We start from the raw sequence: 72,089 nt of genomic DNA, 5'->3' as shown, positions 1-72,089 counted from the left end.
TAATGTTGTCTCTGAGTATCAATCTGCCTGTCTGGCTCTGAGCAGCACTGCAGCCGTCTGTTAAAACGTCTGTAATTAGAGCATATCATGATTAAATCTCCGAATTTGACTGCTCCAACTTTAAGTATCAACCCACCCCCCAAATTCCAGTGAACTGTCCACTACATGGCCATCCTAGAGACTTGGAATAAAACATCCTAGGTTCCTTACAGACACATATTCAGATGAAAGTTCCATGTTAGAAGAATTAGCTCCATAGGTGAGCTCTCCCCCACCTCCACCCAGGAGCTCCAGCCTCAAAGAAAAGAACCTACAATCTATGGAAGTACTGTGTAGCCCCTTGATGACCTCAGGGGAACCCAGTAACCAGCCTTCTCAACTAAGAGAACCCTGCCCCATACCAGTGATTAAAAAAAAAAAGGCATCTAAATTTCAAATGCACAAATGATGATTTCTCACATATCAAAATACAGGATGTAAAGGCCTTGAAAAGACTTAGACAGTGTCTAAGATGTACAGAACAAAATCAAATCGAAGACCCGGGCTTCATCTAATCGGACTGAGCATATATGAGGTCAAAAGTTTTTGTGCCGAGTGTCCAAGTTACTCATCTTCATCTGGGATTCGGTCAGGAGCAACCCCGGGCACCCAATCCACAGCCCCCACTAAAAAAGTGAATTTCATCCTATTACCTTCACTCTGGGGGAAATGGAATCCGTGGAAAGGACCCTTGCCCAAATGCCCAAGGATAATTTTACACCCAATGAAACCACAGGAGCCGTTTTATAAATGTCATCATCATAAGTCTTTTAATATTTTACATAAAAAACTGTATACACAGCTTATAGAACTTTCATGTAAACATCATAAGCTCACCACTTTGTCATTTGTCAGTTTATTTAAAAAATAAAGAACAAGACAATTTAGGAGAAGTACCACTGGGGAGGAGGGGAGAAAGAAGAGAATGGGGTAGGTTTATTCTCTGTACAGAGATGCAGAGAAAATTTCACACAGTTTAAAGACTGCCTTGTGGGAAAATTAAAAAAAAAAAAAGTTTTAAATAGGCCCCAATATTTGTTGCTGCCGTTTATCAAAACACTGTGTTTTAATCTGCACAAATAAAATTGTAAAATAGCGTTACCACTTTCTTCAAGAAAACAAAACAAAAATTAGTGGGTTTTTTTCCCCCCTCCTTGCTTTTTCAAAGTCATCATCACTAAAAAGAAAAAGAAAAAAAAATCCGAAGTAGATGAGGTTACAGTGTGTAAGTGTGGTCAGAATGCTACCGTCTTAGGCAAATGACAAGCGCATTAAATGTCAAACAATGAAAACAACTGTGCAAAGAATACTTTTGGAAAAACAAAACAAAACAAAACATTTTTAGCCTTTAAATAAATCAAAATCAGTTTCTCGGACTTAACAATTTTCACTTGTAGGACAGGCACAAAGTTCGCTTATGGCAAAAGCAACCCCTCCACACACCCTCCCTCCTCCTGCCCCAGTGGCTGGTGAGGGGTTCGCAGTAGACGTCTGGAAGCTGTGTCCTCTCAGCCCCAAGTCAGTTCCAAAAGTCGTCCCCAAGCTTCGGAAAGATGGTCAAGTCCAGTTCATGCTTGGATGGGCGCCTGACCCAGGCTGGGTCGGAGCTGTTCTAGCGCCCTGTCACTCCACCCACCACCGCCATTAAATAACACCATCCTACCTCCGAAAATAAAATTATATCTATATTTATATAACCACACCCCCCCAATCCTCCCCAGCCCTCCCCACCCGCAGGCCCCGGGATCTATGTTACAGACAAGGGATGGCAGGCGCTCGCTGGTGCTGGGTGAACATCTGATGGGGCGCGGCCAACCGGGGCGCCGAGCTCGGCTCCGGGGACCAGAGGCGGGGGTGGGGATAAACACTGGGTGAGGGGAGTCGAACATACACACAGCCACACATTCTGACGCCTAGCTCTTCAGAAAAGGATGCTCAGGGGCCCTTGGCACTCAACGGGGCGCCCGGGCCTGTGCAATGCAGCCGGACGCACACAGACACTGGGAAGGGGGCGCCCGGTCCCTCCTACGCCGACTGCCGGCGCGAGAGCCAGAACCGCCAGTGGACGGCTACTGGTTCGAACGGCAGGCGCCAGGCAGTCCGGTGGGGTCGTTCGGGGACGCGGGTCTCCCCTTCTCCGGACTCGTGGGGGACGGGGCCGCGAGGGGGAGCCGTGTCGGTAGGGCAGGCGGGGGCCGGGCGCGGCCCTCATAGCACCTTGCAGCAGTTGATGCAGCCGTTCTGTGAGCCGTAGCGCTTCTGCAGCGCCGCGCGCGTGGCCGTCTCGAAGACCTCGCGCACCCCCTCCTTGGTCTTGGCCGAGCACTCGAGGTAGTCGTAGGCTTGGATGCGCACGGCCATGGCGCGGCCGTCATCCGTGCGCACGGGTTCCTGCTTCATGCGGGCCAGCTCTGTGCGGACGTGCTCGTCGCTGCGCAGGTCTTTCTTGTTGGCCACCAGGATGATGGGCACGTTGGGGCAGAAGTGTTTCACCTCCGGCACCCACTTCTCGGGGATGTTCTCCAGCGAGTCCGGGCTGTCCACCGAGAAGCACATGAGGATCACGTCGGTGTCCGGGTAGGAGAGCGGCCGCAGGCGGTCGTAGTCCTCCTGGCCCGCCGTATCCCACAGCGCCAGCTCCACCTGCTTTCCGTCCACCTCGATGTCGGCCACATAGTTCTCGAAGACGGTGGGCACGTACACCTCGGGGAACTCGTCCTTACTGAACACGATCAGCAGGCACGTCTTGCCGCACGCGCCGTCGCCCACCACCACCAGCTTCTTGCGGATGGCCGCCATGAGCGGGCCGGGCCCGGGCAGCAGGAGGGGGTCCGCGAACGCCTCGCTGCCGTCCCGCTCGCCGCTCACCTCGGGCTGCGCGCTGGGGCAGGGGTCGCTAGCTGCACCCAGGCCCAGGGGTGGCGCTTTCTCTCGGTGCGCTCCGGCTGCCGCGGCGGGGGCGGTGGGGGCGCGGGGGCATAGGGCGCACCGTGCGTCTCACGCGCTGTTCCCGGGCGGTGACCACTCTTCTCGCCCCGGGCGTGAGGTCGGCGCTTTTGTGCAGAAACCGCTGCTCAAGCCTGCGACTCGGCCTCGCTCCCTTCGCGGTCTCTCTAGGCTCACCAACGATACAGGAGACGGCAAACCAGTACAACCAGACTGCGGTGGCAGATACAGGCTGCGGCCCTAGCGCCCGCTATTTAAAGAGTTTGGCCACTTTCTTAATATAGCCGCCCAATGGGAAGCGAGCCGACTGAGCTCATCGCTGCGGATCTTGGCTCTGATTGGCTGTCAGCTGCAGCCCCAAAGGCGGGGCCGGGCAAGCTTGATTGACGGCCTAGGCCGCGGGGCTGGGAGAGGCAGCGACTGGGGAGTCTGCGCCTCGGCTGGCGCTGCAGGGCTTTGGCGGGACCCTGGTGGGCCCAGGGTTCTCTCCTTCGCCACAGTTCATGCGCTCGGAGCCGCATGCCGGGAGCTGGCTGCTTGGAGCCTGCGGGGCCTCGGCAAGGGGCTCCGGGAGAGGCAGCACTTTATGGGGCATTGGTGGCTCCCTCCCACTCAGAATTGCCCTACTCCCTCGCAAACTCCCAGCGGGTTGTCAGACCTGTGGGGGAGGGGCGCTCCTTGAACGTGATTTTGTTTTTAAATACACACACACAGACACACGTTTCCAAGCAAGGTTTTTTTTTCCTTTCTTTTAGAAACGGCCCGCAGCTGGTTTCACTTCATACCACAAAGCCCTGTACTCGCCCTAGTGGAAGCCCTAGGTTTGGACCCGTTAGGAGAGAGGCAGACCGAGTGGTGAGAGTCTGAGCTGAGCCTCTTGGCTCCTCCAAGTCCTACCGCTTACCCTCTTCTGGCTCCCAGCCTAGGCCTTACTTGAAGATTGGGAAGTAGGAGGGCTGAAGGGCCGCAGAGCTTCAGGTCCACTTTGAGGAAGTTACCAGGCAAGGAAAGATTGCTTCGGGTCTGCTTTGCATGATTAATTCTGATCTTTGTTGTTCGGCCTGAGGACTATCTGAATTAGGTGCTAGAATAGAATCCATTTGCCCCAAGAGGCTTAGGGCCCTGGGAGGGAAGAGAGGCTTGCAGGCAGCCACACAGCAAATAGTGTTTGGTGAGGCCTAAGACTCCTAGTCTCCTGATACACCAAACTAAAAACCAAACCCACTGCCGTTTAGTGGCCACCCTGTAGGACAGAGTAGAGCTGCCCCATAGGGTTTCCAAGGCTGTAAATCTTTCAGGAAGCAGACTGCCACATCTTTCTCCCAGAGGAGCAGCTGGTGGGTTTGAACCAATGTGCCAACAGGGCCACACCAGGACTTAATGTGTCTATTCCTAGATCTTGGAAAAGATGACACCCATGTCTGATCTAGAATGATGACCTAAGTCAACTGATTTCAGTGGACAGAAAGGTGGGAAGGGGGTTGGGAGGGGGCAGGGAGGGCATCCCAGGAAGGAGGAACACTTTGAACAAGAGCAATCTGGTGGGAAAGAATAGGACAAATTCTAGAAATAATGAATAGCTTAGTGTGCCTGGACTTGATGGAGAGAGTAGGTTGAAACTCATGTTGGGGCTGCATCATGGTGGACTAGAAAAAAAAAGAGTATGAACTAAACGGGTTGGGCGTAGCCATCATACCAGGCAGTGGGATGCTTTGGTTTTTCAGCAAAGGAGAGACACCCTCATGTCATGATGAGGTTATTGACTCCTCGTATTTCTGTCTCCTTCTCTAGGCTATGAGCTGTTGGAAGGCCAGGAGCTTGTCTTATTTATGCCGGTATCTTAAAATCCTAGAACAATATCTGGCATTTTGCAAGAATCAGTAAACTAACCAAAATGCTGAAGAATTCAGTAGGAACTTTTGGGGGAGGGAGTCTCATGCCTTAACTCCAGGATAACTCCTGTTATCCAACTCTAGGTTGGATAACAATCAGCCAACCAAACCCATGCACCCAGCTGTGACTGAGTTCTGATGTTTTTACATATAATTTATATGTTGAGATCTAGGTCTGTCTCCACAGATGTAGAGAACCTTGTAATCAGATCAAATAAGACTTTAGTGCCTACAACCCCTAGAGCCCATCTTATCTGGAACATCTCATTCAAACAACCAGAAATGTTGCCCTCACACTGGGCTTAGCTCCCCAGCAATGCCTATTTTCCACTCAGATCTACAAAACTGATCCGTCTGCAAGTGAATAATTGTTCCACAGTGGGATGCCATGGCAAAAAGTGAGTTTTTGATCATTGGTTTAGGGCTCCAATCTGGAATCTTTCTTTTTTTAGTTAGCTAATTAGAAAAATCTTATCTATACAAATTTTTCTTCTTTTAATCAAAACCTTTTATAGTTGTATTGTTAACCTTGCTTCAAGAGTGAATTATCCAATAAGCTTACTAATCTATAGTGAACAATTTTACATGAGTTTCACCATGCCACAGCAAAGTAAAACCCATGTGAAATTGTTCACTTCAGATTAGTAAGTAAGCACAAGTAAACCTGTGCTTACCTTGCGTGTTGGATAATCCGCCCCTGCACTGCTTTCTTTGGCCTTAATATAGCTTGGGAATCTTGGCTGTGTCCTTAAGCTTTAAATAATAAGAAAATATAAAACAAAGCTTTGGACCATCTATTTAAAATGTTTAAATATTAAAAATCAGGGAGAGGGATTAAGTACACTCATTTTCTAATGATATGAGATGGTCCAAGCTTAAGTCTCAATATTACAATAACTTCTAAAAAATATTTGCTTGATAAATATACCAAAGGATACAAATTAGGCAGCCACTTATTTTTGTGGCAGTCTTGTTATTGTTGTTGTTCAGAGATACTTTGACAAGCTCTGTGGAGATTGGCTACTTCAAAAACTCACAGGATAAACCACTCACAGGATAAACGTTTCCAAACTAGGTGATATGCAGTGCAATCTCCTGCCTGCCTCTCCTCACCCTTCACAATACACTTTCGCTGAAAGGCAAGAAAAAAATTTCATTCTTCGATGAGAACAAATTATTTTAACAATTAATTTTATTAACATATAGATTCATTGTATGATAGATAACATACCCACACCAGTGAGAGGGAAGTTATCCTTCAGACAAAAGGGGGATGTTAATTTATCTTCAATCTTCTACTTAATTTATGTGGCTTTTTTTTTTTTTTTTTTTTTTTTGCCTAGTGTCTGGTCTGTTTCACTGGTAAATCTCTCCTCACTCCTCAAAGGCCAGATCAGAGATTGGAATTTTCATTATATTTTAGCGCCACCTTGTGGCAATTGCTACAGTTTTTTTCTTCTTTTTTTTTAAAAAAATATGATTATAAAAAACCTTTATCTAATTAAAATACATGCATTTTATGAATATTTTTACATTAAGATATTTCACTGAATGTCAGACTCTAAAGAATGTTTTGCAATTAGCTTCTTTAGAAAGTTTTCACATACATTTTTATACACACATATATATCTTTTTTCATGTATACTTAAAAAAAGTCCTTCCTAGTTAAATTGTAACTTCTATAAGAGATTAGAAAAAAGATAAAGGTTATAGAACCTCATTAATTCATATAAAAATTTGCTTCATTTTCCCCAGATTCTAATGTATAAGAAATGTAAAACAACTTTTAACCACAAAAGTCATCTGCTTTTTTTGCTCAATTAAGAAAGCTATTATAGGTAGTTGGAAACCTTGGTGGCTAGTGGTTAAGTGCTACAGCTGCTAACCAAAGGGTCAGCAGTTCGAATCCGCCAGGCGCTTCTTGGAAACTCTATGGGGGCAGTTCTACTCTGTCCTATAGGGTCGCTATGAGTCGGAATCGACTCGACGGCAGTGGGTTTTGGTTTTAGATTATAGGTAGTCCCCGAGTTACGATGGAGTTCTGTTCCGATGACTATGTCTTAAGCGGTTCTGACTTAAGTCTAATACTTCAATTTTTTTTTTTTTAGTTTTCATTATTATTGGCTTTTATCATCAGTATCTTTATAAATCTGGTCTTTGTCTTTGGGGGTTAGAAACATTACATATAAACTTACAGATACATTTTAATACATACATACAAAAAACATATGCAGATCATAAAAATTTACTCCAGCAATGAAGAAGAGTTGTACAACGTTCGGGCATTTTGTCAGTTTCGGTAATGACTCCACTTGTGGAAGGTTCTGGATCACCTGAATTATCCCTGGGAATGGGGATGGTGTTCCTAATCAGAAAATTAGCGAGAATTGTCTGTATACTCCTTTTCTTTTCTCGTCACCTATTTCGTGGTGACATCTCACTGCTTCCCAAATCTGCCTATAGACTTTAGCAAAGCGATCAGTGTTTGGGTCCATGTTTTCAAGCTACTGAAGCCCCTGATTTAGTTTAGAAAAAACTTCAGCCAATCCCTTCATGTAAAAAAAATTTGGACAACTTCTCTCCATCTGTTGCTTCCTCTTCTTCATGATCTGTGAGCTGTTCCACATCAACGATACCAAGTTCTAAGTTCAGCGTTCCTGCCATATGGACGGTTTTTCCACCAGTCTCTACCATCATGTTATCCTGTTCAAATGCTTGGAGCATGTTCACATGGCTCAGCAATTTTTTCCATATTCCCCGCCTGCATTTTCCCATAACTTCCTCCCAGGAAGATCCAATGTTCCGGATCCACTAAAGAATATTATAATTCTTCCAGAAATTGTGTAATGTTACCGTACCTCCATCTGTTGCAGCTATTGCCTGAGCAAACATAGTCCATAGGTACAAAAAAAAAAAAATCAGACAGTAGTAAAGGCAATTCCTGTATTGGGGCTCCCTGTATTGGATATCCTGTTATAATAAGAAGTAATAATAATTCATTTGCCAATAGGCATTTACTGGGAACCACCAATATAATAGACATTCCTGACAGCCATTTGATTTCTAAATTCTTTCTAATTTAAGGAGTGGCTTACAGTCTCCAGGAAAACTGTCAATCTTCCAACTCCATGCAATAAACTTTAAAAATAAGAAGGCTGTTCTAGAACTAACCATACTATTTCATGTAAAAAAAACCTAGGCAGTCCCATCAGCGTCTGTTTGGGGCCCATTCAACTCAAAGTTACATAGCTGTTGTCTTACTTTCAGTCACATTGGCTCCTACCTATGGCGAGCCCACGTATGTACGTTGCCCTGTCCTGTGCCATCTTCATGATCATTGGTATGCGTGAACTCATTGTTGCGGCCACTGTGTCTTTCGAATGCAATCTAGGGGGCATCTCTTCCAGCACTATATCAGACAATATTCTGTTGTAATCCGTAGAGTTTTCATTGGCTAAATTTTGGAAGTAGATTACCAGGCCTTTCTTCGTAGTCTGTCTTAGACTGAAAACGCCGCTGAAACCTGTCCACTATGGGTGATCCTGCTGGTATTTGAAATACCAGTGGCTTGGCTTCCAGCATCAAAGCAACACACAAGCCACCACAGTACAACGAACTGACAGATGGGTGGTGGTACATAGCTAAGGAGCTGTCACACTGCTTTCTGGGGACTCCAACTATGAGCAACAACAGCACATAAAACATTTTTCTCCAGTCCTGAGGCTGGGACTCAATGTGACCTAGGGCTAAGAGGGAGAAGGCTGGGCTCACAGAAGAACCACTGTTAAACTCAGGAATGTTGGCATTGAACTCCGACCGACTGTCTACTCCAGAGCCAGACCAAGGGGAGGAGGCAGTGGATGACGGGGTACCTCCAGAAGTCTCTAACACTGCACTGTCCAATACAGTAGCCACTAATCACGTGAGGCTATTGAGTAGCTGAAATGTGGCTAGTGTGACTGAGCAACTGAGTTTTTAATGTTGTCTAATTTTAATTGTTGTTGTTAGCTACCATCAAGTCAATTTCAACTCCTAACGACCTCATGTGACAGAGTAGAACTGCCCCATGGGCTTTTCTTGGCTGTAATCTTTCAGAAGCAGATCACCAGGTCTTTCTCCAGCAGAGTTGCGGGATGGGTTCAAACTGTCGACCTTTCAGTTAGCACTTTGGTGGAACGGTTAAGTATTCAGCTGCTAACTGAAAGGTCAGTGATTCTAACCTACCAAGTGCTCTGCAGGAGAAAAGACCTGGTGATCTGCTCCCATAAAGATTATGCGCTAGGAAACCCTATGAGGCAGTTCTACTCTATCCTATAGGGTCTCTGTGAGTCGAAATTGATTCAACTACACACAATAACAACGATCTTAATTAATTTAAATTAAAAATTGATATTTGATTCAGTTATTTGGAAATTCTGACATACACTTGAAATAACTTGGGTATGTGAATCAAAGATGTCACTTTGAGGACTAAGTCCCTCTGACCCAAGCCACGGTGTTTTCAATCGCCGCATACGCATGCAAAAGCTGAACAGTGGATAAAGAAGACAGAAGAAGAATAGATGCATTTGAATTATGGTGTTGGTGAAGAATATTGACTGTACCACGCACTGCCAGAAGAATGAACAAATCTGTCTTGGAAGCAGTACAGCCAGAATGCTCCTTAGAAGTGAGAATGGCAAGTACTTTGAACATGTTGTCAGGAGAGACTAGTCCCCGGAGAAGGACATCATGCTTGGTAAAGTAGAGGGACAGTGAAAAAGAGGAAGACCCTCAACCAGATGGATTGACACAGTGGCTGCAACAATGCGCTCAAGCATAACGATTGTGAGGATGGCGCAGGACCAGGCAGTGTTTTGTTCTGTTGTACAGAGGAGTCACTTTGAGTTGGAACTGACTCGATGGCACCTAACAACAGCAACATGTGAATCTACTTTTTCAACTGGAAATTTTATGCAATCTAAATACAAATCAAGTATTTTTGATGAAAATTTATCACCTGATTTGAGGTGTGCTGTAACTGTAAATGGACACTGGAATTTGAAAGCTTAGTGTGGAAAAACATGTAAAACAGTTCATTAAAAAAAATTTGTGTTAATTACAGGTTATAACAATAATATATTGGATATATTTTTAAATATATAGTATTTAACATTTTGGATATACCATTGGAATTAATTTTACTTTTCCCTTTTTATGTTTTTTAAATGCGACTAATAGAAAATATAAAATTACACATTGGTTCACATCATATTTATATTGGACAAGACTGTTCCAAAATGTCTAAAAATTCACATGGTTCCCTGGCTGTTCTCACCATCATTCCAGCCCCAAACCATTCCCTCAGGGGGTCACCTGTTTACGTGAGCCATCTGGAATTTGTTAATCTTCCAACACATAAGATATCCTTTTATTTGTCCTTAAACTCACTGCTGGGTTTAAGAGAGGCTCAGACACTCACATGAGCATTATGGCTTTGGGCAAGTTTGAGACTCCCTCCACCCCCCCTACCCCACACTTCCCATTTTCAGTCACTGCTTTCAGGGCCAGGCACCCCCAGTCCTTTTAATCTGCTCCCCTAAATCTGCAGCCCTCACCTCTCCAACTCCCATTCCCAACACTAGGTGGCGTTTTCTTGACTAGCAGAGGCTGTTTGGGCCATTTTGTTTAGTGACTTGCTTTCCTTTTCAAAAAAGAAAATAAAAATCTAGTCCTTGTCCAATTTTTGGTAGAAAAATGGTAGGTGTAGATCGTTTTCAGAAATTTTTCTTACAGCTTCAGTCATCTCAATTCAGTTGGGTAAACATGGATTGAGGTCTGTAATTCTGGGGAGGGAGTAGAGAAGGAGAGGTAAAGACAAAAGGCATGAAAGATGAGTAAGGCATAGGGCCAACATGTAAAGACACACACCCCACATGGAGACACACACACACTCCACACTGTGGTACATGATATGCAAACACACAAAAGGAAGAACAGAGAAGGCTCCACACAGGAGGTTCCACACAGGAGGTAACATTTAAGCAGGACCTTGAATAATTTTTTTTTTTTTTTTTTTTAAGTAGAATTTCTCCAGAAGCAAGTTTGCACCATCTGAAATATTCACAGTGTGGGTTTCTGTGGAGAAAGATTCCCACCAGAGCCATTTGATGGGAAGGGAGAAGTAGCTAAAGGTAGAAATGGGAAGATGCCCCTCCTTCCGAACATGAGGTTTGCCAGTGACAACAGGGTTGTGAGACTTGTCTCACCCTGAGTAAGGGGAGGGTAGAAAGGAAAGAGGTAGGTCATGGGAACTGGCCATTATATAGGTGCTGCCGTTACAAAATCTGAAATTATTGACTATGCAAAGGCATTTAACCAAGTGGATCATAACAAATTATGGATAACATTTTGAAGAATGAAAATTCCAGAACACCTAATTACTGCTTATGAGGAGTCTATACATAGATCAAGAGGCAGTTCTTCTAAGATAACAATGGAGTACTGCATGGTTTAAAGTCAGGAAAGGTGTGTGTCGGAGTTGTATCCTTTCACTGTACTTATTTAATCTATATGCTGAGCAAATAATCCAAGAAGCCAGACTGTATGAAGAAGAATGGGGCATCAGGATTGGAGGAAGACTCATTAACAACCTGTGTTATGCAGATGACACAACCTTGCTTGCTGAAAGTGAAGAGGACTTGAAGTACTTACTGATGAAGATCAAAGATCACGGCCTTTAGTATGGATTACACCTCAACATAAAGAAAACAAAAATCCTCACAACTGGACCAATAAGCAACATCATGAGAAATGGAGAAAAGATTGATGTTGTCAAGGATTTCATTTTACTTGGGTCCACAATCAACACCCATGGAAGTGGCATCAAGAAATCAAAAGCCGCAGTGCATTGGGCAAATCTGCTGCAAAAGGCCTCTTTAAAGTGCTGAAAAGCGAAGACGTCACCTTGAAGACTAAGGTGTGCCTGACCCAAGCCTTGGTGTTTACAATTGTCTCATACACATGCAAAAGTTGAACGATGAGTAAAGAAGACCAAAGAACAACTGATGCCTTTGAATTGTGGTGTTGGTAAAGAACATTGAATGTACTGTGGACTGCCAAAAGAATGAACAAATCTGTCTTGGAAGAAGTACAATCGGAGTGCTCCTTAAAAGCAAAGATGGCCAGACTACGTCTCACATACTTTGGACATGTAATCAGGAAGGATCAGTCCCCAGAGAAGGATATTACGCGGTAAAATACAGGGTCAGTGAAAAAGAGGAAGATCCTCAACAAAGTGGATTGACACAAGTGACTGCAAAAGTGGGCTCAATGAGATCGGGAACCAGACAAGGATGCCCTTTATCACCACTCTTATTCAACATTGCGCTGGAAGTCCTAGCCAGAGCAATTAAGCTAGATAAAGAAATAAAGGGCATCCAGATTGGCAAGGAAGAAGTAAAAGTATCTCTATTTGCAGATGACATGATCTTATACACAGAAAACCCTAAGGACTCCTCCAGAAAACTACTGAAACTAATAAAAGAGTTCAGCAGAATATCGGGACACAAGATAAACATATAAAAATCAGTTGGATTCCTCTACACCAACAAAAAGAACATCAAAGAGGAAATCACCAAATCAATGCCATTTACAGTAGCCCCCAAGAAGATAAAATACTTAGGAATAAATCTTACCAGAGATGTAAAAACTTATACAAAGAAAACTACAGTCCACTTCTGCAAGAAACCAAAAGAGACTTACATAAGTGGAAGAACATACCTTGCTCGTGGATAGGAAGACTTAACATTATAAAAATGTCTATTCTACCAAAAGTGATCTATACATTTAATGCAATTCCAATCCAAATCCCAAGGACATTTTTTAATGAGATGGAGAAACGAATCACCAATTTCATATGGAAGGGAAAGGGGCCCGGATAAATAAGGCATTACTGAAAAAGAAGAACAAAGTGGGAGGCCTTACTTTACCCAATTTTAGAACCTATTATACCACCACAGTAGTCAAAACAGCGTGATACTGGTACAACAACAGATACATGGACCAATGGAACAGAATTGAGAATCCAGACATAAATCCATTCACATATGAAGAGTTGATATTTGACAAAGGCCCCAAAACAGTTAAATGGGGAAAAGACAGTCTTTTTAAGAAATGGTGCTGGCGTAACGGAATATCCATCTGCAAAAAAATGAAACAAGACCCATACCTCACTCCATGCACAAACACTAACTCAAAATGGATCAAAGACCTAAATATAAAATCTAAAATGATAAAGATCATGGAAGAAAAAATAGGGACAACATTAGGAGCCCTAATACATGGCATAAACAGTATACAAAACATTATAACAAATGTAGAAGAAAAACAGATAACTGGGAGCTCCTAAAAATCAAACACGTATGCTCATCCGAAGACTTCACTGAAAGAGTAAAAATACTACTTACAGATGGGGAAAAAGTTTTTAGCTATGACATTTCCGATCAGTGCCTGATCTCTAAAATCTATGTGATACTGCAAAAACTCAACTGCAAAAAGACAAATAGCCCAATTAAAAAATGGGCAAAAGATATGAATAGACACTTTACTAAAGAAGACATTCAGGTAGCTAACAGATATATTAGGAAATGTTCACGATCATTAGCCATTAGAGAAATGCAGATCAAAACTACAATGATATTTCATCTCGCTCCAACAAGGCTGGCATTAATCCAAAAAACACAAAATAATAAATGTTGGAGAGGCTGTGGGGAGATTGGAACACTTCTACACTGCTGGTGGGAAAGTAAAATGGTACAACCACTTTGGAAATCAATTTGGTGCTTCCTTAAAAAGCTAGAAATAGAACTACCATAAAATTTTTTTTTTTTATATACGATCCAGCAATCCCACTCCTTGGAATATATCCTAGAGAAATAAGAGCCTTTACACCAACAGATGTATGAACACCCATGTTTATTGCAGCACTGTTTTCAATAGCAGGAAGATGGAAGCAACCAAGGTGCCCATCAACAGATGAATGGATAAATAAATTATGGTATATTCACACAATGGAATACTATGCATCGATAAAGAACAGTGAGGAATCTGTGAAATATTTCATAACATGGAGGAACCTGGAAGGCATTATGCTGAGTGAAATTAGTCAGTTGCAAAAGGACAAATATTGTATAAGACCACTATTATAAGAACTTGAGAAATAGTTTAAACTGAGAAGAACACATTCTTTCGTGGTGACGAGAGGGGGGAGGGAGGGAAGGTGGGAGAGGGGTACTCGCTAATTAGATAGTAGATAAGAACTACTTTAGGTGAAGGAAAAGACAGCACACAACACCAGGGAGGTCAGCACAATTGGACTAAACCAAAAGCAAAGAAGTTTCCTGAATAAACTGAATGCTTCGAAGGCCAGCGTAGCAGAGGCAGGGATCTGAGGACCGTGGTTTCAGGGGACATCTAAGTCAATTGGCATAATAAAATCTATTAAGAAAACATTCTGCATCCCACTTTGAAGAGTGGTGTCTGGGGTCTTAAACGCTAGCGAGCAGCCATCTAAGGTGCATTAGTTGGTCTCAACCCACCTGGATCAAAGGAGAATGAAGAACACCAAGGACACATGGCAATTATGAGCCCAAGAGACAGAGAGGGCCACATGAACCAGCGACTACATCATCCTGAGACCAGAAGAACTAGATGGTGCCCAGCTACAACTGATGACTGCCCTGGCAGGGAACACAACAGAGAACCCCTGCGGGAGCAGGAGAGCAGTGGGATGCAGACCCCAAATTCTCCTAAGACCAGACTTAATGGTCTGACTGAGACTAGAAGGACCCCAGTGGTCATGGTCCCCAGACCTTCTGTTGGCCCAGGACAGGAACCATTCCCGAAGCCAACTCTTCAGACATGGATTGGACTGGGATGGAGAGGGATGCTGGTGAGGAGTGAGCTTCTTGGATCAGGTGGACACTTGAAACTATGTTGGCATCTGCTGCCTGGAGGGGAGATGAGAGGGTGGAGGGGGTTAGAAACTGGCAAAATGGACACGAAAAGAGAGAGTGGAGGGAGAGAGTGGGCTGTCTCACTAGGGGGAGAGTAATTGGGAGTGTGTAGCAAGGTGTATATGGGTTTTTGGGTGAGAGACTGACTTGATTTGTAAACTTTCACTGAAAGCACAATAAAAATTATTTTAAAAAGTGGGCTCAAGCATAACAACAATTGTGAGGACCAGGCAGTATTTCATTCTGTTGTACACAGGGTTGCTATGAGTTGGAACCGATTCCATGACACCTAACAACAACAAAAATGAAACCCGGCCTAGAAAATGATTGCTGGTCCTTTGGCATATGTTGAAAAGGCACATACATTTATCAGCTTAGCAAAAGGCACAATGAAGTGGTATGTGGATGCAGTGAGCGTAAGGAAGGGAGCCTCGTGCTAGAAGGATGGAGACATGCTTCTTTGCCTTGAGCAAATCATCCTTTTTGGTCTCAGTTTCCCCATTTATAAAATGAGAAGTAGAACTCAGAGGCTGGAAACTTAAATGTCCACAGGGGTCCTGCAGGTACGATAACTGTGGGTAAGACATTAGGGAGTGGTGGAGACTATGGGGAATATCTCACAAAAAAAAAATTTTTTTTTTTAAGCTGTATACATTCAGAATTAGAGAGAGAGCAATTAAACTATTGTGATGTCCAAAAAATGCACAGGCAGAGCAGGCTAGATTTAGCCAATAGAACCAGTTTCAAAGAACCAGATAAATTTCATTTTAACAGGGTCAAGGGGAGCTCATTTTTGAAAACAATTCTATTGCCCATCTTTTCATGAAGTGAAAAAAGAAAAGTTTTTATAAAGCAGTGAACCCTTTTTCATCCAGTAAAACCAAAAACCAAACCCAGTGCCATCGAGTCGATTCCGACTCCTAGTGACCCTATAGAACAGAGTAGAAATGCCCCATAGAGTTTCCAAGGAGTGCCTGGTGGATTCGAACTGCTGACCCTTTGGTTAGCAGCCGTAGCACTTAACCACTAGGCCACTAGGGTTTCCAGTATTTTTTCATTATTCAGTATCTTCTTTTATTTGAATTGTTTAAACTGAGGTCCAATGAATAAAATATCCCAAAGGATGGAATATAGAGGAATGTGGCCTTAAGTAAGAATGTTACTCTCATTGCTGAGGGGAGTTAGCAGTTAGAAGGGTGGGAAACGTTAGCCAGTCCAGAAGGCAAGAGAACACCGTGTTTTTTCTCTTCCCCTTTTTTTAGTCTTGAAAGTGAATGATCTAATCAAAGTTTATACAGGGATGACTCACTTCTTGTGTTCTCTTATGATGTCAGAATTTTGTAATAGGGAGGAGTTGGATTCACAGTGGGTTTCCACACTCCAATGAGTTACCACTTGAAGATGTGTCTGTGGCTATTTATAACATAAGATGGGGCCTATATAAGGAATCTGGGGAAGGCAGGACACATTTGGGAGGAGGCTGTGACAGAGACATTTCACCCCACCATCCCTGGCCTCTGTGTTTGCTTCAGCCTCACAAGCCTGTGAGACATGGCTAAGCAAGAGAAACAGTTCTTCTGGAGAGTCTTCAACTGGAAAGAAGACCTAGGGGCCGATCCTATAAGTACCCTCTGCCTGGTGTGAACCCAAATTCTAGACTCTGAGTGGGGGAACGGGTGTTCAGCATAAACCATATTGTTTGTACAAAGAGTTTAGGCACTGCGAGCCATTCTTATCAGTTAAGGGTGGGAACCCTCCCCAAAATCTAAGTTCCTAAACACCAGCCAAGGGACAGCCTCATAAGCAGGCCTTCCTAAGCGTAAGCAGCCAGTCCTGCTATGTTAACTCTTTTCTGTACAGAAGGTTAAGTAGTTTAAGTTGAGGACAACAGGGAGTTACTGAATTTTTTAAATGTAAGTGTAAGTTATCCCATTGATTTTAAGGAGGGGGTAATATGTCATGTTTCCTTTCATAAGGCCATGCTGGCAGCACTGTGGCAGATGGCTCAAAGTGGAGAAAGTAGGGGAAGAGGTTTCAGGTTAGGAGCCCATCTGTCCATCCAGGCAGGGAGAAAGGACTAGGGCAAGGATGGAGAGGGGACAGATTTGAGAAAACAACAGGACTTGCTGGAAATATATTTGTACCTTTCAGGATGTCATCTCACTCTCCCACTCAGCGGGAACCAGATGGCAGAGGCCGCCCTGTACACTTCTCTAGCCCCTGGGAAGATATGGCCTGCCAGCCCCGGCAGGGTGTGTGCGTGCGTGTGTTGGGGCCATCTCACATCTCACTCTGGTTATTACAGTGAAGCAAGTGAGAGACGAGGAGGGCAAAGGTTGTAGCTATGAGAGAGGAGGTAGGGGGAGGGCTGGATCTGCATCTATTTCAGAGATGGGCTCCATGATCTGGAGCCCTGATTCCTTCCTACAGGGCTTGGCCCTTGTTCTGGTGTCTTCCCTTCCGTCTTAATCTAGGTAGGGCTGCACCCTCCTGGATGTCAGGTAGACTTAAGGGTACACCTAGAACCTTACAGCAGGAAGGGATTTCAGTGGGCTCCTGGGTTTTTACTACTCAAAGTATGGTCCATGGATCAGCAACAGTGGTATTTCTTGGAAACTTGTTAGAAATGGAGAATCTCAGGCCCCAGGCCAGACCTACAGAATCAGAATCTGGAGTTGAATAAGATCTCCAGGTGATTTGTATGAACATTAAAGTTTGAGAAGCCCTGGCCTAGGTTTTCTTCCATCTAGTGTACTGCTAGAGGTAGTGTGGCTGTGGTGGTTGAATTAGTGAGTGTACTGTGAAACCAGGCTGCAGCCATGTCTTGGCCCTGCTGCTGACGAGCTGTGTAGTCTTGGGCAGTTACTTCCTCTTTCTGTGCTTCAGTTTCTCGTCTATAAATTGAGGAAATGAATAGTGCCTGCCTCACTGGGTTATTGTGAGGATTAAATGAATTCTTGCATGTAAAGTATATAGAACAGTACTGGCACATACAAGTGCCTGATAACTGTTAGCAATTGTTGCTACCAGTGGAGGGCCATCCAGCCTCTGCTTATACAACCCTCCTCCCATCAACACATACCCACTGTGATGCTTAAGGTTGTGTGTCAACTTGGCTGGGCCATGATTCTCAGTGGTTTGGCAGTCATACGATGTTGTGATCACTTCCATGAAGAGAATTGTTACTATATATTCACCTCCATGTAAGTAGCAATCAGTTGAAAGGGAGTTTCCTTGGGCATGTGGGCTGCATCAAATATAAGTGGATATTCTGGAAAGGCTTAGGGGCTTTTGCTCACTCTGGACCCTGCAGCTGGTTCCTGTTAGTCTGACCTCCGGTTCTTGGGACTTGAACTAGCAGCTTACCTGTGGTCTCGCCTGCCGATCTTGGGATTCATCGATCTTTGCAGCCTGTGAGCAAGAGCCCTGCTCTCTGATCTGCCAGTCTAGGGTTCACCAACCCCTGTGGCTACGTGAATCAGGAGAAACCTCTATCCTGACCCACACACTTGGGATGTTCCAGCCTCTACAACCATATGAGCCATTTCCTTGATATAAATCTCTCTCTGTGTATATATTTGGAAACCCTGGTAGCATAGTAGTTAAGAACTACAACTGCTAACCAAAAGGTCGGCGGTTCGAATCTGCCAGGCGCTCCTTGGAAACCATAAGGGCCGTTCTACTCTGTCCTATAGGGTCGCTATGAGCCAGAATCGACTCAACGGCAACAAGTTTGGTTTTTTGTATGTATATATTTATACACTTTACTGGTTTTGCTTCTCTAGAGAACCCAGCCTAAGCCACCTGCACACTGACTACTCCCAAATAGCAGTTCCCCTGTTAGACTGAGCTGATAGAGAGAACCCATCCTGAAGCTCCATCAGGGCTTTAAGCCTCTTCCTGGAATGACATAGAAGAAGTCTGCCCCTCATCCCAGGAAAACCCTTCAATTCTTGGGAAATAGCCTCCTTCCCAAGTCTTCTCTTATGCAGGCTAATCCATCCTGGTCCCCATAACTGATCTCTGGAGGTCCTCACTGCAGACTCCTTGGTCATTGTCACCATCCTCTGAAGACACAGCAGTTTGCCCATGCCCCTTGCTAAGAATTGAATTGTGTCCCACAAAAAAGTTATGTTGAAGTTCTAACACTTGTGACTATAAATATGACCCTGTTTGGAAATAGGGGGTTTCTTCTGTTATGTTAATGAGACCATATGGTAGTAGGGTGGGTCTTAAACTTAATCCTGTCTGAGTGGAGTCATATGAAAAGGGAAAAGACACTGAGAGACAGACAATGTTGTAATTACCTAGTTTTATTGTAACAAACTGACAGATGCTTCATACTGTGGTGGCTTGCACTTTGCTGTGATACTGAAAGTTTTATCCTGGGTATGTCAAATGCCAGCAGGGTCACCCCTGGTGGACAGGTTTCAGTGGAGATTCCAGGCTAAGACAGACCAGGAAGAAGGGCCTGGCAGTTTACTTCTGAAAAAATTGGCCATTGAAATACCTTACGAATAGCAGCAGAATAGTGTCTAATACAGTGCTGGAAGATGAGCCCCTCAGGTTGGAAGGAACTCAAAATACAACTGGGGAAGAGCTGTCTCTTCAAAGTAAAGTCAACCATAATGATGTGGATGGAATCAAGCTTTCGGGACCTTCATTTGCTGATGTGGCACAACTGCAAATAAGAAGAAACAGCTGCAAACATCCATTAATAAACTGAATGAGGAATGTACGAAGTATGAATCTAGGAAAATTGGAAGTCATCAAAATTGAAATGGAACACATGAAGATCAATATCCTAGGCATTGGTGAGCTGAAATGGACTGGTATTGGCCACTTTGACTCAGACCATGCCAGGAATGACAAATTAAAAAGGAATGACGTCACATTCATCATCAAAAAGAACATTTCAAGATTTATCCTGAAGTACATCAGTGTCACTGACAGGATTATATCCATATACCTACAAGGAAGACCAGTTAATATGACTATTATTCAAATCTACCCACCAACCACTAAGGCCAAAGATGAAGAAACTGAAGATTTTTGCCAACTTCTGCAATCTGAAATTGATCAAATTGATCAAGATGCATTGATAATTGGTGGTGCCTGGGAATGTGAAAGTTGAAACAAAGAAGGATTGGTGGTTGGAAAATATGGCCTTGGTGATAGAAACAATGTTGGAGATCGAATGGTAGGATTTTGCAAGACCAATGGCTTCTTCACTGCAAATACCTTTTTTCAACAACATAAATGGCAACTATACATGTGGACCTCACTGAATGGAAAACACAGGAATGAGATCTACCTCATCTGTGGAAAGAGATGATGGAAAAGATCAATATCATCAGTCAGAACAAGGCCAGGGGCCACCTGCAGAACATGCTATCAACTGCTCGTATGTAAGCTCAAGTTGAAGCTGAAGAAAATTAAAACAAGTCCATGAAAGCCAAAATATGACCTTGAGTATATCCCACCTGAATTTGCAGACCATCTCAAAGAATAGATTTGATGCATTCATTGCACACTAATGACTGAACACCAGATGAGTTGTGAGAAGACATCAAGGACATCATACATGAAGAAAGCCAAAGGTCATTAAAGGACAGGAAAGGAAGAAATGTCCAAAATAGTTGCCAGAAGAGACTGAAACTTGCTCTTCAACGTAGAGTAGCTAAAGCAAATGACAGAAATAATGAAGTAAAGGAGCGGAACAGAAGATTTTAAAGTGTAGCTCAAGAAGACAAAGTAAAATATTATAGTGAAATATGCAAAGACCTAGAGTTAGAAAACCAAAAGGGAAGAACACGCTCAGCATTCTCAAGCTGAAATAACCGAAGAAAAAAATTCAAGCCTCAAGTTGCAATTTTGAAGGATTCTATGGGCACTTTTATGGGCACAGTGGTTAAGACCTTGGCTGCTAAACAGTTCAAATCCACCAGCCACTCCTTGGAAACCCTATGGGGCAGTTCTACTCTGTCCTGTAGGGTCACTATGAGTTGGAATCGACTTGACAGCAGTGGGTGTTTGTTTCATTTTTTATGGGCAAAATATTGAATGATGTGGGAAGCATCGAAAGCAGTTGGAAGAAATACAGAGTTACTGTACCAAAAAGAATTGGTTGATGTTCACCCATTTCAAGAGGTAGCATATGATCAAGAACTGATGGCATTAAAGGAGGAAGTCCAAGCTGGTCTGGAGGCACTGGCAAAAAAATAAGGCTCCAGGAACTAATGGAATACCAACTGAGATGTTTCAACAAATGCATGCAGCACTGGAGGTGCTCACTCGTCTATGCGAAGAAATTTGGAAGACAGCTACCTGGCCAACTGACTGAAAGAGATCCATATTTGTGCCCATTCCAGAGGAAAGTGATCCAGCAGAATTTGAAAATTATCGAACATTACCATTAATATCCCATGGAAGTAAAATTTTGCTGAAGATCATTCAAAAGCAATTGCAGGAACAAATCAACAGGGAACTGCCAGAAATTCAGGCTGGATTCAGAAAAGGATGTGGAACCAGGGGTGTCATTGCTGATATCAGAAAGGTCTTTGCTGAAAGCAGAGAACACCAGAAAGATGTTTACCTGTGTTTTATTGACTATGCCAAGGCATTCGACTGTGAAGATCTTAACAAATTATGGATAACATTGTGAAGAATGGAAATTCCAGACACTTAATTGCGCTTATGAGGAAGCTGTACATGGACCAAGAGGCAGTCATTCAAACAGAGCAAGGGGATACTGCAAGGTTTAAAACAAGAAAGATGTGTGTCAAGGTTGTATCCTTTCTCCATACTTATTCAATCTGTATACTAAGCAAATAATCCATGAAGCTGGACTATATGAAGAAGAATGGGGCATCAGGATTGGTGGGAGACTCACTGTTGTTGTTGTTAGGTGCCATCGAGTCAGCTCCTACTCATAGTGACCCTATGCACAACAGAACGAAACACTGCCCGGTCCTGCACCGTCTTTGTAATCATTGTTATGCTTGAGCTCATTGTCCCAGCCACTGTGTCAATCCACCTCATTGAGGGTCTTCCTCTTTTCTGCTGACCCTGTATTCTGCCAAGCATGATGTCCTTCTCCAGGGACTGATCCTTCCTGACAACATGTCCGAAGTATGTAAGACGCAGTTTCGCCATCCTTGCCTCTAAGGAGCTTTCCGGCCGCACTTCTTCCAAGACAGATTGGTTCGTTCTTTTGGCAGTCCATGGTGTATTCAATATTGTTCGGCAACACCACAATTCAAAAGCGTCAACTCTTCTTCAGTCTTCCTTATTCTTTGTCCAGCTTTCACATGCATATGATGTGATTGAAAATACCATGGCTTGGGTCAGGCGCACCTTAGTCTTCAGGGTGACATGTTTGCTTTGCAACACTTTGAAGAGGTCCTTTGCAGCAGATTTGCCCAGTGCAATGCATCTTTTGATTTCTGGACTGCTGCTTCCGTGGCTGTTGATTGTGGATCCAAGTAAAATGAAATCCTTGACAACCTCAATCTTTCCTCCGTTTATCATGATGTTGCTCATTGGTCCAGTTGTGAGGATTTTTGTTTTCTTTATGTTGGGGTGTAATCCATACTGAAGGCTGTGATCTTTGATCTTCATTAGTAAGTGCTTCAAGTCCTCTTCACTTTCAGCAAGCAAGGTTGTGTCATCTGCATAACGCAGGTTGTTAATGAGTCTTTCTCCAATCCTGATGCCCCGTTTTTCTTCATATAGTCCAGCTTCTCGTATTATTTGCTCAGCATACAGATTAAATAGGTATGGTGAAAGAATACAACCCTGACGCACACATTTCCTGACTTTAAACCAGTCAGTATCCCCTTGTTGCTGAAGATCATTCAAAAATGGCTACAGCAGTATATCGACAGGGAACTGCCAGAAATTCAGGCCAGTTTTAGAAAAGGATGTGGAGCCGGGGATATCATTGCTCATGTCAGATGGATCCTGGCTGAAAGTAGAGAATACCAGAAGGATGTTTACCTGTGTTTTACTGACTATGCAAAGGCATTCGACTGTGTGGATCATAACAAACTATGGATAACACTGAGAAGAATGGGAATTCCAGAGCACTTAATTGTGCTCATGAGGAACCTTTACATAGATCAAGAGGCAGTTGTTCGGACAAAACAAGGTGATACTGATTGGAGACTCATTAACAACCTGCAATATGCAGAAGACACAATCTTGCTTGCTGAAAGCAAAAAGAACTCGAAGCACTTACTGATGAATATCAAAGACTACAGCCTTTGATATGGATTATATCTTGACATAAAGAAAACAAAAATCCTCACAATTGGATCAATAAGCATCTCATGATAAGTGGAGAAAAGATTGACATTGTCAAGGATTTCATTTTACTTGGATCCACAATCAACACCCATGGAAGCAGCAGTCATGAAATCAAACGATGTAGTGAATTGGGCAAATCTGCTGCAAGAGATCTCTTTAAAGTGTTAAAAAGTAAAGACGTCATTTTGAGGACTAAGGTGTGCCTGACCCAAGCGTGATATTTTCAGCGAAAAAGAGGAAGTCCCTCGAGGAGATGAACTGATATGGTGGCTGCAATGAGGGACTCAAACATAATGATTGTGAGGATGTAGCAGGACTGGGCAGCGTTTTGTTCTGTTGTACATAGGTTTGCTATGAGTCGGAACTGACTTGACAGCACCTAACAACAACATTGTAACAAAAAACACTGTAAGTGGGTGGCTTTAAAGAATAGGAATTCATTTTCTCACAGTTCTGGAAGCTAGAAGTCCAAGTCATGGTGTTGGGTGTGTCAGTTCCTTCTGTGGGCCTTTCTCTTAGTTTCTGGTGTCTGGTGGCAATCCCTGACATCCCTTGCTTGTAAAGAGGTTCTCACATGGCAACTGTCTTCTCCCTGTGTGTGTGCTTGTATCTATTCTGCTCTTTTTATAAGACACCGCTAAGAAGTGATTAGGTTTAGAATCCACCCTGCTGTAGTATAACTTCATTACCATAACAAAAGAAAACCCCTGTTTCCAAACAGGATCATATTTACAGGAACAGGGGTAAGAGTTTCACATATTTGGGCGGAGGGAGGTTGTGAGGAGGACACAATTCAATCCGTAATTGACTCACAGAGGAAAGATTCCATACAAAGCTGATGGCTGTTGCATCTACAAGCCCAGGAATGCCAAAAGTTGCTGGCAGCTTCCAGAAGTTGAAAGAGACAAAAAAAAAAAAACAACAAAAAAAAAAAACAGACCTTTCCCTAGAACTGGCACCCTGAATCTGAACTTCTAGACCTTAGAACTGTGAGAAAATTAATTTCTGTTCCCTAATGTCACCCGTCTGGGATAGTTTTGTTACAGCAGCCCTAGGAAACTAAGACATCCCTCTTAAGGCACATTACTGAGGAGGAGGCAATGTCCTCCTAAAGTAGTCTCACCACTGTCACCTTGGATCTACTGGTACTATAGGACAGTTGGAGGCTTGCATGACAAGGCTCCTCTGTGGAGGTGCTGCCACCAAGGTAACCCAGGTGGATCTGCTGAACTGCCTAAGAGGATCCACATGGAGCAGAGAGAATGTGGGGCACCCTTGCATCCTGGCTGGCACGCAAGGGGTACGTAGGGAAAGGAAAGGCCCTTTGGTGGACTCTGCAGAATCATTACAGGGTGGCCCAAAAGTCTTCTTACCTTCCCACCAACCAACCACAGCCCGAGGCTTCAGAATTGGTTCTTTCATGTTCGAACCCCTGCCGAGAATTTGCATTTCTAACACGTTCCCAACTGATGCTAATGCTGCCGGTTAGGCACCAATTCTGCAAACCACTAGTAGAGCAGTGTTTCTCAAAATTTGTCATACTTAAAAATCACCTGGGAATCTTGATAAACTGTAGACTCTGATTCAACATATCTGCAGTGGAAATGTAAATTCTCAGCAGAGGCTTCCCGGAATGAACTGGGTGGAAGCCCTGCTATAGGACATGTCCTTAGTCACAGGTAGCACAGGCCAGATGGTGGCTAGTCCCAAATGGGGAGTGCTGTACAACCTCTTGACCACACGTAGATTTAGAACTTTCTTTAAGCTTTCAACTGATGCTCTCGAAATTCAAAAGAAGTCAAGTCCCGAGGAATGATAATACTAAAGATGAGCTCTCGAAATTCAAAAGAAATCAAGTCCCGAGGAATGATAATACTAAAGATGATTGTAATGATAGGAATAATAACTAACAATTCCCGGACTCATGTGTTAGTTACTTTTAAGTTCTTGACACCCATTATCTCATCTGATCCTCACAACGTTCCTAAAGAAGGTGCTGTTATAACATAATATGTCAATATTCAGAGTCTTCTTCAGTAGCCACCTTCCCTGTTCCCTTTTTTCAGATGGGTTCTGGGTTTGCCTGCTGGACCTTGAGCCCTTTGTTGTGATCATTGTTAGAGAGAAGAACCGAAAGGAGCCTAAAGCCTAAGTTGATTTACATTTTAAAGAGGCCTGGAGCTCTTCCCAGAAGCAAGCTGCTGGTTCAGAAGGCCAGAGAGGGTGTCAAGATAAAAGCAGTCCTGACGGAGAGAAGAGCCAGACCAGCATGGAGATTTGGAGAAAAGAGATTTTGGGGAGTGGCTACTTGCTTGAGGATAGGGCTATGGGGTGCTAGCTGGATAAAAAAGAGGTTTAAAGAATTTTTGCTGTGGGCTTTGCCACCTCTTTGGAAGACTTACATACATTTTTACATTTCTTTTCAAGATTTTTTTGAATTGGATTTATGTGTCTTCTGGATGCCACACAGGGCTAAGCTTGAACCCGAAACAGCCCAGCTCTGTTTATACTACAAGCAGTTAACACATCTTCTTGCTAAAGAAAGGTAGGAAGTTTGAGTCCACCTGGAGGTGTCTGGGAAGAAAGACCTGGAGATCTACTTCAGAAGAAATTAGCCATTGAAAACCCTATGGAGCACAGTTCTACTCTAATACATGGAGTCACTATGAGTTGGAGTCACTAGATGACAACTGGTTACTGGATAATAAACACAGAAATGATTCACAGAGTCATCTATTTTTATCTTTCTAATTTCAAAAGCAACACATGCTTAAAAAAAAATAGAAATAGAGAAAATAGGAAGTGAAACTCCATTAGCAAAATAACAATTGTTAAGGTTATTGTTAAGCATGTGAAAGATAGTCTTCCAGATATTTTTCCTATTAATATCCTAGGAAATACTATTTTTACAATAACGAAATCATACTTCATTGTTCCGTAGCCTGCTTTTTCGTGTTAGAAATTTTTCACCATCACGAGTAACACTGCAATAAACATCCTCCATATATGCGTATCAATATAGGCTTCTGTACAAATAAGTAAGAGTCCCTGAGGGGTGCAGGTAATGTGCTCAGCTGTTAACTGAAAGGTTGGAAATTTGAGTCCACCCAGAAATGCCTCAGAAGAAAGGCCTGGCAATCTACCTCTGAAAAGTCAGCCACTGAAAACCCTGTGGAGCACAGTTCTACTCTGACACACATGGGGTTGCCATGAGTCAGCACCAACTTGCAGCAACTAGTTTTTATTATTAGACCCACAGTGTAGAGATAAGGAAGCAGAGATTAGAGAGTTTAAACAACTTGCCTAGGGTTGCATAGCCAGCAAATGGTGAAGCCGATGTCTCAGGACCAATCTGTTCTGGTGGAAAGCACCACCTCCCTGTTGTTGTTATTACCAGTGCTATTTCTAGGCTCCTCCGGATGGAGGGTCTTCTGCTAATTGCCTAGTTCACACACAGAGTGACTCCAGAGCCCTTGGGTTGTGAATATCATTTTGTTCACCCCTTCGTTCATATATGTTTCCCAAATTGCCCCCTAATCCTCCATCCCCTCTTCGATGAACCACCCACTCCCTTCCTGAGACAGGCCTGTGTATGGGCTTGTCATTGGCCTCCCAGGATTCTCTAACCAGGTACCATCTCTATGAGTGGACACATCCTGATGTTGTCATCAAGGTTTGTCCTTGTAGCTTAAATCCACTGACTGTGATGGCTGGTGGGAGGCAGACTGGCCTGGTAGAATGTGAACTCTTTAACTCCTATCAAACAGTTGGTAAGGAAGTCCTGCCATAGTCACTCGCTCCCCTGGTAATCATTTACTGAGCTCACACCACAAACTCAGCACTGCCTACAGGCAGCTTCTTCCCTTTCTCTCTGAAATTCTCCTTGACTTCAAGCCCTGTTGTTACAAAATAAAACTAAGCACCCAGAAACCTCTTTACATTCTATTACTTTACCCCAGGTAGCAGAAGGGGTCCCTGCAAGGCAATGTTGAAGAGATTAGACTGTAGAAAAGGTATATCTGGCCAGTAAGAAGAGGGAAAGGGGAACTTTTTTACTTTTCTATTGCATAATGACTCAAGCATGAGAAAAACAGAGAATAGTCTCCACCACCCAGCTTTGTCAATCTTTCACCTTCCTGTGTTTACAAGGGTAAGTCAAAAAGTATCACTACAAAATCATAGAAACCCCTGTTAAACAAAAATATCAAAATGTGAAGGTATTGTTTCTCAACATATCCTCCGTCTAGGTCTATACACTTCTGAGGGCGGTGTTTCTATCTCTCCATCCCTTCCCTGAAGAGTCTGTGCTCTTCAGTTTACACCACATCAAAGCGACAGTTTTGGCATCCTCGATGGCCTCAAATCGTGTTCCTTTTAAATGTTCTTTGAGTTTGGGGAACGAAAAGAAGTCTGAAGGGTCAAGTTCAGGGCTATAGGGTGGATGGGGCAAGGTTTCCCAAAGAACCCTTGCTACCTTCAAAGAATGAGGAGGTACATTGGCATGATGGAAAAAAATTCCTTGGCGCAAATTTCCTGGCCTTTTTCTCACCAATGTAGTTTTCGATCTTCTTAAAACTTCTTCGTAATAAGCCCCCTTGATTGTCCTCCGTCTTTCAAGAAAATCTATCAAAATTACCCCTTTGGCATCCCAAAAAACGGTCACCATAACCTCCTGAGCAGTCTTCCCTCTCTTGGCTTATCTTTGAGGTCTTCCCAACCTTCCTTAAAATACTTGATCCATCTAAAAACTGGTGTTTTGTGTGGGACTGCATTCCCATAAACTCGTTGCAAAGCTTCAGTGATTTGGGAAGGTGTCCACTTGAGTTTCGTTAAAAATTTGGTATTAGCTCTGACCTCAAAATCATTTTTTTCTGTGGCACGATAAGTATCCTTTTTTTTTTGAAGGCACCCTAAGAAGACTAAGACAAGTGTATTACTGAGACAACTTGTCTGTGGCCATCCACTGACTGCAGAGAAATATTTAAACACATTTTGTTTAGAATAAACCTGTGCATATATGAACTGGAACCCCAGTAGCAATATTTTTTGACTTACCCTCATATTTCAAATCATTTTAGGCACATATGAAACTCCCATGTATTTCTCCCCAACTGTATCCCCAGCCTCTCTTCCCTGAATATACTATTTAACATCCATGTGCATATGTTTATACATTTACTATATATGAGTGCATTCTAAAGAATATATGGTGTTATGCATGTTTTTAGCTTTTACATGAATAGTACCAAATTCGATGTAACTTCTGCATCTTGCTGCTTTTACTCAATGATTTGTTTTTTGAGATTTGCTGTGCCAATGCATGTAGCTCTTGTTCATTCATTTTACCTGTATGGCATTCCATTTTGTAAATATTTATCCAGCCTCCTGTTGTTGGGCATTTAGGCTGTTTCCATGTTTGTTTGTTTGATACAAACAATGCGACAGTGAACAGTGCTGGAATTGGGTAAGCCAGTGTATGCACGTAGGAAAGAATTTCTAGGATATATACCTGCGTCCTAAAACACGTCGTCATTGAGTCAACCCCAACTCATGGTGACCCTATGTGTATTAGAGTAGAACTGTGCTCCATAGGGCTTTCAAAGGTTGGTTTTTCACCAGGCCATTCTTCTGAGGCACCTGTAGGTGAACTTGAACTGCCAACCTTTTGTTTAGCAGCCAGGCACATTAACTCTTTGCACCATCCATAGGAAGGAGATTCTCATAACAAAAATCTTGGGTTGTATTTAAGTTTAGAAATTACAGCCAAGGGAGTATGAGATATGTATAGTGGCTTTGCCTTCAGTGTCTACCTTGGGAGCCCTGGGTCCTAGGAGGTGAGCAAATGTGGCCACCTTCCATTCAGCAAGAATGTGTTCCCTGACAGCACCCTCCCTTCTAGGCTGGGTCAAAGTCATATGTATAGGATCTGCTGTGAGTCATTTATCTTGTCTGTTTTCTCTTTTGGATTTACAATTAGAAACAGTGATGATTTGGAGGGTTCTGATGAGTTAACTCGAATGTGACACTAAGAGTCAGGAGGCAAGGAATGACTGTTCAGAGAAGGGGAAATGGGATTACCATGTGGAAATTGGGACTGATGATTCAGTCAGCCTTTCCTGGGTGACAATCCACCCATGCAAAGATTTATTGCCCTTCCAGCTCTGTGTCTTGGTGGGACACTTCCTCTGCTGTTTCTCCTGGGCTCACTCTTATGGCCAGTTTCAGCTGGAAGGTCCGCTGAGAGCCTCACTCCCATGTCTGGGAGCCAGTGCTGGCTGTCAGCAGGGTCATCTTGATTTTTTTCCATGTGGCCTCTCATCCTCCCGTAGACTAAGCCCACTTCCTTACATGGTGGTCTCAGGGCAGCCTTCCAGGGAATGGAAGCAGGCACTGTAAAGACTCTTAAGGGCAGGGTCTAGAACTCACACAACATCACTTCTGCCAAATTGTATTGGCCAAAGCAAGTCACAAAGCAAGTCCAGACTTAAGGAGAGGACAAGTAGATGCCACCTCTCATTGGCAAGGGCAGTGAAGTCCATTGCATAAGAGCATCGGATGAATTACCTTAATCAGCCTTGAAAACAATACCCCATGATTAAGGATCCTGGGCAGAGATGGAAATTTAACACTCTCCTTTGAGGTATTAGTTAGAGTCTTTTGTGCAATTTCCAAAATAGGACAGGATAACATAATTCTCATCAACTTGGCCTTCCTGTCCAGAAGATGGTTCACAGGGGGACACGGTTTAATAATCATTGATGACTTCTCATTCTTCTCTTTATCTGAATGTCCAGTAAGGAACCTACCTTCAACCTTTCTAAATTAACTGTTTCCAGGACTAGTTTTTAAGCACCTACTGGGTACAGTGCATTGTGTTAGGTGCTGGGGATACAGCAGTGAATAAAACAAGTATGGTTCCTATTATCTTGGAGCTTTCATTCTATGGAAGGGAGACAGGCATTGAACAGTATATAGTTAAATCTTTAATGACAATGGTGTTGAGTGCCACAGGAGAAGTAAGGCATGTAGAAAGAAAAGCGCCTGACTTGGTGCTGGAGTCATTGAAAACTTTCTTGAGGAAGACATGTGAGTTGAATTTTGAAGAGTAAGTAGAAATTAATGAGGCTTAAGGGAGTGGAGAAGGGTGGTATGAAGGAACATTTCAGGCAGAAGAAACATCATGTACTAGGAACATCTAAGAAACATCAAGATCTTAAAAAGGGAAGAGGCCTGTATGTTTGAGGAACTGAGAAATAAACAGATAGAGGAAAGGGGAGAGTTGTACCAGATGCAACTGGAGAACAGGCAAGGCCAGATCACACATGGCCCTGTAGACCAGGTAAAGGATTTTGGTCTGTCCTCAGAGCAATAAAAATGTGTCTCTGAAATACTCAGAGTTATGCTCTTAAAGGATCATCCTGGTTGCTATGTGGGCGATGGACCCACTAAACGAAAATTGTTACGGGGAAAGAACACAGGAGGCTATTGAGAAGATCCATGTAAGGGGTGAGGGTGGAGATGAGAGAAGGGAGGTGTGGCAGAGCGACACAGGCAAGGGCCAGTTAGATGGCGTAACAGGGGCCAAGGCCAGAGTGGAAAAGATGGGTTGAGGAATACTAGGGAAGTGAGAAAATTGAGATGGCAATTATTTTAAGAAGTTTGCCTGTAAAGAGGAGAGAGATGGCACAACAGATATGGGGGGTGGGCGGAAGGAGTCAAGTTTTGTTTTTTCTTTTTAAAGATGAAAGAGACTTAAGCATTTTTAAGTGCTGATGACAAGGGTCTCGTGTGGCAGTAAGCGTTGGAAATGTGCAAGCACCCAATACCCAGTGCCGTCGAAGCGTTGGAAATGTGCAACAGAGAGGCTTAAATAAGCGCCAGGTCCTACTGGAGTGGGCAGGTGAGGATCAGGTTTAAACAACTGATGCTTTATAAGGAGAGGGATAAATGGATGAAGTTAATGTATAAATGATGGAATGAATGAATGACACACAGTTGTGCTGTATGCTTTGTTAGAGGCAGTACTGCCGCTGTCATCCATTTTCAGTTTACATCCACATAACAAGTAAACCTACACCTAAGCCAAACTTGGGCTTTTCCTCCTCCTTTAGCTGGTCATTCAGAATCTTCCACACAGCCATAGACATGAGCTGAGGGAGAGGCACTGATGCAACCTTGATAGAAGCCCTGGGGTTTCTGGGGTACCTGCTTCTGTCACTTCCTTGTAACTACTGGTCCTGTTCATGCTCAATCCCAAATGTGCCTCTTCCATCTTACTGTGGATTGTTTCTGGGCCTGCTCAGCCTTGTGACTTAGTGATTCTGACAGGACTCAGTTCATGATGGGCAGTTTCAGCTGCATGGTCACTTGATGCCCCATGCTCAGGTGTTCTAGGGCCCAGAAGCATGCCAGGAGTTGTTTTTCAAATGGCACGTGGTTCCCCACTGCAATTGGCATGGCCCACCTTCAGAACCCCAAAGGTCTGCATTGTGATTCTCCTACTGGGACTGACATTTTCACATGGCATCTTTTCCCACCACTGATACCTCCCACACCACAGGGTCTACTGGATCGCAGGGCCCAAGTGGCAGACACACTTGTGCTGCAGCCAGCAGCTGCTGCAGAGCCCTTTCATGATGCCAGTTATGGGCCCGGCAGAGCCCAACCAACTTTTCCCACCCTGTGGTGACACCTGAGGCCCAGACGTAAGTGGCCACCAGAAGGGAGTGAGCATGTCATTTTAACACCCTTCCTCCAAGTGCTAGGCCCTCAGAAGCTTGCTAAACACGTTCTTTTTCTATCTTACAACTTCCCTGTGAAGCAAGGCTTAAGCTCCTTATCTTAAGAATAAGAAACTGAAGCCCAGAGAGGTGAAGAGACTTGCTCAGGAATACTACAGAGTGTGAGATAAAACCAGCAAGAACATCAGGTACTCAGACCAGGATATAAAATCTTTAAAAAACAGGGCAAATGGGGCAGAGTGGAGTAGAGCATGGTAATGGGTGCCCCAGCAATTTCAAAGCCAATTCCAACTTGGATCACTAAAGGAATGTGTGAATTGCAAAAAGTTACCTGACTAAACCAAGGTCAACCCTTAGCCCATGGAAGAGATGGCGTGGCCTGGGAAATCCTGGGAGAAACCCACAACCATCGTCTCCTATTGCCTTTCCCCCAATCCAGGCTATTTAGAAGCCCGTATGTTTGGGACCCACTTATAGAATGATCAGACAGAATTGTGTGCTCAATGAAACCCAAGAAAAGCCCAGAAGAGGTGGAAGAACTCAGTCAAGGGCTTCAAGTTCCCTCTTCGACTCCAATGTTCACTTTTAGAGCTGAAGTTCTCCACTTTTAGGGGCATCAGAATCACCTGGAGGGCTTGTTAAAACTCAGATTGCTGGCCCCACCCCAGAGTTTCTGATCCAGGTGGTCTGAGGTAGGACCCAAAATATTTTTCATTTCTAACAAGGTCCAAGGTGATTTTGATGCTGCTGGTCTGCGACCAAGCTTTAGAGTATCTGCATCCTTTTGCGGTTGGGTTAAATCATTATGCCCCTTTCCACTACTGTCATCACAACCCAGAGGGAACACCTATGATCACAGGGCAGCAGGATAGATGCTGCCACTGGCAGTGACCAAGCTCAGGCTGCTTGTGTGCGGCTGGGGGGCAGGGGGTGGTGGAGAGTCCTTGGCTGAATGACTGAAATCCTCACTGACGGATCACAGGGCCTTAATGGCTGACTTCTCCTCCCTTGGCTTGAGCTTCTGTTAGGGTTGGCAGCTAAAAAAAAAGGACATGCTTACATACACAAAAAAGTTGTTTGCTGTTCATCTGAAACTAATATTTAACAAAGCATCTTCCCACTTTGTTCCTTTTGCCAAATTCAGCAACGCTAGCTTCTTTCTCTGTGAAATGGGATGCCACCAAAGTCACAGCATTAGGCAGGCTGTGCAGACAGAGCAGGCTAGTGTTGCTCTTATTAGAAAGCCTACTTTCAGCCCAGTCTACAAGAGAGGAACAGGTCTGGAGACAACCTATGCCCCCAGGCTGGAGAGAGCACAGCCTTCGAACCTGGGATCATGTGGGGATATGAGTAGTCCAGGGTGGACTCGAACCTCTCAGTTAGCAGCCTAGTGTCAACCATTTGCACCACCCAGGAATCTTTAGTCAGCTGGTTCCTGTAAGGTTCTGCCAATAGGGGCACTAGGAGGAGACTGGAAGGCAAGAGGAGAGAAAGGACTTGCTTCTTGTTTGCTTACTGTGCTTTCAGTTCCTCAGCAATAGTCCTTTATCCCAGAAGCATTGGTTGATTCTAGCTTCTAGCTTACTTTAGCTCTCTGCAGCTAAGGAGCTAAAGACACAGAGATGCCTACTGTGGATGGATCGACAAAAGGCAAGATCCAGGCATGAGGATGTTCTCATGTCCGGCACTTGGTCTTAGAAGGGCTGGCAGCTAGAATAGGAGCCAGCCTCAGGCAAGTTCAGAGATAAGACCCCAGGCCCTGGGAGCTGGGACCCACCAGGCAGAGCCTGGGCCCAGGAGAACCATAGTACCAAAGCAGAGAAACAGAGCACTCCAAACTCCCCACTCTGAGTTCCAAGAACTGATGGTTCTTCCAGAGATCACTGTGACCTCCCAGCCCCAGGTAGCCAGATCCTGGGTAAGGATCTGAGTGTGGCGAATTGGAAGAGGGAACAGCTCTAAGGACAGGGATTGGTGACCACACCCCAAACAACAATGGAGCTGGCTCTGTCCTCTGAGTAGCTTGAAGCCAGCATGGACTGAGCTTCCACTCCCATATTAAAATTCTTTTAAAACTCCCCTGTGTGATGCACTCTCAGTTCTTCAGCATAGGGCATGAGGGTTGTGACCCTATACGCTGGAAACTCCTAGGCCAGGTACCACTTCCCAGAACTTGAAGTGCTGTGTCCTCACAGCCCCATCAGAGAGCGGGGCAATGTGTTGTCAGTGTGGGCCTGAGTAGGTCTCTATCCTCTCATGGACCTCAGGGTCCCCGTTTGTGTGATGGGAGTGCAGCAAGGGCCTCCCAGCTCTGTAGCATCAGCAAGGCGAAGAGGATTATTAGTCAACCAAGGTCCCCTGTGGAGTCCTGCCAAGGGCTGGCCCTGGCTCTGGGGAGAGGAGTGTCCTAAAGGTCTGAGGTACTCACCTCCTGGAAGCTGAGGACCAGGACTGTGAGCTGCCACTTTCCAGTGGGTCCATAGCAAGGGGGGTGGAGGGAAGAATGGAAGAGTGGAGATAAATGGGGGAAGGAGGAAGGGAGGGAAGAAGGGAGATGGAGGAAGAGGTATCACATTGACATCTACTGCAGGGACAGTAATAGGCAGCTGATGAGCCCATAAAAGCATGGAAATGCTGGTGAGACCAAGTTAGTGCTCTATCCCTTTGCCAGTTCTATTTTTCTATGCAAATTCATTATAGGTAACCTGATTTGTACTTAAGTCTATGTGCACTGTGTCAGGGTGAGTCAGTCCTAAGCTCCTATTAGCTCTGGGAGCAATGACCAGATCAAGAGAGTCTGAAAGTGCCAAGGTAAGGAGCTAACATGGTTCCTGGTGACCCCATTGTGCCGAGGCCTGGCCTGGGTGGCTCGTCCTTGAGGGACTCACAGAATAGTCAGCTATTCACAGGCAATAGCCTCCTCTCTTGGGTCCTGCCCAGCTCCCAAGAGATTCACTCTGGAATCAGAGTTTGACCTTTTCACTACCTCCAGGTCAGGGGAATGAGCTTTTACTCTGAAAGCAAAAGCAGCATTGCCTATCACCTGCCACTTCAACAAGAAGTGAATGGTTGTTTTTAACCGAAAGGTTTAATTACCACAGAAATACCATACAGAGAAGTCCCAGTGCCAGTGCACTGTTAGAGCATTCCAAAATCCTCTCCTGTCATCACCTCATGGGGGTAGTTCCCAACAGCCACAGAGCAGACCACCGCGCACTTATCCAGTGGTCATTCTGTGCATGTGACACGCTACCAGCCATTGCCACTGCCAGCAAACTTGGCATTGGCTGCTACCATGCCAACTTTTGTGGGCATCGCAAGCAGACATGGGCAGTACTAGAAAGTAATATTATCTGTATCCTCCAAAGAAGAGAGGATCTAAAGAAACAAAAGTTTACTTCTCTTTTTATAGAGGCCCACTTGCTAGGGCAATGGTGGGGTGGACATGATATATACTAGGCAAATGCCAAAGCTGTGTGCATATGTGTATATGTGGTGAAGGGTGGAGAATACTTTTAAAATGGGCCTTGTGGATTTCTGGAGGTTGGTCATTCCTTTAGACAGTTTATTAGTGGCATCAAAAACTTCCGTCTTTCAAATATTGTATGAGACCACTACTATAAGAACTCAAGAAAAGGTTTAGATACAGAAAAAAGCATACTTTGATAGTTACAAGGGTGGGGAGGGAGAGGAGGGGAAATCACCAACTAGATAGTAGACAAGGGTCAACTTTGGTGAAGGGAAGGACAACATACAACACAGGGGAAGTCAGCACAACTGGACCAAAGCAAAGGCAAGAAGTTTCCTAGACACATCCAAATACTTTGAGGGACAGAGTAGCTGGGCCTGGGGCCTGGGGCCATAGTTTTGGGGGACATCTAGGTCAATTGGCATAACACAGTTTATAAAGAAAATGTTCTACATCCCACTTTGGTTTAGTGGCATCTGGGATCTTAAAAACTTTCAAGCGGCTACCTAAGATATATCTGTTGGTCCCATCCCACTCAGAGCAAAGGAGAATGAAGAAAATCAAAGACATCAGGAAAATACTAGCCCAAAGGACTAAAGACAGCATGAATCAGAGACTCTACCAGCCTGAGACCAGAAGAACTAGATGGTGCCCTGCCGCCACTAATGACCGTGCTGACAGGGAGCACAACAAAAAGTCCCAGACAGAGCAGGAGAAAAATGTAGAATGGAATTCAAATTCACTTAAAAAGACCAGACTTAATGGTCTGACAGAGACTAGAGGAACCCGTGAAACTGTGACCCCCGGAAGCTCTGTTAACCCAGAACTGAAACCATTCCCAAAGCCCACTCTTTAGACAAAGATTAGACAGGACTGTGAAACAAAAAATAATACACGTGAGGAACGTGCTTCTTAGTACAATCAGATACATGAGACCAAATGGGCAGCTCCTGTCCAAAAGCAGGATGAGAAGGCAGGAAGGGACAGGAACTGGTTGCATGGACACAGTGAATCCAGGGTGGAAAGGGGGAGTGTGCTGTCATGTTGTGGGAATTGCAACCAATGTTACAAAGCAGTATGTGTATACATTTTTGACTTAGAAATTAACTTGAGCTGTAAACTTTCACCTCAAGCACAATTAAAAAAAAAAAAAAAAAGTCTTCAACACTCTTATTCACTTCCATGGCTTCAATTTACACCTTTACTCTAAATGCTCATCTCTAGCCATGACTTGGTTTTTGGGCTCAAGACATGCAAACTCATTGTTACGGTTTGATTTATGTGCCCCTGAAAAATATGTTGAAGTCCTAACCCCAGGTACCTGTCAGTGTGACCTTGTTTGGAAATAGGGTCTTGGCAGATACATGAATTAATATGAGGTCATACTGGAGTAAGGTAGGCCCTAATCCAATATGACTAGTGTCTCTATAAGAAGAGGAGAAGAGATAGAGACAGACAGATACACCAGGGATAGCCATGTAAAGATGAAGGCAGGTTTGGGGTGATGCCCCTGCAAGCCAAGGAATGCCAACGAGTGCCAACAGCCACCAGAAGGTAGGAGAAAGGCATGGAGCAGACTCTCACTCAGAACCCTCCAGAAGAAGCCAACCTTGCTGACACTTTGATTTCTGACTTTTAGCTTCCAGAAGTGTGAGAGAAAGAATTTCTGTTGCTTTAAGCCACCCAGTTTGTGGTGTTTTGTTCCAGCAGTCCTGTTGCTTTTGTTGTTAGGTGCTGTAGATTTGGTTCTGACTTATAGCTACCCTATGCACAACACAGCTAAACACAGCCCAGTCCTGCGCCATCCTCACAATTGTTGTTATGCTTGAGCTCATTGTTGCAGCCACTGTGTCAGTCCACCTCGTCGGGGGTCTTCCTCTTTTCTGCTGCAGTTCTAGGAAACTAATATACTCACCTAACTACTAGACATCTCCACGGGAAAGTCCCGTGGCGTGTCAAAGTGAACAAGTTAAAACAGCTCCCTTTCTTCCAAACCTGTTGCTCTCCCATATTTCCTATTACCGTGAACGTTTACCAAGTCGCTCAGGCTCAAACCCTGAGAGTCAACACTGACATCTCCTTCTCCTCTCCCACAACCAAGAAGACCAGGCACTTCTTTGCTGCTGCATGTCTCAGACCCATCCCCATCGCTCACATCTACTGCTCCTGTCCTAGGTCCCCTAGACAGCTGCTCTCCCAAGTCCCTCAGAGCACAAGGACCAGTCTCATCTTCCAAAGCACCACTGTCTTTTCTAAAACTGCAGTTTAACTCTATTGTCCCTCACCCAGCATTCAGGGCCCTCCATTATCTGGGCCAAACTGCCTGTTATGGATTAATTTGTGTCCCCCCAAAATGTGTGTCAACTTGGCTAGGCCATGATTCCTAGTATTGTGTGATTATCCACCATTTTGTCATCTGATGTAGTTTTTCTATGTGTTGTAAACCCTGCCTCTATGATGTTAATGAGGCAGGATTAGAGGCAGTTATGTTAAAGAGGCAGGACTCAATCTACAAGATTAGGTTGCATTTTAAGTCAATCTCTTTTGAGATATAAAACAGAGAAGTGAGCAGAAAGACAGAGGGACCTCATACCACCAAGAAAATAGTGCCAGGAGCAGAGTTTGTCCTTTAGACCCAGGATCCCGGCACTGAGGAGCTCCTAGACGAGGGGAAGATTGATGAAAAGGACATTCCTCCAGAGCCCACAGAGAGAGAGAAAGCCTTTTCCTGGAACTGACACTCTGAATTCGAACTTCTAGCATACTAGACTGTGAGAGAATAAATTTCTACTTGTTAAAGCCATCCACTGGTGGTATTTCTGTTATGGTAGCACTAGATGACTAAGACACTGCCTTTGTTGTCTTTTCCACATGGTCACCCCATATTGGCTCCCTGAGCTGCCAAATCAGGGACATTTTCAGTGTCGCAACTTCAGGCAGGGTGATGCTGCCTTCAGAACTGACTGATTGCCCATGATGACAAGTGGAATCTCCCCCTGGTTTGTCTCACTGTTTGAGGCTCACACTCTACAGGCCACTCTCAGGCTGTGTAGTGATTAACTGTTGTGATGGTGCCACAATCAGTGAATCACAGACAGAGATGGAGCTGCCTGGGGGAGGCTCCCAGCACAAAGGCAGTAACTCAAGCCCCTTAGCAATTCCGTCCTGCCGTGTTGTCCCTCATGCAATCCCCAGGACGTGTGGGATGTCCAGGACATCCCTGAACCTGCGAGATATGGATGGGGCCAACTGCTCTTCTCCACCAAGAGGGTTTCTTTCCACCCTGTTCTTTCCTCACCATCTAGGCTTGTCTTGTCTTACATCGCTGAACTACAGAGTTTGATTTAGTGACATTGACTAGATGAAATAATGACCTGATTATCCTTATGTGAAATCAGTCCTATTGATGCCATTTCCCCCTCAGATTCAGAAATTCATGAGTTTTTCTCTTCTGCTTTTGTGTCATGTTTTAAAGATTCTTTGTGTCTGGGCTTTTTTTGTTTTTTCTGTAAGATTTGGAGTAGTTTTTAGACCAAAGGAATAAAATTCTGAACTTTAAAAAAAATAATAATATCACATGATTTTCCACCTTTAAAAATTGTATAGCATTTTGGTTTTAAAATGAAAAGCAGATGTACATAAATATAAGCCTTACTCCCAAAAAGATATACCCTAAAGAAATATATTCAGATATGGCTGCAAAATGCTATTTTTTCCATAATTTATTTAGCTATTTTTATGGCTCCCAAATGTTTTACACTCACTCCCAAAAATCTGATTACATAATAGATTCTGGGGTCAGTAAAGGAGATATTTTAAAGCAAGTTCTAAGATTCTTCATTTTATAAAAAGTTTCAATCCAGAGTTTCTTTGCATAAATAAAAAAGACCAACAGTAATTTAAGAGCATCTGTGATCTACAGGTAAAATCAGCAGTTAACAAAGCTCACAGTTCTCATTGCAAAACTTTATGGTTTAGATTTATCTTAACACACATAAAATGTAGATTTAATTTATAGGGAAAAATAATGGCAAACACTGGTTCAGCAGGATGGCTGTAACATAGAGCAAGGTGAACAGCAAGAACTCAGGAGGAAAGAGGATACCTGTATTTTGGTCTTCACCTTCCTATATACCTTTCCTTAAAATATAATACAGGTATAACAGCTAAATGTCCATGAATAATAGGCCAGTATTACTAAGCAGCCATTAAAAAGGAAGTGTGTGCTGGTATAAAAAGTACAATATAAAAAGCTCTCAGATAAATTGTAAAAGAATTTTTAGAAAAATCTATACCAAAAAACCAAACCCACAGCTGTCGAGTCAATTCCGGCTCATAGCGACCCTATAGGACAGTGTAGAACTGCCCTGTAGAGTTTCCAAGGAGCACTTGGAAGATTTGAACTGCCAACCTTTTGGTTAGCAGCCGTAGCACTTAACCAGTATGCCACCAGAGTTTCCAGAAAAGTCTATAGTACAAGGCTATTTCTCTTCTAAAACGGTTGTTGCATGTGTGCGTTGGTGTGTTACAAATTTAAATGTGTTCCTCCCAAAATATGTGCTGTAATTCTAACCCCTATATCTGTGGAGGAAACCATGGTCAGCCATTTGAATCCACCAGGCTCTCCTTAGAAACTCTTTGGGGCAGTTCTACTCTGTCCTAGAAGGTCGCTATGAGTTGGAATGGACTCGACAGCAATGGTAATGGGTTTTTATACCTGTGGATGTAATCCAATCTAATCTAATGTAATCGATCAATTAGTTGAGGTAATCCCAGTGTAGGGTAGACCTCAAACCTAATCACCTCTGAATTATATAAAAAGCAGCAGCTCACACAAATGGGGGGAAGATAGATGGATGCTACATGAGGATTGCCAAGGGACCCAGGAGCACCATGGCTACAGAAGCTGAAAGAGACAAGGATCTTCCCTAGAGCCAACAGTGAGAAAACCTTCCCCCATAGCCAGTGCCCTGAATTCAAACTTTTAGCCTCCTGAACTGTGAGAAAATAAATTACTGTTCTTTAAAGTCACCTACTTGTGGTATTTCTGTTCCAGCATTACAAGGCACTAAGGCTGTGTGTGTGTGTGTGTGTGTGTGTGTGCATCAGGATTATATCTCAACGTACTATCCGCTGGTTGTTTCCGTATATTCACCTCCCTTCTTCTCTCTCACTAGTACCCCAAGTGCTGGGCTGAGAAATTTTTTCTTCTTCCACACACACCTAAGCAGGAACAAAGATTCAAAAGCCCTCATTAGAAAAATGTAGAACAAAATCCTGACTCAAAAAGAAAGACCAGACTTGCTGGCCTGACGGAGACTAGAGACACCCGGAGAGTATGGCCCCCGGACACCCTTTCAGCCTGTTAATGGAGTCACTCCTATGGTTTACCCTTCAGCCAAAGATTGGACAGGCCCATAAAACAAATCGAGACTAAAGGGGCACACCAGCCCTAGGGCAAGGACTAGAAGGCAGGAGGGGACAGGAAAACTGGTAATAGGGAACTCCAGGTTGAGAAGTGAGAGTGTTTACATGTCATGGGGAGGTTAACCAATGTCATAAAAAAATACGTCTACTAAAAGTTTAAAGAGAAGCTATTTTGTTCTGTAAACCTTCATCTAAAGTACAATAAAAAAGAAAGAAAAAAACTCACTACAAAAGCCCTTATTAGACAAAATTTCTTTTATGTGTATTTGCAGAACCAGTTTCCTCTCCAGAGATAACATAAGACTGTGCCTGTGGAAAGGAAGAGAGAAAGCTGAAGGGTGCCAGGAGGAGAAGGGCACAGAAGAGGGACAAGGAATCAGTGAAATGTGAGGGAGGTGGAGAAACTTCGAGAAGACCAGGAGGAGGATGAGCTCACATCAAGCATGACTTCCTCATGAACTCTTCGACTGAGAACTGCCTGCTGTTCAATAGTTCTAGGCATTTGTAAGACTCCTGGACAGGAGAGATGATCAGTTAGGATGGTTTAGACTATGCTGTAGTCAAAAAATCAAATGAAGTATTGCATTAGGCAAATCTGCTGCAAGAGACCTGTTTAAAGTGTTAAAAAGCAAAGATGTCACCTTAAGAACTAAGGTGCACCTGACCCAAGCCATGGTATTTTCAGTTACCACATATGCATGTGAAAGCTAGACAATGAATAAGGAAGACCAATGAAGAATTGATGCCTTTGAATTATGGTGTTGGTGAAGATTATTGACTATATCATGGACTGCCAGAAGAGCCAACAAATCTGTCTTGGAGAAAGTACAACCAGAATGCTCCTTAGAAGAGAGGATGGCCAGACTTCATCTCATGTACTTTAGACATGTTATCAGGTGGGGATTGTCCCTGGGGAAGGACATCATACTTGGTTAAGTAGAGGGTCAGTGAAAAAGAGGAAGACTCTCAATGAGATGAATTGACACAGTGGCTGCAACAATGGGCTCAAACATAACAATGATTGTGAAGATGGTGCAGGACTGGGCAGTATTTTGTTCTGTTGTACATAGGGTTGCTATGAGTCAGAACCGACTCAACAGCATCTGACAATAACAGACTATGCTGCAGTAACAAATAATCCCCAGTCTCCATGGCTTAACACAATAAACGTTATTTTTGCTCACACTATATTTTTTTTATATGCTCATATGGAATTGGCTGGGGACTGGCTCTCCTCCATGTCATTCTTACACTGGGACCCAGGCTGGAATATTACCAGTCACCATAGCAGATGGAAATGTAGGGCAAAGGAAACTGTGCACTGGCTCTTGAAGCTTCAACCTACATGTAACATGGATCATTTCTACTCACATTTTATTGACCAAAATAAGTCACGTGGTCACATTTAACTCGAAATGGGCAGGAAAGTGCCATCCTACCATGTGCTCAGTAAAAGAACTAAAAAACATGGTGAACAGCACTAAAGACCGTCATGAGAGGAGTCGGACACCTGCTCTGGAGATGACAACACAAAGTAAGAACTTCCCTTCAATAAGGTGACACTGAAAGGGTCAAAATTATTTTCTATGAGCAGAACATCAGTGGAGTTTCCATCATGGTTTGCTTGTATTTTCATAGAAATTTTCTGGAAAGAAGCAAGGAACACAATTGCCTCTGGAAATGGGACGTGTGGAAAAAGAAATTTTAATTTTCACTTTATATCCTTGTGTAATGTTTGGAATTTTAACCATGACATTGATTTGTGTAGATTGATCTATGAAACTCGGGTCTTCCACTCTAACTGCTCAGTGGAAGACTGTGTAAATAGCCATAAAGAAGTCCAAAGAACTGAGTGTGTATGGCTCTGGGAGTAACCAGCTTTGCCCCAAACACACACTGCTGATGGGCTTGACACAGGGTGAAAGGACAGTGCCCTGCTCCCCAGGACTCAGCCAACACCTGCTCAGATATTCCTAGTACTTGTCGCTTCTCTGAATGGAACAGCAAGGACTGTTCTTATCAGGCCACATTTTCTTCAGAGCATTCTTTTCAGTTCAAAGGCCAGGACCATGGCACTTAGTATTTCTTTCTTTTTTTTTTAATTGTGCTTTACATGAAGGTTTACAGAGCGAATTAGTTTCTCATTAAACAATTAATACACATATTGTTTTGTGATATTGGTTTCCAACCCCACAAAATGTCAACACTCTCCCCTTCTCAAAGTTGTTTGTCTTATGAGCCTGTCTAATCTCTGACTGAAGGGTGAACCTCAGGAGTGACTTCAGTACTGAGTTAAAAGGGTGTCCGGGGGCCATATTCTCAGGGTTTCTCCAATCTCTGTCAGACCAGTAAGTCTGGTCTTTTTTTGTGAGTTAGAATTTTGTTCTACATTTTTCTCCAGCTCGGTCCAGCACCCTCTATTGTAATCCCTGTCAGAGCAGTCAGTGGTGGTAGTCGGGCACCATCTAGTTGTGCTGGACTCAGTCTGGTAGAGGCTGTGGTAGCTGTGGTCCATTAGTCTTTTAGACTAATCTTTCTCTTATGTCTTTGGTTTTCTTTATTTTCCTTTGTTCCAAATGGTGTGGGACCACTGGAGTATCTTAGATGGCCCCTCACAAGCTTTTAAGACTCCAGATACTACTCACCAAAATAGGATGTAGAACATTTTCTTTATAAAATGCGTTTTGCCAAATGAGCTAGATGTTCCCCAAGACCATGGTCACCACAGCCCTCAGCCCAGTAGTTCAGTCCCTCTGGGAGTCTGGATGTATCTGTGAAGCTTCCGTTACCTTGCCTTGGTCAAGTTGTGCTGACTTTCCCAGTATCGTGTACTGTCTTACCCTTCACCAAAGTTACCACCTATCTATTGTCTAGTTAGATGATACTTACTATTTCATCTCTGATAATATAGAAGAGAATTAATTATGGAGACCATCACCCATGATGCAGAGTAAGAAAGCCCATGTACAAAGTCCCTAAGAAGTCTCAAATTCCGATCTGGGATCACTCCCCAACTACTGCCCTGGGGTTAGGGGAGGTGCCTGGGGCAGAACAGGAACTCAGGGAGGTGCAAAACTGTATAAGTGGCCTGCCTGGGGATTCTTTTCACCATCAAAACAGAACTGGGAGCCTGTTTTGCAATTCAGTGGCAGTGGTCCTGAGAAAGATGGGGAGACTGAGTCACAAAGTGAGATAGACCCTAATTGGGGTGTACCACCCATGGCCACATCAATGCTCAGTTTGGACCCCCCCCACTTCTGCTTTCTACCTCCGGGCATGCATCCACTGCCAGCTGGAGGGTGACTGCACAAGACTTAGAAGACATCTTTCCTCCTTAAAGTATCTCCTCAGGTCAAGGCCTGGGAGCCCAGAACAGGGCAGGGCCTATAGAGCAGACGGGCATGGGCACAAATCTTTAAAAATATAAATATGATTCGTTCCCTCATTGTTTAACAGCTAGTTCATCATTTTGATTCACCAAGCATTATTGATCAGCCAGGAGTCTAGCAGAGCAGCCTGGTGGGAACTGACAGATGAAGAAACATGTCTAAGAACTAACTTCCACCCTCATCAAACCCACAGCCCGGTAAGGGAATAAGATACACAATCAAACACCAGGATACAAGGCCCAGCAAGGCTCACAAGAGACACAGGCACAGTTCAGTGGGAGTCGAGAGGAGGAAAGGACAAACTCCTGCTGGAGGCATACAGAAGTCTTTCCTGGTGGTCTTTCAGCCTGACCTGTGGCCTCCTTTGACAAGGAAGTGGGTAGAACTAGCTTTTCTTGCACAATTTCTTATCTCTAAGGCAGGCTGTGTGGTTTGGAGGAGAATGTGTGTTAGGTTTTTCCTAAAATGTCGGTGGCAGCTGTGCTCTCGGAAGAGACTGATAAAGTCTTCATAGTTTAGAAGCAAGTTCATGGAGAGTGCACTGCATCCGTGGCAGCCTTTTCCATACTATACACACACCGATATAAGCACCGCTGTGTGTGGGCTGTCTGGGTTCACTTTTCAGGAGCACAGATGCTAAACAGCCTTCTCTGCCTCTTCTCTTTTTAAATCACTGTCCCTGAGGCACTTAGGAGCCTGGTTCCTAGTCTGTCTTCTCCTAGGCACTGTGCTTATTCCTTCCTATCCCACATTCTCACCTGGGCGGATACATACCTCTGCTCCCTTGTCTCTATCTAGCCCTGTAACCACATTAGCCTTCTGGGGTCTGTTCTTACTTTGCAACCTTTCTTCCAGAAATTTCAGTGTCATTCTTTTTACCCAAAGCCAATAAGCCTTCCTTCCCAGGGACACTTCTCTTGATTCTTTCCCTGTTCAAGCCAGTTGGCAGCTTTAAACAGTAACTGAAGTATCATGTTTTCCTGAACAGGAAGGCTTGTCAGAGCCAAATCTCTTCTAGTCGCAAGAAATAGAAACCCATTCAAACTCACTTGAGCCAAAATGGGAAATTTATTATAAGATATCAGGTTGTCTCTGACAATCAAAAAGCAGGAAGGATGGTTAGACAGCAGCTGGATCACAGAAGGGCAGGGATCAGAAGTGGAAAACAGTCCGGGATCAAGGCTCCTACCCTCTCAGATTCTCCCCCATGAGTCTTTGGTGGCACGTAATTTCTCAACACCATCTCTGTGTATCTTCTTTCATTCTTCTCTACTCAGTGGCTTTCTCTACTTGTCTGCCCACTTGTTTGCTATTTCCCAATTGTAAATCCCCAAGATTTACAATTCCTCAAGTCAAGCAACCAACAGAAACTGAATAGGACCACAGAACTCTACTTCCAAAATCCCAAAAGGAAGAATCGTGCCCACCTAGGTTACAAACAGCTATGACCCAGAGAGGCAGTCATGTAACACCAGCAGGATCGTGGGTCCACCACCACTGAAGGAACAGAGCAATTCTTAGAGAAGGGGGTGCTGCTTTGGGTGGATAACCCAAAACTCCATGACAGCAGTATATAGCACTTAAGGAGTTTATTAGAATTATGCGTAGTCAACTAAGGAAGAACTGACATGGCCACTTGTGTGGGGATAGAGATGTTTACAGCAAAGAGGTCAGTGCAGAACCTGTTCCATCCTTCAGTCAACATTTTTAGTGGTTGGAACAACTTCTAGGAGCAACTGGAGATGCAGGGTAGCCATCTGCAAACACTTGGGCTGGCACTGGAAATAGACAAATAGGAGATATGCTGGGAAGCCACCGAGCAGGAACAGGAAGATATAAAGGAACTCCATTTGGGGATGGTCAATGATGGGCACCAGCACGAGGTAGACAGAAACCAGGAGCATGATGAAGGGGATGAAGGTGGGAACCTGCAAGTGAACACAGAGCAGGCATTTGGCCCTGGAACCTAGATGATTAAGGGTGGCATGGGAGGCGGTATATGGGCCCAAGGCTCTGCCCCTCCTGCCTGCCTTCCTGTTGCTTCCTCTTTCCATTAGCTCCTCTCTTCCAGTCCCAGCCCTGATACCCTGCTTAGGCCCAGGGAGCCACCTCTGGGCTACAAGGGGCATTCCAGGGAGCAAAGGCTTGGGATGCTATGGGAACCCAACTGTGAATACGGTTCTCATCCTTTCTGCATTTGTCTTCAATTGTTCTCCCTCAGGGTCTTCCAGAGGAGAAATGAATCCCAGAAAGCAGAGTTGATACGTGGTGATTCAGTTGTCCCTCACACCCCCAGGACCAGTTCTTAGAGAAAGGGGTGCTATCCTGCAGATGATGCCTTGTTCCAGAAAATATGGGAATTCTATAACAAATGTAACGGCAGTGGCAACCCCTTATATTCTTCTTTGGGGCTCTGAATGAGGCTGTGTCCCAAAGACCTGCCTTGTACAGCAGCCTAGGGTTGAAGAGGCCCAGTATCCATCCCCAAGCCTACCTTGTAAGGTCTGGGAAGATTCTTCTCCTTCATTCGCAAGTATAGAAGGCAGCTAATGGCGGTTCCATAGATGAGCCAGGCTATGAGGCTGAAAGGAAAACATGGGCTGCTCATTACTAGGCCCTGCCATAGATGGGCCTACAAGAGGGGCTGACCTGCTGGGTGCAAGCTTAGGGCAAAAGTGCAAGTCCCTTAACCATGTAGACTAAGGAGTGAAGGAGGCAAGACTGGGGCACTGAGGAAGAGGATGCCCTGAAGGGTACGGATGGTCAACATTAACCCATTTCTGCCACCTTTGTCTTCAGGCACAAAGTAGAATGCACACTCACAAACCCAGTCATGGAGAGCCCCTCCAAGTCAGGCCTTCTCCTGCTGCCCTGGATGGGGGATATTCAAGGGGAAGGAGGAGTGGTTTGTGTTTCTTAAGAAGGAGAATGTATTCGATTATCATGAAATCTCAGAGAAGCCTGTGCTCCCCTCAGGGACCAGTGCACCCATAGTGGAACTTTCCTCCTCCCACATCTAATAGTTTCCCTTAGGGTTGGTGACTGGGGGTGGGCCACTGAGCATCCAGACAAACCCCTTGCCTCTGGCTCCCCCAGTGTTTCCATTTCCATGGCTAACATAGGTCTAATGAAATCTCCCTCTCATCTTGGAGGCAGGGTTCAGAAGCCGGCCATCTCTAGAGGCCCTCAAGACTGGGAGATGCCAGGTTCTAGTTGGGGTAGATCATTCTAGAGTTCTCAGTCTGTGATTGGAGACTCTCTGTCACATTATCCAGTTTCAGCCCGAAGGCCTCTACACTCACCATGGATTTGAATTTATTCTCACCACATAACTCACCATATAATGGTTTTATTCTTTCTCATGGGAAAAAAGATAAATAGAACAAACCATGCGTGTTACCTATTGTTCTTAAGAAAGTCACATCGAGCACAGTACGTCCAGTTCTAGAAGGTTAATTACACTCATTGCAACAAAGAAAGAGAACAGTGATATTTGAAAAATTACTCTGAGAACTCCCTCTGCGCTCAGCCTGCTGCTGTTTTAAGGGTCTGCCCATTGAATCTGCTTCAAATGAGGTTATAAAATGATAACTGGGTATCACAACAGGCCATCTTTTCTGCCCCAGGGAAGATAATATAGAGGATCAGAACATCTCTCCACTTTGATGTAGTAACTGTTTGTGCTTAAACAGCTTTTTTGTGGGTCTGCACCTGAGTTAAAGAGAGACATCCTGAGTCAGAGTTCAGAACTCAGGCTCAGAACACAAAGGAAAAATCGTCCCTTAGTGAAGGGCTACAAGTGGTGTGGGTAATTCCTTAACATTGTCTTGGAGATAGAATAAAGGAACAATAAAAACAACAACAACTCCTCGTTTCGCCCCCAAAATTAACAAAGACAAACAAGCCTTTAAGTTGTCTATCTCTTGATGTCTTTCTGAAACACCTGTGTCATTGAATTTTTGGAAATAATAATACAGAAGGGAGCCACATTTAATTTTGGAAACGTGGCTGGGGGAAGGAAGCTGAAATGTATGCGCATGTATGGGGATGACAAGCTAGGGATTCTAGAAGTGCGCACGCATATGTTTGTATATATGTCCACATAGGGGGCTCCAGATATCTGGCCTAGAACAGTCTCACTTGCCTCAAGAAGTTCACAATGGTCCTGAAGTTTCCTGGGATGATCAGTACCAAAGCCACTGCAGCCGTGAACATCAGTGCTGGAGCTGGTGTGAGGTGGTGCACGTGAACCATTGATAGAAGTTGGGGCTGGGAGGCAGAACCAGGCATTAGACAGGCCCAAGGAGAGGGGCTGTGAGTTTTTCCCCGGAAGCTCCCAGCCCTCTTCCTCTGCATAGTGCATTCTGGACACCAGTGTGCTCAATCTCATAGTCATCAATCACCACAGCTTCAAGATACAGGTCTTTGTGGTTTACCTGGGATGACCAGGCCCAGGATGTAGATTGGGAGGTGGGACCAAAAGCCTGTGCCTCCAGGCCAGCCAAGACCCAAATACCTTAGCATGTAAAACCGGAATGTGAGGAGTTGTAGCAGATCACTGGCCAGGTCTTTCAACTTTCTATTCCTCACCCCAAGACAGGAGGAAGGACCAGGAGGGAGAAAGAAGAGAAGGGAGAAGAGGATGGGGCAGTTATGGGTGGCCCATGGTATGGGATACTGGGTGATTGTGGCACATTGTATTATTGTTCAGCAAATATTTAGCCTCCCTCTCCGCATGATTAGTGTTGGGTTTGGCCATGTCACTTACTTTAGCCAATGGAATATGAGTGGAAATGACATAAGAAGAGCCTCTCAATGCTTAGTCCCTTGTACCCCTGCCATATGCTATAGGCTCAGACACCCCAGGCAGCCTCTCCTGCTTTGGCCTGGGACCCTGATATAAGAACAAACTCACAGTCTGGAATGAGAAAACACAACCTGCAGTTTGAAGCTGAGCCACAGCTGACCCGTTCCACTCATGAGCAAAAAATTAAATGTTTGATGTAAGCCACTAAGAATTTGGGGTTGGTCATTGTTCAGCATTATTGCAGCAAAAGCTAGCACAGTGACAGAGTTCCCTGAGGCAGGGGGCCCAGAAGGTAGGCATTGACACTCTTCCCATCTCTCCTCCCCACTGTTACTGCACTGGTGGTGAGCACAAAGTCCTTATCACCTATAACTTCCACACAGCATGACCCAGTGCTGTGCTCTTCCAAAAACCTAGATGTAAAGTGGCTGGAGTTTGAAGACAAGATGTGTGCAATGTTTGGATCCCATTCTCTGAAGAAAAGAAGAGTATATTTTATTGGGGAAGTTGTAGTTTGGGCTACAGGATTAGCTTTGGGCAGGAGAAGGCTTGGCTTGTCGGTTCCTCTAGCACCCCTCCTACCAGCCCCACCACCTTGCCCACCCCAGACTCCATGTCTCACCATGTGGCCCTCTCTTCCTGCCACATAGCACAAACGGCTTCCGCTGAAGTACGTCACATTTGCAGACCCGAATGTCGAGAGCAGAGCAGCCACCGGCACCAGCCAGGCCCAGGCCCCAAGAACCTGGTTCCTAGGACAACATAGGGATCAAGGGGAAGGAAATCCAACAGTAGCCTAGTAGACTGCAAGTTCATACTCAGAAATGGAGCAAGCAATTCATGCAAAGTCAAGTTTAGATAAACATGTAATGCCAACGAAGATCTCCCCTCTTTAGGATGCCTGCTCAGTGTCCATGCAACAGTTCATCTGGCAGTGCCCAGACATCCTAACTGTCTAGGGCCTTTTTCTCCAAGAAGTCTTCAAGAGCACTGCCTTCTACCCCACACAACCAGGCCTTCTGTTGGTTGTCTAGTCTGGCTCTTAGCTGTGGCACTTAGCCAAGGCCTTCCCATATCATCTCTGATTTCGGCTGTGTTTGTCTGACACCCTATGTCTTGTGCTCCAGCACTACCTCTAATTTTCACTCCACCCCTTGCCCTGGCAATGCCAGGATCACCTGAAAGTGCAGATGGTGCCTTGTTTTCCTCATCTTCTCCCTTCTTAGACTCTGTCGGAAGCCCTTCCATGACTATCACCTATGCCGTATTTGACCCCTAAGATGCCATGGCACAGTCAGCTGCCTTTACCCTATGCTATCCTTCCCATCCCTTCTTCCTATCCCATCCTTGGCCTTCTCTGTCTTGGCCTATATCACAGACCTCTACCCCTCAACATCCTTTCCCTTCTCTGGGCCACCCTGCTCAGTGTTGACCTCATGCAGGGTGATGCTTTGGTCCTGTTATCATCACTTGATCCCTCCCCAACTGCAGACTCAAGCCCAACCCTGGCTTCTAGTTCCTTCTACATTAGCTGACTTCCTCTGCTCGGTTTCCAAGATGCTTCAGGGTAGTCCTTATGCCCTTTTACCCAAATACACTTCTTATTCTAAACAAGTCACTTGCTTTATCAGCTACTCGCATCCCATCTACTCCCACCATTATGCTCTTCCTCCAGCCTAGGAATACTCCACCATCTCTCAGCCAGCCCTAATCCTCCTGATTTGTTTAAACATGGCTCCACGTCTTCTAAGAAGTCCAGTCTGTCTGGTTCAGCCTTCACATCTCTGAACCCCTAGGGTGTTTAAGCCTGAACCACCTGGGACCGTGGTCTACATGGTTCTCTCCTCAGATGACCTATGAGTTCTCCAAGGATAGAGACCATACTCAAGTATCAGCCTCTTCCACAAGTTGGCCCAGCCTGGGACCAACCAGAAAAAGTCTAGAGCTCAGTGCTGAAACATAGAAACTGACAAGCACAAAGCCAAGCACACAGTAGTGGTGACTACAGGCCAATACACAGTATGTCCTCAGGAAGAATCTCAAAGTTGCATTCAGAAACAGGTCAAGTAAATCCTGGGCTCTGACTATGTGCCCTCAGAGGCCAAAGAAGCTAAATGAAGGACGGTCTGGACCCTAGATCAAGGGATTTGAGTGGCACTAAGATGGAGGGAGACTTCAGCCTGCCTGGCTCAGAATCCCTGCCTACCTCCTGAGTAAGGTCTCAGCCTCATCCAAGAGACACTCCACGTGACTCACTCACCCCCAGCTCACAGCCATCGCATCAGAGGAGAGGATCTCACTGGGCGACAACACTAGCAGGTAACTGATGTTGACCATGATGTACAGGCTGGTGACCAGGGGAATGGCGATCACCAGTGCCCACACCAAGTTCTGCTGCAGAGACAGAGAGAAGAGGTCACATTGTTATCAGTGAAGTCTTTCTCAGGCCCCCCAAACAAGCTCAATAATAGCACAGTGCTGAGCTCATCTTGGGCACAGTACATTGTGCTAGGCCCTGGGGGAGGAATCTGGCTAGGTGCCTGTCCTCAGGAGCTCCTAGTCCCCATGGTATGGACACACATGCAGAGGGCTATGTTGGGAGGCTATGAGGGACACAAGCCAGAATCAGAGGTGTGGAAGTGCAGAGGGACTAACAGAGGTGAAGGAGAGAAGAGCAAGCACCAAGCTTCCTGAATGAGGAGGGCCTTAACCTAGGCTCTCCTGTAAGAATGGAAGAGATTCAGGCAGGTGGGAAGGAGAGTCATTCCCAGCAGGTGCAACCACAAAAGCAGAGGCACAGAGAAAAGACAGGAAAGTTAAAGATCTCATCAGTCTGCTGTTCACAGATCAATCACCTGGAGTATTTCAGGACCAACTACCTCAATTTTGCATAGTTTCTGGCTCCCCAAGACTGAGGGCCATTACACCCAGGGATTCTACTCTGACCCTCAGTTTTCTCAACTGGAAATTAGTGATCATTAGGGACCCAATAAAGGGAATTCTCCACTGCTCTGCCTTTCTGCAAGTTGTGAAGATCAGTGGAGAGAATGGATAATGAAGAGTCCAGACACAGGGGCTGTAGACACATAGACTTGTTTTCACTATTAGACCCTTAGCACCCAGCTGACGCACAGTTACTCAATACATGTATTGAGCAGACATTCAATAAATATTGAGAAGTGAGTGAAAACTTCATAAAATCAGAATGCGGACTGCTCCCTCCCATGCCTCATCCCTAGCCTTGGATGCCATTCCAGAACCAGGACGAAATGGAAGGAAGAGACCTCCCACTGGATCTACAGAACCAGCTTCTGCATTACCAGCATTTCCCAGCTCAGGCCAGTCCTGGACAGGTATCTTTAGACTCCAAGGTAGGAAACACTTCAAGGAGAAGCCATGTCCTAAGCACTTCCTGATATCCTGGAAGGCTTATCCTAGATGTCTTCTGGCTTACCTTGGGAACACCAGTACTAACTGTGCACCAGACATGGCATTGCTGTGACCAAAATTTAAAATTTAACATTAAACCAAACAGAGAAGAGGTAATTTTTCCCCAAGATGCAGGGGGATCTCTCTCAGAGCTTGGCATAGAGGTATTCCACCACAAATAGGACCCTCCCCCCCCTTTAAGCATTTGCCCTGATTAACACACCTTCCGGAAACCCTGATGGCATAGTGGTTAAGTGCTACAGCTGCTAACCAAGAGGTCAGCAGTTCAAATCCACCAGGGGCTCTTGGAAACTCTATGGGTCAGTTCTACTCTGTCCTCTAAGGTTGCTATGAGTCGGCGTCGACTCGAGGCAATGGGTAACACATCTTCTGCTCTTCAACATTATATAAAGACCACTCTACAGAGCTTTCTGCCATGGCTGAGATCTGCCCGCAGAAACCTTTGGAGGTGGGCCTGGGAGGTAAGGTTGAGTTTGAGACCTGTTACCAGCTTCAGAGATGATGCTGTTCTCATGTACCCCTCATATTTCCTCATGACATAAACATGCCCTGTTCCTTCTGGCTTCTGGGTTCATGTTCATACTGCTTGAACATAGCCATTTTGCCACAAGCCATGTGAGTCTTTGGACCCTCCACTACAGTGCTCTTCATCCAGGAGACCTGTTGGAAATATCCCTGCTTCACAGGGAATCCCCCTTTTCTGAGCTCCAGCAGCACATGGGGGCAGCACCCTAGCAATCATGCCTTGACTTATTATATCTAAGTCTCTGTCCTCTAAGGACAGGTAGGGCAACAAATTCATCTAGTTTGCCTGAAATTCTCTGGATTGTAGCATTGAAAGTCCAGCATTTCTAGAAATACCTCATTCCTGGGTAACCAAGACGGTTGGTTTCCCTGCCCAGCAGTTCATGTGATAAACTTGGGAAAGTGAAAACAATTGAACAGCAATAGATTTTCATGTGAGATGAGGTGCACTTAGGTCCTCTCAAGTTCCTTTCAGCCGTAAACTCTGGGAATCTGATGGCAAAGGAAACTGCCCCAACCACCGCAAGGCCGTACTAGCCAATTCCTCTTCTTGCCAGTCATGGAACTATGGCTCTGCTCAGATGAATCCACTTGTAGCAAAGGTGGGCCAGGAGAGCAGAGTACTGGGGTCCCCCACTTGCAGGCCTCATCATGGGGTATCCTCAGCAAGGTGACTACCCACTTTGCGTGACCCAGCCCCATACCAAGCAAGAGGGAAGGGACATGGTATGCTTCTGAACTTTACCTTGGGTGGCCTACCCACCAGCTAATGAGCTGTGGCAATGACAGAGCTCTAAGTGGACCACAGATAAGTTTCTGGCTAACACACCAGAACAGTGAGGTTTCATTCTTGGGTACCTTCATTATATTTACTCAAATCCCTAGGGCTCTATGCCTACGGCAACATTGGTTTGACACAGGTTGTACAGTTTCTTGAAAAAATAGTGTAAAACAAAGATACACCTAACATGCCCTTCAGAGGGCAATGTTAGAGGCAGAATTTCAAATGCCTAGCATTCAAAAGAACGACTCCCTTCCTCCCTTTTCGCTTCGAAACCCACATTTGTTTAAAATGCTCCATAGCAGGGAGTGGCGAACTGTAGCCCGTGGACCAAGTCCAATCCATTGCATGTTTTTGTAAACAAAATTTTTTTAGAACACAGTCACGCCCATTTGTTGACCTATAGATGTTATGGTCATACGACAGCACATGTTGTGAAAGAGACCCTCAGGCCCACAAATCTCAAAAATATGAACTATTTGACCCTTTATAGAAAAAGTTTACCAATTAGGTGCCCCTGCTCTTTCCCTGGCCCAGCTCTGATCCCAGAGCCTGGATTCATGCCAAGAGGCGCCTGTCCCCTGTGAATTCAATGAGCTGGTGCCCTTGCTCTGAGCCCTCACCCTACTCCCAGAGCCAACCTGAGCACTCAGTAAGTACCCACCTTAAAGTCACAACCGTACAGCTATTTAAGGTACTCAAAGTGCTAGCCATCTTCCACCAGTGATTGTATTTATTCGATCCCCCAAAACCCTGTGAGGTAGGCCAGGCAGCTATTACGATGACTATTTTCCAAAGCAAAGAAACTGAGGTACAAGGAATTACATGCAGAAATAAATGCTAGGTCCTAGGACTCCCGGCTCTCTCTCCTGTCTCTCTGCTCTTGGGCTGCAGTCTCCAAGCTCCTGCCAACTTCTCCCAAGGCCCTCTCCAGGAAGCCTTTGCCGAGACACTGAGAGCCGTAATGGCTCTTAAGACAGCTCAGAGGACACACAGGACAGACTGGCAATTCTCATTCCATGAGAATTTAAAACTTTTGTAGGAGAAAAAGATAACAAAAAATAAAATAATAAGCTCCCAAGGAAGTATACCCGTAGTAACCAAAGAGCTCTAATGTTGCAACTGAGTCCCAAGCTGCCCTGCAGACCTGTCCCCCTCCGAGGGCAATGACTACCCAGCCCCAGGCTCACAGATGGGATGAGGCAGGCTGTGCTTACCTATCACCTGTCTCAAACTATGCCATGTCTTGTGGTGACTCCCAGACCTTGGCAATTACAGATTAAGTATCTACTACAGTGTTCTCAAAAGAACATAAGGAAATATCAAGCTCAGACATCAAGCAAGGCTTCTTATTAGCAGTATGATCTCAAAATCATTTCCCCTTTCTACATCTCAGTTTTTCCATCTGAAAAATGGGTGATAATACCTACCTTACAGGACAGCAAAATGAGACCATGGGTGTGATGCCATAAAGGTCTGTGCATACATGAGGAGTTATTATTTATATAATTGTGTAAACTAATAAAGGTAGCCTCAAAAAAAAAAAAACAAAAAAAATTTTTTTTTTTTTTCTCTTTCCAGTCCCATGAGTACAGGAAAGGATCCCATGTTTCCAGCCAGATTGCTCATGAGTCTGAGGTCTGAGTCAGCATGACCAACAATAATCGGAGCTGCTAGTGTTTGGAGATTTCAACCCAGAAGCGGCACCATGGACTCACGTGTGGATTCCTGAGCTCCTCCATCACACAGTTGAGGCTATTCCAGCCATCGAAAGACCACAGGCCCTGATAGAAAGCTATGCCAATGCGACCTGCCTGCTGTGTTGTGTTCTGGAAGGCATGCAGAAAGGCTTCTGTGCGGCCACGGCCCTGGCCCAGCACCACGGCCCCACCCACCACAATGACCAGCAGTGAGAGCACTTTGGCCATTGTGCACATGTTCGTCAGTGTGGTGGCCAGCCTTGAGCTCCAGCAGTTGACCAGCATCAGCAGCAGGATACCAGTGGCAGCCACCCCCTTAACCACGACCTGGGGCAGTGAGGAACAGCCCGGGTAAAATGGGGCCACAGCGTACTCAGCAAAGCTCAGAGAGATAGCAGCCACGGCAGCTGGTCTGCCAACTAGCACAAATGCATAGATGACCAGGAAACCTGGCAAGGAGCCAAAGGTTCGCAGGATGTAGGCATAGTCCCCCCCAGATTCAGGAATCAGGGCACCCAGCTCGGCATAGCACAGGGCACCCAATGTGGCCATGAGACCACAGGCTGCCCAGACCACGAGACTGGCCCCAGGGCTGCCCATGTAAACCAACACCCCCTGTGGTGACATGAAGATGCCAGAGCCGATCATACAGCCAGCAATCAGGGACACGGCACTCCACAGGTCGATCTCTCTCCTTAGCTTCAGCCCCCGCGGCCCACTGCCCAGCTCTTGCTCTACCATCCCCTCACCACCATCTCTTTCCTCACTTCTCTCCATCTCAGGACTTCAAGAGATGCTGCCTCTAGTTGAACAGAAGCAGGTACTGTGACACCTGGTTGTCTTGTGGGCTTCCTGCAATAGTTAATGATTATAGCAGCCCAAAGGAATCTGAGCCAGAGGCCAAAGGGCCAGAACATTGTGTAGAAGAGACTGGGCCTTCATTGACCTAGCCAGCACCTGTCTTACTGAGACCCCACACAGGCAGCTTGCAGAGGTTTGCTAATTGTAGCCCAGGAAAGGTCAAGAAAAGAGGGGTCATAGTAGAAACCCCTGTTGCCTGATTCCACAGCCAATATGTTTGGGATAATAGATGAGCACTCTGTACTAACAGTATAAATGTTGAGAAATTACAGGTCATATTCTTTGCTACAGTTTTATCAGCCAAGCTACCAGGGATAAGGATTTCAATGCAAACAGCCTGGAATTAAACCTGCATGACCCCTATCCTAAAGGACAGCCAGAAAAATCAAAGAAGAGGTTCCAGATAGGCCAAGACAGAGCTCATTCCCCTGGCAGGAGGGGACCAGGTGGCTAAGAGAAGCAGGCTGTGGAATGAGACCACCTGAGTTGGAATCCCAGCTCTCGTACCTCATAGCCATATGATTTCAGACAGAATCTCTGAATCCCACCTTACTTACCTGTCAATTAATAATAATTCTCACCACATAGAGTTGCTCTAAGGACTAAATAAGATAACCCATGTGTCTTCATTTTCTAGTGCTGCTATAACAGAGATACTACAAGTGGGAGACTTTAAAGAACAGGAATTTAATTCCTCACAGTTTTGGAGGCTCAAAGTCCAAATCAGGGTCTTGGCCATGTCAATTCCTTCCTTATCACTATTCCCAGGCATTCCTTAATGATAGTCACATGGTATCTGTCTTCCCCTATGTGGGCCTCTGTCTCTAGTCTGCTCTTTTAATAACTCAGAACTGTTAAGATTTAGAATTTACCCCACACTGCTATGACTTGAGCTGGATGATTAAATTACATTAGACTAGAGCAGTGATCTGCCCTGCCCAAGGCCAACTGACTAAACCACGTGATTGGGTCATGAACCATGCAGCCAGGATTTCAAAACATATTGTGGGGAGACAATTCAACCCATAACACCATGTAAAGTAGTTAGAATAATATATAACATGTAGTAAGCTTTCCATAGATGCTAGTCATTACCATTTGGCTAAGAGTTCAACTAGGGAACAGAGACTGGATTCCAGAAGACAAGACTGGAGAATTAAATATTTTAATTTAATACTTAACTTCATTGATCTATAAATAATATTCTATTCATTATTTATAGATCTATAATTTTTTTTTTAATGTTCAGCTACAGTATACAATTTTTTCATTGGCCTTTGTATTTATAAAATCTTGAGTTATAGAATCTTTACTAGTATTGTTATAGAAAGGTCCATAGCACTCACTGGCAACTGGAGTCAAGATGCTGGCACCCAAAGTGCGCTACAAGTACTTGTGGTCTCCCAAACAGAGTTTCCTAGCTCAAGCTAGCCATTTGGACTACTTGTATTTCATGTGTATGTGTAATCAAAAGCTCTTAGCAGATGATGTTTGGAGTGTCCTTGCCTGCCTCCCACCCACTGCTACACTGAAGCCTACTTGGCATAGGTCCTCAGAAAATGTAAAACCATTTTTGTCAGAAAATCCCTGGAGAACGGGCCCTTCAAGATTCAAAAGGGGTACCTCTGAGCAAGAGAGCAGTGGGATGCAGACGTCAAATTCTCGTAAAAAGACCAGACTTAATGGTCTGACTGAGACTGGGAGGACCCTGGGGGTCATGGTCCCCAGACCTTCTGTTAGCCCAACACAGGAACCATTCCCAAAACCAACTCTTCAGACAGGGATTGGACTGGACTGTGGGATAGAAAATGATACTGGTGAAGGGTGAGCTTCTTGGATCAAGTAGACACATGAGACTATATAGGCAGCTCCTGTCTGGAGGGGAGATGAGAGGGCAGAGGGGGTCAGAAGCTGGCCGAATGGACACGAAAATAGAGAGTGGAGGGAAGGAGTGTGCTGTCTCATTAGGGGAAGAGCAACTAGGATTATACAGCAAGGTGTATATAAATTTTTGTATGAGAGATTGACTTGATTTGTGAACTTTCACTTAAAGCTCAATAAAAAGGGGGGGGGGCTCCAGGATTCCTACCCATTAAGAAGAAAGAGAAGACAGAGGTAGACAAAAATAAAAAAGTTGATAAAAGAATTGGAAGGAAAGAAGACAATAAGAAGGAAGATAGCATTGGAAGCTCATAAAGATAATCAGCTGCCTTCCTGGGAGCATCCACTAGTCATATTTAACCTAAGCACTGGGCTTCTAACCAAAAGTCTCAAGGTTCAAACCCATCAACTGCTCTGCAGGAGAAAGGCTTGGAGATATGCTTCTATAAAGGTTACAGCCTTGTAAACCCTAAGGGGCGGTTCTACCCTGTCCTATAGAGTTGCTATGAGTTGGAATTGTACTTGAGGGCAATGGGCATGATAACATGTAGCTAAGATACATTTTCAACCCTCTCCTCTGGGGACTGTTGCTGATGGATGTTGTGAGTTAGCCAACTGTGAAGTTAGGGAATGGTCCACAAAACTACTCTCACTCCTGACACCAATTGCAAATACTGGTTTCCCCAGGACCACCCTCAGTTTTGATAAGATGCTAGAAGGACTCACAGAACTTACTGAAAGCTGTTATACTCATAATTACAGTTTTATTACAGCTAAAGGCTCTAGATTAAAATCAGCCAAGGGAAGAAGCACATAAGACAGAGTCCAGGAGGGTTCCAAACATGGAACTTCCAGTTGTCCTCTCCCCATGCAGTCAGGACAGCATTACTCTTCCAGCATTGATGTTTGACAATACACATGGAATATTTCCAAGCAGGGAAGGTCATCTGCGCCTTGATGTCCAGAGTTTTTTTGTTATGGCTTCCTTTCATAGACATAGTTGACTACCCATGTGGCCGATCTCAGTTTCCAGCACCTCAGAATATCCAGCAACCTGCATCCTAAGTCACATTATTGGTATGGGTTAAAGCCCTCGCCTTAAATCATATTGTTACTGTCTGGATGGCCCAAGAACCCCAAGCAAACAAAGACACTCTTATCAGGCATGACATCCCAAGAACTTGTTGTTGTTGTTAGGTGCTGTCGAATTGGTTCCAGCTCATAGCGACCCTGTGTACAGCAGAATGAAACGATGCCCGGTACTGCACTATCCTCACAATCATCGTTATGCTTGATCCCATTGTTGCAGCCATTGTGTCAATCCATCTTGTTGAGGGTCTTCCTCTTCTTTCCTGACCCTTTACTTTACCAAGCAAGATGTCCTTCTCCAGGGACCAATTCCTCCTGATAACATGTCCAAGGTATGTGAGACATAGTCTCTCCATCCTTGTTTCTAAGGAGCTTTCTGGTTGTGCTTCTTCCAAGACGGATTTGTTCTTCTTTTGGCAGCCCAAAATATTCTTCACCAACACCATAATTCAAAGAAGTCAATTCTTCTTCCATCTTCCTTATTCATCGTCCAGCTTTTGCATGTGTATGAGGCAATTGAAAACACCATGCTTTGGGTCAGATACACCTTAGTTTCCAAGGTGACATTTTTGCTTTTTAACACTTTAAAAAAGATCTCTTGCAGCAGATTTGCCCAATACGATGCATCTTTTGATTTCCTGACTGCTATTTCCATGGGTGTTGATAATGGATCCAAGTAAGATGAAATCTTTGACAACTTCAGTCTTTTCTCTGTGTATCATGATGTTTCTTATTGGTCCACTTGTGAGGATTTCTGTTTTCTTTATATTGGGGAGCAATCCATATAGAAGGCTGTAGTCTTTGGTCTTCATCAGCAAGTGCTTCAAGTCTTCTTCACTTCAGCAAGCAAGGTTGTGCATCTGCATAACACAGGTTATTGATCAGCCTTCCTCCAATCCTGATACCGAGTTCTTCATACAGTCCAGCTTCTCAGATTATTTGCTCAGCAAAGACCTTAAGAACTTATTAGTTCCAAGAACTTAGAACTTATTAGCTCTAAGAACTAGTAAAACCAGGGCAAAGGCTAGACATCATTTAGGGCAAAGTTGAATTCTTCACAATACAGGCCACTCTCTGACTTTCAGCCAAGGCTCTCTTACATCAAAATGCTCACATTTGCTTGGACATCTACATTTAATATAGCATTTATAGGACATCCACTGCAGCAGTATCAGTGCAAATATGCCTAACATTTGGAAAGCCACTGTGGGATAAGAATAGATTTAGAGAAACAGCTTATCTGCCCAGCGAAGCCATTATATACAGTTTCATATTTTTGTGCTAATTTGCTTACTCTTCCCTCTCCACCCTCGTGCTTCCTTGATCTACCACCTTTATCTACCATAAGGTACCTTGAGATAAACTTGTACAGAACTATTTAGCACAGAAATTAGCTAATGGTTAGCTAAATCCAGTCATTTCCATCTGTATTATATCCAGAGAAGGCTTTGTCTCAGTTTCCCAATAGATCTGATCATCAATGTCAGTATTATAATCTTACCAACAATGTCTGTATTACACCATATCACTGTATGGTAGTAGACATAACCTGAAAAATAAGAGTCAAAAGATACTGTTACATTATTAGAGTTCCGTTCTGTAATTAACAATTAGTCCAGGCCATTATCATGTTGTGTGACCAGAATGTCTCCCAGAGTAATGCCACTCAGTTTTCAGACCTCCATTCAATCTTGTCAGGTTCCAAACACAGGAGTGACATTAGTACTTATGGCTTCACCCTTTCAGGCATCTGGTACAATTGAGCTAAGAAATAATATTGTCCCTTGCTCTGAGCCTGTCTTGAGGCACAAATGTAGTATTGGATTTTTCTCATTGCATAATCCATTTATTTATTCCTTTACCCTCAGATATTATTCCTCCTTTTCTCCATTGATAATTGAATTTTACCCAGGTTTTCCACCTTTAGAAGGGACTTTAAGTTTGGCCACCATGCTGTTCCAAATTGCTAGGAGCAATATTAGTTTAGCAAGTACCTTCCACTAAATTCACTCCCAATAACATAAGGCAGGGTGACATAGGTACAGAATTAGCGGGTTGTCTTGACCACTAGGCAATACAGCTGCATTCACCGTAAGCTCCTATTTTGCCAGATAGGGTAAGACACAACTCACCCCTCCAGGCCCTTAGGAATTCTGGCATAAATGTTTAAAAGTATAATTACCATTTCTTGATTAGGGATCATCTCTGCTTCTAGCATCAACAGTTGCAGGCCTGGTCCTGGGACCACTGCATCAGGTAGGGGAAAAACGTCGAGATGATGCGGGGAAAAAAGAAAAAAAGTAGAGTTGTTTTACCACCTTCTTCCCATGGGAAGAAACCCATAGTCATACCAGCATCCCCCCTGACCCCAGCATCCCCCCTGACCCAGATCCCCCAGAAAAGTAGGGGAATCTATCTAGTAAAGTAGAGGAATCTGTCTAGGACTTCCCTTGGTCCCCCTTGACCTAAGCACACACTAGTAAAGGCGTATAAGCCTGCTCTTCATGCCTTTATCTGTCTCTCTCCTGCTCTATTTTAGACAAGTATTTCAATTGCCAATTCCAATTCTCTATCAAACTATTATTCTGAGGATGAAACTGTGTTCCTTGGTCAGAAGAAATGTGACTTGGGCCTTCAAATTGGTACACTGTCTTGTGTTTCAGTCTTCTTATGGTATTTTGAGCATTTGTATCTACCACTGGATATACAAAGCCTACCTCAGAGTAAGTGTCTAAATCCTTTTGTAGCCTCCTAAGGCTGCCAGCATTCGTCTGACGTACCAGCCGTGTGTGGGGCCCTTCCCCCAGGATATCTTCCCTGTATCCATTTGCAGTCTCTTTTTCTCTTGTTTAAAGACAGAAGAGTTCTTGTTGGCATTTGGTGCCTCAGAGCATACAAGAGGAATATGTCAGAGTCAGCCCATCTCTGCATTGCTACAGCTCCCTCATGTTCATTCATTTCATGGGCCCAGGTGTCCACCTCAAAAAGGGACACCAGGGTATCCACAGGCTGATTCCAATCACCTTCCATTGTTGAAAGGAGTTCTGTCCTACTTCAATGCATATCTCCTACTTTAATGCACCCTTTTAATTATCATAATGATTTCCACGAGGTTGTGCCCCACATGGGCATCCTTTTAATGGGACAATTTTTGACTGCCCATATGCCTGAGAGTTGCCCATGAGCTGGTAAAAATCCAAACATAGAGGCAAACAGCCTGCAATTCAACCCACTGAAATGATTTGCTTTTCTGTTCCTCAGAGTGTCAGCCTTCCCAGCAAGATGCTTTCCATTCACTTTGGAACTACCATCCATAAACCAAGATCTTTGTTGGTCAGCTGAGAGCTGTTTATAGGGCACTGCCCAAGGGCCCAAGTGACCATAGGATTCAGAAGTTCTTCAGGTGGTTCCAAAGTCTGTCATAAGGGAAAAGAGGATCTCTGCTTGTGAATGTGATGAGTATCTCTTTGCATTTCCCTGGTAGCTTGTTCCTGCACAAATCATTTGCATTTTATTATGGAACTCTCCTAAGCACTGCCTTCTCCATTGGAGCAATCCTTTGACATCACTGTCTGGTTCAAAATTCCAGTGGTCACTACTGGATGGTGCTAACTGACTTATGTCATAAACCCTAGTCTTCACTCCATGCAGGGCTTTGTACAGAGAATTGCCCATATCAGCACTCCAGCTTCTATAAGGGCATTAATTAACATGGTCATTTCTTTTCCTCCATCAGGCATTCTATACTTTCATATTAATGACCTGTGTGGCCCAAGAAATCTTATTAGTTCCCATTTAGCGTGTCCAATGAACATTGGCTAAAGTGTAGATTCGCATGTTGTCTTAGTTACCACAAGTGGATGGCTTTAACGAAAAAACTCATTCTGTCACAGTTTAGGGGTTAGAAGTCCGAATACAGGGTGCCAGCTCCAGGGGAAGGCTTTCTTTCTCTGTCGAGTCTGGAGGAAGGCCCTTACAATCAATCTTTCCCTTGTCTAACAGCTTCTGTGCACAGGAAACTTGGGTCCAAAAGAAACGCTCTGCTCCCCGAGCTGCTTTCTTGGTGATATGAGATCCCCCCATATCTCTCTGCTAACTTTTCTCTTCTATATCTCAAAAGAGATTGGTTTAAAAACACAGCCTAATCTTGTAGATTGAGTCCTGCCTCATCAACATAACTGCTGCTAATCCCATTTTATTAACATCATAACCCATAGAGATAGGATTTACAACACACAGGAAAACCACATCAGATGACAAAATGGTGGACAATTATACAATACTGGGAATCATTGTCTAACCAAAGTTGACAGATATTTTTGGGGGACACATTTCAGTCCATGACTCATATCTTCTGTTTTACTACACTAAGCAAGAAAAGCATTCTGCAGTCAGTCACAATATCTATTCTCTTAGTATATTCAGATAATGGGGAAGCAATCACTTTACACAGTCTGCTCAAACATTCCACTTTTCAAACTTTCACCATAATCCCATTAACCATTGCATTCCCATGCCCTCCCTTTATCAAAGAAAAGTTAACTGTATTTCTGTGGATCTATTCTCTGGGCTAGCACTGATCCACTTGTCTATTCCTAAGCCAATACAATAATATCTTGATCACTACAGCTTTATAGTAATTCTTGAGGTCAGGAGGTGTCAGTCCTCTGTCTTTTGCCTCTCCATATGAACATTAGAATTTGCTTGTCAATATCCACAAAATAACTTGCTGAGATTTTGATTAGCATTTCATTGAATCTATAGATCAAGTTGGAAAGAAGTGACATCTTTATACTGTCTTCCTATCCATGAACATAGCCACCATTCATCTGTCAATGTGTTGTTGCATTGTGGTGGCTTTTGTGTTGCTATGATGCTAGAAGATAGTATTTCAAATACCAGCAGGGTTACCTATGGTGGACAGGTTTCAGTGCAGTTTCCAAACTAACACAGACTAGGAATAAAGTCCTGGTAATCTATGCTCCTTAGAATGCTCCTTAGAAGCAAGGATGGCAAGACTGTGTCTTACATACTTTGGACATGTTGTCAGGAGGGATCAGTCCCTGGAGAAGGACATCATGCTTGGCAGAGTACAGGGTCAGCGGAAAAGAGGAAGACCCTCAACGAGATGGAGTGACACAGTGGCTGCAACAATGACCTCAAGCATAACAACAATGGTAGGGTTGGCTCAGGACTGGGCAGTGTTTCGTTCTGTTGTGCATAGGGCAGTTATGAGTCAAAACCAACTCAACGGCACCTAACAACAACGACAATCTATTTCCAAAAATAAGCAAATGAAAACCCTATGGGTCACAACCAAATATTATCTGATATAGTGCTGGAGAAAGATGGTACAGGATCTGGCAGTGTTTTGTTCTGTTGTACATAGGATTGCCATGAATTAGAACCAACTTGACAGCAACTAACAACATCCATGAACAGGAAGTAGCCACTGATTTCTTTTATCAGAGTTTTGTAGTTTAGCTCATATAGATCTTGTACCTATTTTGTTAGATTTGTACCTAACAATTTTTTTTTTGTTCTAAGGTAAACAATGTTGTGCTTTTAATTTCAAACTCCAATTGTTCATTGGTAGTATATAGGAAAGCAATAGACGTTTGTATATTAACCTCGTACCCTGAAACCTTGATATAATTACTTATTAGCTCCAGGAGCTTTGGGATTTTTTTTTTTTTAATTCTTTGCGATTTCTTACGTAGACAATATCATCTTTGATTTCTTCCTTCCAAATCTACATGTCTTTAATGTCCTTTTCTTGTTTGATTGCATTGGCTAGGACTTCCAGTACTATGTTGAAGAAGAGTGGTGAGAGGAGAGGGCCTTGTCTTGCCCCTTATCTTAAGTGAAAAGCACCTAGCTCCTCACCATTAAGTATGATATTATTTGTAGGTTTTTTGTAGCTGTTCTTTTTCAGGTTGAAAAAGTTTCCCTTTATTCCTTGTTTAGTGAGAGGTTTTATCATGAATAGGTATTGGATTTTGTCAAATGCTTTTCTGCATCTATCAGTACGATCATATTATTTTTTCTTCTTTAGCCTTCTGATATGATGAATGTAATGGATTGAATGGTGTCCCCCCAAAATATGTGTCAACTTGGTTAGGCCATGTGTGGTTGTCCTCCATTTTGTGATTTTCACATGTGTTATAAATCATAATCTCTGCCTGTGGTTAAAGAGGATTAGGGTGGGATGTAACATCCTTGCTCAGGCCACATCCTTGATCCAATGTAAAGGGATTTTCCCTGCAGTGTGGCCTGTACCATCTTTTATCTCCCAAGAGATAAAAGAAACGGGAAGCAAGCAGAGAGTTGGGGACCTCATACCACCAAGAAAGCAGTGGCAGGAGCAGAGCGTGTCCTTTTGGCCTGAGGTTCCTGCACTGAGATGCTGCCAGTCCAAGGGAAGACTGATGCATCACAAGGACCTTCCTCCAGAGCCAGCAGAGAAAGAAAGTCTTCCCCTGGAGCTGGTGCCCCGAATTAGGACTTCTAGCCTACTGGACTGTGAAAGAATAAACTTCTCTTTGTTAAAGCCAACCACTTGTGGTATTTCTGTTATAGCATCACTAGACAACTAAAACCGTGAAGTACATTAATTGATTTGAGAATTTTGAACCAGCTTTGAATATTTGGGATAAATTCTACTTGGTCATGGTGTGTAATTCTTTTTAAACATTGTTGGCTTTGATTTGCTAATATTTTGTTGAGGATTTTTCATCTGTGTTCATGAGAGATCATTGGTTTATAACTTTCTTTGCCAGTAATGTATTTGTCTGGCTTGAATATTAGGGTAGTAACAGCCTCATAGAGTGAGTAAAGAAGTCTTTCCTCCTCTTCTATTTTTTGGAAGAGTTTGAGAAGGGCTGGTATTGATTCTTCTTTAAAAGTTTTGTAAAATTCACCAGTGAAACTATCTAAGCCTGGCCTTTCTGTTTTGGAAGGTTATTAACTGTTAATTTAATTTCTTTAATAGGTATAGACTTGTTCGTCTTGTACTTGTCCATGTATGGTTTTGGTAGATCATATCCTTCAAGATATCCGTCCGTTTTATCTAAGTTATCTTTTTTTCCTGGTTAGCCTGGCTAGAGGCTTATCAACTTTATTGATCTTTTCAAAGAACCAGCGTTTGATTTCATTGATTGTCTCTATTAACTTCCTGTTTTCAATCTCATTGATTTCTGTTCTTATTTTTATTATTTTTTTCTTCTACTTATTTTGGATTTAATTTGTTGTCATTTTTTCAAGTTCCCTAAGGTGGAAGCATATTCATTTCAGATTATTCTTCTTTTCTAATATATTCATTCACTGTTATAAGTTTCCTTCTTAAAAGAAATGAAAGAAGAGTTGAATAAATGGGAAGGCATCCTACTTTCCAGATTCGAAGACTTAATATTATTAAGATGGCAAAACTACCCAAATTGATCTCAGATGCAATAAATACAATTCCTATCAAAATTTTAAATGCCTTTTTTTTTTTTTAATTGACAAGCTGAAACTAAAATTCACGGGACCTAGAATAGCCAGAACAGTCTTGGAGTAAATGAACAAAGTTGGAAGATTCACACTTCTCAATTCTAGAACTTACTAAAAGCGACAGTAATCAAAACAGGATGGTACTGTCATGAAGATAGATGAATGGAATAGAATTGAGACTCCAGAAATAAACCCATACAGTTCTGGTCAACTGATTTTTTGTAAGGGTACCAATATTATTCAATGGGGAAAGAATAGACTTTTCAACAAATGATGACAGACAACTAGACAACATACAAAAGAATGCATTTGGACCACCAATTTACATCATATACAAAACTGAACTCAAAATGGACCAAAGAACTAAATGTAAGAGCTAAAATTATTTTTAAAAACTCTTAGAAGAAAACATAGGGGTAAATCTTCATGACCCTGGATTAGGCAACAGTTTCTTAAATATGACGTCAAAAGCCTCAGCAACAAAAGAAAAAAATCAATAATTTGAACATCAAAATTAAAAACTTTTGACTTTCAAAGGACACTATCAAGAAAGTGAAATGGCAACCCACAGAATGGAAGAAAATATTTGCAAATCATATATATGATAAGGGTCATGTATCCACAATATATAACTCCTGCAACACAATATTGAAAAGACAAGGAAGCCAATTAAAAAGTGGGCAAAACATTAGAATAGACATTTCTCCAAAAGAGATATACAATTGACCAACAAGCACATGAAAAAGTCCTCAACATCCTTAGTCATTAGGGAAATGCAAATCAAAACCACAATGAGATACCACTTCACACCCTATACACCACTATAATTTAAAAAATGGAAAATAACAAACATCAAGAATGGGGAGAAATTGGAATCCTCATGCATTTTTGGTGGGAATGTAAAATGGCGCAGCTGCTGTGGAAAAGTCTGGCAACTTCTCAAAAAGTTAAACATAGAGTTCTTTTATGACTTAGCAATTCCACTCCTAGGGACATACCCAAGAGAATTGAAAATATACATTCACATAAAAACTTGTACATGAATTTTCATAGCAGCATTATTCATAATAGTCAAAGAGTGGAAATAATCCAAATGATCACTAAATGATGAATGTGTAAGCAAAATGTGGCATATTCATACAATGGAATATTATTCAGCCATAAAAAGGAATGAAGTACTGATACCTGCTACAATATAGAACCTTGAAAACATCATGCTAAGTAAAAGAAGCCAGATACAAAAGGCCATGTATCGTATGACTCCATGTATATGAAATGTCCAGAATAGGCAAATTCCAAAATCACAGAGGCAACAAATAGATTAACGGTTGCCAGGGCTTAAGGGGAAGGTGAAATGGGGAGTGTCTAATGGGGTTTCTTTTTAGGGTGATGAAAATATACTGTAATTAGACAGTGGTGATGATTGCATGACTTTATATACTCAAAGTCACTGAATTGGTGAACCTTGTATTATTTAAGTTTATTTCCATTAAAAAAAAAAAAAGATTAGCTGCAGGGCCTTGGAAAGGATCCATACAAATGAAGGGTCCCCAAGCCTAAGTTCTGTTAGCTTCAAGAGAAATCTGCCTCTCCCCCTCTATCACTAAGGTAGCAGGGAGTACGTTTTTTCCCTGTGGTTCTCCTCCCCACATAGTGAGTCACCTGCTACTCTGCTAGGAGAGCAGAAGAGCAGACAGCCCCCCTTAAGGTCACATGCAGTAATTGGCAAGTTCTAGACAGCTCCATCTGCAGGCCTTGGACTCCTCCATTGTGGAGTATGCAGTAAGTGCTTAGGAGATACAGTGCTGTGGACACGCAAGGGAGTGGTCTTAAATGGAAACTTCTTATCCAAAAGTGGTAAATATTAACCTATCCCTAATGAGGCACTGGAGCCCTGGTGTCACAGTGGTTAAGAGCTTGACTGCTAACCAAAAGGTTGGCAGTTCAAATCAACCAGCTGCTCCTTGGAAACCCTATGGTGCAGTTCTACTCTGTCCTATAAGATCACTGTGAGTCAGAATCGACTCAATTGCAGCAAGTTTGGTTTGGTTTTTAATGAAGCATTAAAACATCAAATAAGCCATGGGCTGGCAGAAGAATGAACAAATCTGTCTTGCTAGAATGCTCCTTAGAAGCAAGGATGGCAAGACTTGGTCTTACATATTTTGGATATGTTAGCAGGAGGGACCAGTCCCTGGAGAAGGACATTATGCTTGGTAAAGTAGAGGGTCAGCGAAAAAGAGAAAGACCCTCAACAAGATGGATTGACGCAGAGGCTGTAACAATGGGCTCAAGCATAACAATGATTGTGAGCATGGTGCAGTACAGGGCAGTGTTTCGCTCTGTTGTACGTAGGGTCACTATGAGTCAGAACTGACTGGAGGGCACCTAACAACAACAATGTACCCCCTACTGAGCCACTTAAAGCACAGTGCTGGCAGGGCCCTAGCTAGGAACTGATTCAAATCATATTCTTTACTAGTGATGCCATTTGAAGCTCAAAGGAGGGCAGACTTTGCCCAAGTCACAGAGCCAGCTCGTGACTCCCACGTCTGGGAGGTGGCTCTGCAGGCTCCATGCACAACATTAGTGAACTCCAGCTTCAACAGAGCAGGTCAAGAACAAAATGTCCCTATCAGGTGGGCCATCTAGAGGTGACTTCCCCCTCCTCTAAGTCTCATTGCTTTTGTATCCCCCTAGGAACCCTGTTGAGAGTCCTGGTGGCGCAGTGGTTAAGAGCTCAGCTGCTAACCAAAAGGTCCACAGTTTGAATTCACCAGCCGCTCCTTGGAAACCCTATGGGGTAGTTCTACTCTGGCTCTGAGTTGGAATTGACTTGATGGCAACAGGTAGGAGCCCTGTTGGCACAGTGGTTAAATGCTCAGCTTCTAACCGAAAGGTTGGTGGTTTAGTTCAAATCCACCAGCAGCCCCATAGGAGAAAGACGTAGTAGTGTGTTTCCGTAAAGATTAAAAACCCACTGCCGTCGAGTCGATTCCAACTCATAGTAACCCTATAGGACAGAGTAGAACTGCTGATGGAGTTTCTAAGGAGCGGTTGGAGGATTCAAACTGCTGACCTCTTGGTTAGCAGCTATAGCACTTAACCACTACGCCACCAGGGCTTCCTATCCGTAAAGATTACAGCCTTGGAAACCCTATGGGGCAGCTTTACTCTGTCCCATAGGGTTCCTATGAGGCAGAATTGACTTGATGGCAACGGGTTTGGTTTTATGGCACTTACCAGTATCCCTGAGTGATGTAAACAGTTAAGCACTAGGTTACTAACCAAAAGGTTGACCCTTCAAACCCACCCAGAGGTGCCTTGGAAGAAAAGCCTGGCAATTTGCTTCTGAAAAGTCACAGCCATGAAAACTCTACGGAGCTAGGTCCTACTCTGAAACACATGGGGTCGCCATGTGTCAGAGTCAACTCAACAGCAACTGGTGTGGCACTTATCACCTTCTCTTTCATTTGCTAATTATTTGTTTCCTTGTCTGTCTTCTCCTATCACCAGGTGAGCCCCTCGAAGCACAAGAATGATTAGGGAATGTTTTTTGAGTGATTGAGAAAAGGAATGAGTGAGTGAGTAAATAAACGAATGAACAAATAAATAGATTTGAGATAAGTGAACAAATGAATAAGGTATAAAGAAGAGAAGGCATGAGTGAGTGAACTCTCCACCAAGCTCTGAATTTGGAGATCAGCCTGAGGACCAAGTGATTGGTGCCTCTGGCTTGAATGGATTTCACAGTGCAGGTCCTTTGGGCTCAGTGGGAAGAGAAGTGGGAAGGACGCGTATCCCTAAACAGGTCTGGAGAAAAGTCTGTGAGAAGCTCTGAGTAAGGAGACGAATGATGAGCCTCTGAATAGACCCCCAAGGGATGCTGCCTGAACCAGGCTGGAAGAAGCTTGGCTGGGCTTTCTGATGGTTGATCAGACCCTGGGATGTCAGCAAAGGCTCACCCGTTTTGTCCTCATTCAGTGCAGCATGGTTCACCCTCCTACTCTGCCCATTCATGAGTTTGGAGGTGTCCACACTCAATGAGAAGTTTAAAGAAGACTTGTGCCAGGTGTCTGTACAGGCTTCTCTTGCACCCTGACTATTAGAGGTCCTGATCCCTGCTTCCCTCCTCCTCCAAATGGGCAGCTCTTTGCTTTCAAGTCTGAGTCTAGCTATTCAGACCCCCTAGGCTGACTTGGCTTATGGGACCAGTTTTCACCCCTCTGCCCACTCAATCCCCTGTCTATCCCAGCCCCGGCCTCACTTAGGCTGCAGCCTGACCTTCCTGCACAGCTCTGGCTAGTGCTTTGGACCTTCCCAGAAGGAACACAATAAAGAGCGAGCAAGCAAGATGACCTTTTGCTTAATCGAAAAAAGGAAGTCCAATGGGACTTTCTGTTGTGCAAATTGCCTCCACTCTGAGATCCTGGGCCAGACAAAGGTGTGGGCTCAGGGGGAGGGAGGGAAGGAGGGAAAAATTACCTGTAACTCCAGCATCCAAAGATCACTGTTACATTTTTGTGTTCTCCTTGAAGTATTTCTCTGTGCATATATATTTTGTTAACTTGCAAATACCAGATCACATTAGACATACTATTTTTAACCTTTTTTTATTCAGTTTTCACTTAAAAGTACATCAAGAACATAGTCCGACGTCCATAATATTTTTCTGCAGTATTGTCTTCCATGGCTTTCACCTGACCATTTTCAACAACAAACTAGAACTTTCCTTCTCTCCAGGCCTCTGTAGCTCAGCTTCTGTGACATGCTGGACAAGCCATGGAGCCATTCTGGTAGGAATGTCCTCACCGGTTGGCCCACAGGATCGATGGAAACTGAGGCTATGGCCAATATGGTCTTCCCAGGAGCACATCCACTGGACAAAAGGGGTCATTCTGCACTGTGCCCTGGAGAAGACACTCTTCTCAGGTTTCTCACCCAGTTACTCATTGGCTTACCCCAGCCCTCCATGTCACACCAGTGACATAGAAGGCCCCAGGTGAAGGTGACCACCAGGAACGAGTGAATGCAGTGATGACGGCACCCCTTCCCATGCACTCAGCTTGCAACATTTACGAAGCACATTCCCATCTACTTCTTCATTTTATTCTCACAAAGACCCTGGGGAGCAGGGATGAAGATCATTAATGGACAGATTTATAGCTGGAGAGGTGAAGGGCACAGCTGAGGAGCACCCTGCAGAGCATATTAGTGGGCTGATCCCAATTTGATAGCTCAAAGGAAGATTTTCATCATAAGAGACCACAAGACAATTCCAAGGAAAAAGTGAGTAGAA

The 72,089-nt window shown here is 44.1% G+C and overlaps 2 protein-coding genes across 2 annotated transcripts; both read right to left on the bottom strand.

The window, feature by feature from the left end:
- Nucleotides 1-769: 769 nt before the first annotated feature.
- Nucleotides 770-3,222, bottom strand: RHOB (ras homolog family member B). The gene has a single exon (XM_049904826.1). The coding sequence runs from the start codon at nucleotides 2,836-2,838 to the stop codon at nucleotides 2,248-2,250; it is 591 nt and encodes a 196-aa protein (XP_049760783.1). The 5' UTR covers nucleotides 2,839-3,222; the 3' UTR covers nucleotides 770-2,247.
- Nucleotides 3,223-45,899: 42,677 nt separating this feature from the next.
- On the bottom strand, nucleotides 45,900-56,245 carry LOC126087021 (b(0,+)-type amino acid transporter 1-like). The gene is made up of 6 exons (XM_049903978.1): nucleotides 55,487-56,245; nucleotides 51,273-51,406; nucleotides 49,635-49,764; nucleotides 48,350-48,474; nucleotides 46,700-46,787; nucleotides 45,900-46,133 (listed from the first exon to the last, which is right to left on the bottom strand). Exons 1-6 carry the CDS (start codon nucleotides 56,243-56,245, stop codon nucleotides 45,900-45,902), a joined length of 1,470 nt encoding a protein of 489 aa, XP_049759935.1.
- Nucleotides 56,246-72,089: the final 15,844 nt, after the last annotated feature.

The sequence above is a fragment of the Elephas maximus genome, chromosome 12 (assembly GCF_024166365.1).
Source record: "Elephas maximus indicus isolate mEleMax1 chromosome 12, mEleMax1 primary haplotype, whole genome shotgun sequence".
NCBI lineage: Eukaryota > Metazoa > Chordata > Mammalia > Proboscidea > Elephantidae > Elephas > Elephas maximus.
This window is presented reverse-complemented; position numbering and strand designations above follow the sequence as displayed.

Excerpts from the sequence above, each read along its gene's own strand:
- LOC126087021 (XM_049903978.1), bottom strand. The coding sequence starts at position 56,245 with ATGGAGAGAAGTGAGGAAAGAGATGGTGGTGAGGGGATGGTAGAGCAA. Across the intron at positions 51,407-55,486 it reads AGGAGCTCAGGAATCCACAC|CAGAACTTGGTGTGGGCACT; the intron begins GTGAGTCCATGG and ends CTGTCTCTGCAG. Across the intron at positions 49,765-51,272 it reads GCGATGGCTGTGAGCTGGGG|GAACCAGGTTCTTGGGGCCT; the intron begins GTGAGTGAGTCA and ends ATGTTGTCCTAG.
- RHOB (XM_049904826.1), bottom strand. The coding sequence starts at position 2,838 with ATGGCGGCCATCCGCAAGAAGCTGGTGGTGGTGGGCGACGGCGCGTGC.